The 60948-nt window shown below is 44.1% G+C and overlaps 2 protein-coding genes across 7 annotated transcripts in view; one reads left to right on the plus strand and one right to left on the minus strand.

The window, feature by feature from the left end:
• The window catches only part of Slc9a2 (solute carrier family 9 member A2), an 82432-nt gene extending 53290 nt beyond the window's left edge, over positions 1-29142 (plus strand). For both annotated transcript variants that reach the window (NM_001113335.1, NM_012653.2), the window contains 9 exons: positions 4428-4645; positions 5590-5792; positions 16425-16514; positions 16995-17065; positions 21552-21713; positions 23392-23488; positions 25427-25558; positions 26105-26195; positions 27468-29142. In NM_001113335.1, coding sequence (NP_001106806.1) covers positions 4428-4645; positions 5590-5792; positions 16425-16514; positions 16995-17065; positions 21552-21713; positions 23392-23488; positions 25427-25558; positions 26105-26195; positions 27468-27838 — 1435 coding nt within the window. In that variant the 3' untranslated portion in view covers positions 27839-29142. The remainder of the gene's footprint in view (positions 1-4427; positions 4646-5589; positions 5793-16424; positions 16515-16994; positions 17066-21551; positions 21714-23391; positions 23489-25426; positions 25559-26104; positions 26196-27467) is intronic.
• A 5165-nt stretch (positions 29143-34307) lies between these two features.
• Positions 34308-53797, minus strand: Mfsd9 (major facilitator superfamily domain containing 9). 5 transcript variants are annotated; one of them, XM_006244824.5, is made up of 6 exons: positions 53353-53797; positions 50655-50742; positions 49385-49428; positions 47120-47249; positions 44295-44504; positions 34308-36785 (listed from the first exon to the last, which is right to left on the minus strand). In XM_006244824.5, the coding sequence occupies exons 1-6, from the start codon at positions 53353-53355 to the stop codon at positions 35992-35994; spliced, it is 1269 nt and encodes a 422-aa protein (XP_006244886.1). In that variant the 5' UTR covers positions 53356-53797; the 3' UTR covers positions 34308-35991. The 5 variants fall into 5 exon arrangements, with proteins under 5 accessions (XP_006244886.1, XP_006244885.1, XP_038939517.1 ...); XM_006244823.5 differs by having other exon boundaries at positions 53608-53796; NM_001108215.1 differs by having other exon boundaries at positions 34313-36785; positions 53596-53789.
• Positions 53798-60948: the final 7151 nt, after the last annotated feature.

The raw sequence follows: 60948 nt of genomic DNA on the forward strand, positions 1-60948 counted from the left end.
TCTTCTCTCCACCTTCTCTCTTCCTCCCGAGTCCCTCCCACATTCTACCTCCTGTGATTATTTTTGTTCCCCCTTCTAAGTAGGACTGAAGCATCCACACTTTGGTCTTCCTTCCTTATGAGCTTCATATAGTCTGTAAGTTATATCATGGGTATTCCGAGTTTTTTCCTAATATCCACTTATCAGTGAGTATATACCATGTGTGTTCTCTTGTTATTGTGTTACCTCATTCAGGATGATATTTTCTGGTTCCATCCATTTGCCTGCAAATTTCATGAAGTCACTTTATTTTTTTTATCTTTATTAACTTGAGTATTTCTTATTTACATTTCGATTGTTATTCCCTTGCCTGGTTTCCCGGCCAACATCCCCCTAACCCCTCCCCTTCCCCTTCTATATTGGTGTTCCCCTCCCCATCCTCCCCCCATTACCGCCCTCCCCCAACAATCATGTTCACTGGGGGTTCAGTCTTGGCAAGACCAAGGGCTTCCCCTTCCACTGGTGCCCTCACTAGGCTATTCATTGCTACCTATGAGGTCAGAGTCCAGGGTCAGTCCATATATATAGTCTTTAGGTAGTGGCTTAGTCCCTGGAAGCTCTGGTTGCTTGGCATTGTTGATCATATGGGGTCTCGAGCCCCTTCAAGCTCTTCCAGTCCTTTCTCTGATTCCTTCAACGGGGATCCCATTCTCAGTTCAGTGGTTTGCTGCTGGCATTCGCCTCTGTATTTGCTGTATTCTGGCTGTGTCTCTCAGGAGAGATCTGCATCCGGTTCCTGTCGGCCTGCACTTCTTTGCTTCATCCATCTTGTCTAATTGGGTGGCTATATATGTATGGGCCACATGTGGGGCAGGCTCTGAATGGGTGTTCCTTCTGCCTCTGTTTTAAATTTTGCCTCCCTATTCCCTGCCAAGGGTATTCTTGTTCCCCTTTTTAAAGAAGGAGTGAAGTATTCGCATTTTGGTCATCCCTCTTGAGTTTCATGTGTTCTGTGCATCTAGGACAATTCAAGCATTTGGGCTAATAGCCACTTATCAATGAGTGCATACCATGTGTGTTTTTCTGTGATTGGGTTACCTCACTCAGGATGATATTTTCCTGTTCTGACCATTTGCCTATGAATTTCATAAAGACATTGTTTTTGATAGCTAAGTAATATTCCATTGTGTAGATGTACCACATTTTCTGTATCCATTCCTCTGTGGAAGGGCATCTGGGTTCTTTCCAGCTTCTGGCTATTATAAATAAGGCTGCTATGAACATAGTGGAGCACGTGTCTTTGTTATATGTTGGGGCATCTTTTGGGTATATGCCCAAGAGAGGTATAGCTGGGTCCTCAGGTAGTTCAATGTCCAATTTTCTGAGGAACCTCCAGACTGATTTCCAGAATGGTTGTACCAGTCTGCAATCTGCTGAGTAGTACTCCATTGTGAAAACATACCACAATTTCTGTATCCATTCCTTTGAAGAGGGACATCTGTGTTCTTTCCAGCTTCTGGCTATTATAAATAAGGCTGCTATGAACATAATGGAGCACATGTCCTTGTTATATGTTGGAACATCTTTTGGATATATGCCCAGGAGTGTCATAGCTGAGTTCTCAGGTAATACTATATCCAATTTTTTGAGGAACCTCCAGACTGACATCCAGAGTGGTACCAGCTTGAGATCCCACCAGCAGTGGAAGAGTGTTCCTCTTTCTCCACATCCTTACCAGCATCTGCTGTCACCTGAGTTTTAATTTCTAAGCGTTTGATCTTAAAATTTCAAGTAAGCTGAGACGGGTGGTACAGGGCTGTAAATCCAGCAACGTAGAGGAGGCTAAGTCAGGAGAATTGCAAGCTCAAGGCTGGCATTAGAGAAACTTTAAGGCCAACATAAGCGACCTAGTGAGACTTTGTTGGGAGATTACAGGTGAAATGACTGATGCAGATGATGGTCAGCAGGGGGAGAATCCCCGGTGTGCAGAAGCCTGTGACGTAGCCCCAGTTACTCCCACCATATTATGCCAAAGCATAAAAAACAAAGCTGGATTTCTGAGGTATAATTAACCAGGAGTACCCAGAGACTTTTACATCCTAATTCATAGAACTTGCTAATAGCTTGCAGAAGACAAATGGGCATTGCAGGTGAGATTCAATTAGGTTCTTGAGATGGGGAAGCAGCCATAAATAATCCCATGGGCTTGGTATAATCACAAGACCCTTATGAGAGAGAGTTAATCGTCAGAATCAGGTGTATATTGGGGGCAGACTGATGTGACCACAAGCCAAAGACTTTGAGCAGCTTTGAGAAGTTAGAACAGAACAGAGTCTCATTAGAAGCTCCCAGAAGGAACACAGCTCCCATCACCATTGTGGTTTCGGATTTTGATTTCTGCAAGTAAGATCAAATAGACCTTGACGTGTTAATGTCTTACAGTAGACATAGGAGGCAAATGCAGATTGCCTGATTCTTGAGAGTAGAGTGACCAAGGATTGGCAGGAAGTGGGAGCCTTCTTACCCATAAGTCCACTGAGCTTACTGAGGACTCCCAGGAGTGAGGGTCTGGTCTACAACAGCACTGACTTCCTGGATGAGCATTTGGGCACCACCATTTACTAGCTGTGAAATCTTGAGTCCATCTTTGTTCTCCCACTTCCAAAAGGCGTGGGTGATGATAGATCTTGCCTCATAAATATGTTATGAGGATTAGCTGACACAACCCACACAGAGGGTTTACTCAGTCCCTGGCTCCAAGGAAAGGTTCTTCAAGCACAAAACTGTATTGTATCAGCCCTCAGCTATGCAGAGGCTTGGCCATGTTTGTGGCTGCTCAGTTTTATTAGCTCATTTTAAAGGCCACCCTTTCTTTTGAAAAGGGTATGAATTATACTCTCTTCACCCATATAAATCTAAAAGAAACACTTTCTTGTTTTAGTGATGGTAGCATTGTGTCTAAATGCAAGGTCCTTACAAAGGTGGAGCATTGGTTTTCATATAAAAACAATGTAAAAATGTTCATGTAAGGAACAGGTATGTTTGCTGCAAGAACACAGGCTCGTGCCTCTCTGCTGGCTCTGGTCTCAGAGCATCTCAGGTTTGCATTGTTCAACTGTCCCATGTCATAGGAGGAAGCTTTCCTTACAAACAAATGTCTTGGGTTAGGGAGGCCACCGCACAGACAGAAATCAGTGCAGGCAGCTTTGGTGGGGCTCTGCGGTTGAACCAGATACACTGTGCCTGACAGTTGCCTTACGACTCAGTTACACTCAGTGGAAGCCGGGGCAGTTCACCAGAATCCCATCTCTGTTTCCCCTTCAGCTCATTATGCTAATGAAGTCCTTTGGCACTAAACAGTGACCATACCTCTTCATACAGGACTTTGCTGCTGTCACATGCGTAACAGAACAACTCCATCTTTGGCTTGAATTTGAGTTGGTTAGGGGGTGATATCCTGGGGAGATAGAACCTTGTGTGCCCGCAAAGCAGATGATATTCAAGACCGTGGTATGCTTTGTAGGTGACCGGCAGTCGAGGCATGAGGTGTGGGCCAGATGTGCAAGGTAGAGTGAGGGAAGGATAGGAAATGTGTGGTCCAGTGAGGGAGATGCACAAGGAATGTGAGTGCCCACCTTGCTAGCATGTGTCTGATCTGATCTTTCTCTGAGGCATGCTTAGACGCTGTGTCAGAACTGCTACCCTAAGAGTGGTAGCAAGGAGCACAGTGGCCCCATCGTTGTTAAGTAAATGCTAGAAAAAAGAAACAAAAACTTTACTTAGGGATTCTTGGGGCCTACTTTGGATTTCATAGAAACAGACCCAGTTGACTCGTTGAGATGACGTTCAGAATGCAGGCATTATGGTATGTGGATGGCTAAGTGGGTCTAAGGCATGTTCACGAGGAAGAATTGAACATAGATGACACCCAGTTATATGGAGAGGTATTCAGTGAGGGAGAGTGGCAGTGGAGGATCCCACTGCAACTGGAGAGAGTGTAGGGTTTTATTTTCTAGTCAAGGTTTTTAGATAAATGAAAATAAAATATGTACGGGTGGAGAGTTGCTTTTGTGGGATGATAGTGGGTTTCAAATTATTTTGGACTTTTACAATTGGGATGTTCAAAAGAGGGTTGATGGTGATGGTGAACATTGGTTGTTAAAAGAATGTGGGTATAGAATAAGCAGGCTGAAGGGACTAGAAAGCCAGAGTAGGGTGCTTTACACCACGAGTATTAAAGAAGACCTTCAGAGAGTGTGACAGTTTTAGGCTCACATGCAAATCCTGTTCATTTACAAAATCCACAGGCCATGAGCAGAAGGTAAAGGCCTTATTTAGGGGTCCGCACAAGCATGGAGCAGTGCTATCATTTGGGGTTTAGGAGTCAACTCTGGCAATCTGACTGCAGTAGAGGTGACGTTTAAATCGAAGTCACGTCTCCCCTCTAGGATCACAGCCTGTGCCATGACGATGAACAAGTATGTGGAAGAGAACGTGTCCCAGAAGTCCTACACGACCATCAAGTACTTCATGAAGATGCTGAGCAGCGTGAGTGAGACCCTCATCTTCATCTTCATGGGCGTGTCCACCGTTGGGAAGAACCATGAGTGGAACTGGGCTTTCGTCTGCTTCACCCTGGCCTTCTGCCTGATCTGGCGAGCACTGGGTAATGAACAGTCATCTGCTCCGTGAACAGTTGGGAGAGCTCGCTCTGCTTCTGTTACCTATTTATTTTCATTTCTTCCTCTTCCCTTTCCCCTTCCCCTTCTTCCCCTTCCCTCCTCTTCCTCCTCCTCCTCCTCTTCCTCTTCTTCCTCCTCCTCCTCTTCCTCCTCTTCCTCCTCCTCCTCCTCTTCCTCCTCTTCCTCCTCCTTCCTCTTCTCCTTCCCCTTCTTCTTTTTCTTCTTCCCGTTCTCCTCTTCCTCTTCCTCTTCTTCTTCCCCTCCTTCCCCTTCTTCTTCTCCTTCTCCTCCTCCTTCTCCTCCTTCTTCTTTGTCTCTTCTTCATCTTCCTTTTCTTTCTCTTCCTCCCTCTACTCTTCTTCCCCCTCCTCTTCCTCCTTATTCTCCTCCCCCAATTTTCCTCCCGCTCCTGTCCACTCCTTCTCTTCATTCCCCTCCCCTTCTTCTCTTCCTCACCCTCCTCTCCTCTTCCTCCTCATTCTCCTTTTCTTCCTCTTCCCCTTCCCTCTCCCCCCTCTTCTTTCCCCTCCCCATTCTCTTCCTCCTCCTTCCTTATCTACTCCCTGCTCTCTTCTTCGCCCTTCCCCATTCTTTTCCCACTGACTTCTTTTTCCCCTAACCTCGTTCTGTTTTCAACCCCCCTTATTTATCTCTTCCCCTTTTCTTTGTGCTTATTTTTCTTTTCTAAGCTTTCATTATAAATAAAATTAGCCCCTCTTTTTGTCTCTAGTCATGATAGGTGGAAATATGTTATCCTGACAAAATAAGAAAAAGAACCCAAGAGTCCCCAGTATTTGCAGTTCAGGGGGCAGGGCCGGGGGTGGGTGGGCCTATCAGGTCTTTCCTTAACACTTTCCACAGTCACAGAGACTTGGAATTCCCAGTCCGTATTCACAAAGTCCACCTCTGGGTCTCTCTTTGTCCATAGGTGTCTTTGTCCTGACTCAGGTGATTAATTGGTTCCGGACCATCCCACTGACCTTCAAGGACCAGTTCATCATTGCCTATGGAGGGCTCCGCGGGGCCATCTGCTTTGCACTGGTGTTCCTCCTCCCTGCTACTGTGTTTCCCCGAAAGAAGCTGTTCATCACAGCTGCCATCGTCGTTATATTCTTCACTGTCTTCATCCTGGTGAGTGTAGCTTTCTTCTGGAAAAGTCTCTCCCTTCCACAGGAGACTCGCAAGTTCCGGTTACCCGGATGAACACTGTGGGCAGATGCAAATGTGAAGCTGCGTAAGCGCGTTGAAGCTTTCAGAGCCATGCGAACAGGAAACACGATACTTCCTGTCAGGGTTCATGTGCTGGATTGTGTGGGATATTACAAGAGTCCAATTTGGTCACTTGGCCCCATAGAGGGAATGGTTATTTAAGGAAAGTCAGCTCAGGGACTTTTACTACTGGAAACTGACAAACTGCACACTCTAATCCTTGTTCTCCGACCTAGTAAATGTACTTGCTAAGTACTGGTTGTGAGCCATGACCTTCCAACAGCTTCTTGACAGAAGCTGTCGGCTCACAGTACTTTCCCTGGAGCAGGGAAATGGTGAGTCCAGCATGTTGTGGGGAAGCAGTAAGCAACTTGGTCAATAGGCCAGCTCTCAGATTATAATTTGCACATATTCATTCAGATTTGTCTCACGTTCTGTGACAGGCACGTGCTTTCAGAATTTAGGATTCTTCTTGAGCAAATGTTCTTGTCCTTGCAGAACTTTCATTCTTTTCAGAAGTTAGGGGAGAAACCTGATAGCAATATATGGAATAGACTTAAAGAGGGGAGATACTATACAATAAGTGAGAGAGGTATCAGGAATGGAGAGGGCACCATACACACAGGGTAGGTTACAACTCTAAACTGATATTCACAGAAGGGAAAGGTGAGGATTATGACATTTGCCTGTAGAAGGCAGAGACATTATCCAAGCTGAGGAACATCGAAGGCACATGTGTTCAGGGATATCTTGTTTCCCAAGCAGAATGTTCTTGGCTTGAGTTTAGGGTGGGCTAGAGTAACATAGAGAACATAGTGGAAGCTTATATAATTTGGGGGTGCTGTGAAGAGCTTTGCTCTTCTCCAAGGGAAGGGGACACAAAGTAGAGACAAGGAAGACTGCATATAAACCCTGATGGTAGCCTGCAAAGGGGTTAATTCCCAAGGTACATTCTGAATGCAGAGCCTACAGGATCTCTCTAGATGTGACACCTGTGTGTGGGGGAGGAAGGGGAGGAGGCCTTGCTTATTCTCAAGACTGATGACTGAGTGAGGAGAAGAACAGATTTGCCCCAAAGTGGGAAGGGGAGGTCTGTAATGGGAGGTCTGTGACAGAAGGACACCAGAAGTGGGGGATTATCAGTTCAATTGCAAGTTTGTTGGACTCAGGGCATCCATGAGATTTATAAGTTCAGACTGATGGAGCAGGTATTGGGAACTCAGGTTCAGTAAAGAGGGCAGTCTTCCTTCGGTGATGATATTTGAAGCCATGAAATGGAAGAGATTATCCAGAAAGTGAAGTTTTAAAGTGAGGAAAGAGAGAACACCAAGTCTTGAGACTTCCTGACCTTAAGGCCTTGGCAGAGAAGAAAGCAGTCATCGAAACTATTTTGAGAAGGTTTCCATCGTATGTATGCATCTGCACATGCTTCCTAGATGCCTTACCCAGAGCATCACCTGCAGTATTAGTTCCTGCAACTCTCAAAACTATTCTTGCCACACAACTCCAAGAGCTCATTACCCCTGGTTGTTGGATAAAGGAAGTCAGGCTCAGAAACTGAAGTTAACTGGTTTTGTAAAGCTGATCAGCACCAGGTAGGTCTTTACCATGAACTGAGACTGCACAAAAAAGGCCAGGTGTGCAGAGTCCTCAGCATTTCAGTGCAAACAGATTCTTATAGCCCATTCCCCACAAGGCAGCTCAGCTCTGCTTGTGCTCAGGCCTCCCAGAATGAGGACAGTGAACTCTGTGGAGTCCTGGCCATGGATGCTCAGGAGACCCCGTTAGGTTGAGATGACACTTTCCATTACAGTCTTTGTCATCCACACCTTTATAGGTCCCTTCAGGGGCTACCGCAAGGTGGTGAGCATGTCAGGGGTCAGGTTGGAGCCTTCCTATGGGTGTCATCTCATTTTGTCCTCAAACAAATCCTCTGACATGAAGACCAGCATCACCTCCCGGGAGCAAACTCATTCTCAGAGAAGAAAATGGTCCCAGGGTGAAGTTCTGAGCCCGAGCCTGACTTTAGCCTCAAACATACCAAGCTCTTTCTTCTCAGTACCCCTAATGCACTGAAAGAGGCTCGTATTCACTGAGTTATGGATATATGCAATCGGTGGTGGGAATATGTACAGAGAAAGACATCAGAAATTCCACTGCTGTGTTAACATCACTGGCATGTGTGCACAAAGCCACTTATACACCCTCAGGCAACATGATATGCAGAACAACACCAACCATGGACTTTCATGTCCTATGTGCCTTGGCATTAACAGTGACCCTACAGGAAACATGTAAGATTTAAGACACAGTGTACAGGTAATATTGTCCACAGAATCTATGGTTAGCAAGCTCTGTGTGGAAGTGATTATGAATGTAAGAGATGAAGGATGGTTGATGAGTCTACACCATGAAGGATGGGACACCAGCTAGCACCTGGGCAAAGACCACTCCAGGTGGAAGGAGGAGCTCACACAAAGGTGCTGAGGCAGGAAATGTAGAGAACAGCATCATCAATGACCCACACGACCACACTGAAGCAGCCAGGTGGAGGCAAAGGTTGCTGAGCACTCAGAACGCTCGGGTAGCGTACGCCTTTAACTGACAGATATTAAGAAGTGCTTGTAGCAAGGGATTCTTTTGACAGGCACCCCTTGCTCTTTGATGGGAGAGTGAAATAAGGGAGATGGCAGTAGGAACAGGGAGACTGCTTTGCCTGCTTGTGCAGGAGGGTGAGGTGTAAGGGTCTCAGCGGAGAAGAAGGGACTCAGTCAACAGGACATAGGAGCCATGCATCAGCTCCTTTGAGTTTGCTGAACATATCAGGCTGGCTAGCCCTCTAGTGAAGGTGCATTTTAGGGGTCAGCGGTTAGACTATGCTAGTGCACACAGGCCAGTCTTTCCTATAAGCTAGAGGATCACTTGATCAAACTCATTCTGATAGCCATACAGAAGGAGTGGCCACTGTCCTCCACATTATACTAATGCTCCTTTTCCTTCCATACAGAAGGAGTGGCCACTGTCCTCCACATTATACTAATGCTCCTTTTCCTTCCATACAGAAGGAGTGGCCACTGGCCTCCACATTATACTAATGCTCCTTTTCCTTCCATACAGAAGGAGTGGCCACTGGCCTCCACATTATACTAATGCTCCTTTTCCTTCCATACAGAAGGAGTGGCCACTGGCCTCCACATTATACTAATGCTCCTTTTCCTTCCATACAGAAGGAGTGGCCACTGTCCTCCACATTATACTAATGCTCCTTTTCCTTCCATACAGAAGGAGTCGCCACTGTCCTCCACGTTATACTAATGCTCCTTTTCCTTCCATACAGAAGGAGTGGCCACTGTCCTCCACGTTATACTAATGCTCCTTTTCCTTCCATACAGAAGGAGTGGCCACTGTCCTCCACATTATACTAATGCTCCTTTTCCTTCCAGGGTGTCCATACCCGTTGACTGTGACCACATCGCTCCTTCCTTCATTTTTCTCACCACTGTTTGTCTAGACAACACAAGTCATACATGCCCACTCATGCAACACATATGTCCATGAATGCACACACACACAAATTTACACTGACACATCCTTCAAAAAAAATGGATCCCTGAAATAAATCTTAATGAATTCTGAATAATGGAAAGAATAGCTAGTCACAAATCCATGCAGGCACATCCATATTTGTGCCTTTCAAGTAAGACACCTGTTTTCTCTCAAAGGACAGCTTTTAGGTTGTTGGACCTATTCTCACAATTTAAAAATGATTTATTTGCATATGGGTGTTTTTATGTGTGTACGTTTTTTTGTGCTACACGCACGGCTGGTACTCTCATGGACCAGAAGATGGCATGAGGTACGCTTGAAATGGAGTTATGAACTTTTGTGGGCTGCCATGTGGGTGCTGGGAATAAAACCCGGGTCCTCTGTGAGAGCAGCCTGTGCCCTTAGCGAACAAACTGTCTCTCCAACAGTTCCCATTATGAAATTTTAAGATCTATTTCCCTCTCCTTACATCCAAATTTCTTGAAGGATAAATTCCTCGAGCCTGATACATCATATGGTTGTCTTTGAAAATAGGCTATGTGTGACATGATTTATTATTTATTGTAACTCGTCATGATAATTTAAACATTGCTTAAATCATGCTGCAAATTTGAGTAACACATGGCACTACCATTGAATGCAGCATTACTTACAGATCTACAAATGAGCAGTCTCAATGTCTAGACATCTGAGTTTATTTTCTTTCCAACAAAGTAATATTACAACCAATAATATTATTTATATACTATATGGTCAACAGGTCGTGTTCTAAAATTGTAATAGAAGCTGGGGTCTGTGAGGTGCACAGCACAAAACGAGACTTTAATAGGGCCAATCTGGTTTGTTCTTTTGACCTTGTTCCATGTATGTTCTATTGGCCACAGTTTACCTAGCTGTAGGAGGTAGATTGTGGGACATTTCTTTCAGGTATTGTACGGGAATATGTATAAAGAGTGCAATACCTGACATAGAGTTTTGATCTCATGATTCCATGTAAAATATTAGACTAAAAATAACAGAAGAGAAATGATCATGTCATTTAGTATACTTTGATTTGGGCTGAAAGGTAGAGCACAGTAGTTCTTAGATATCCCTATAGTCATGCAGAAGATCCTATAAATCTGTCCAGAAACTACCTGTAAATGAATGAACTAAATGTAAAAACAACCCATCAGCTCTCTGTCGCCATGTCCTTGTGTAGATGGTGAGGCAAGCAGGTGGGTACCAACACCAGTCTGATGGTTCAAAGACAGAAGACTTTATTATTCATGGCAGGAGTAATAGCCAGAATATTGTGTCAATTTCCCTTAGCCCTTGGTTCCATGGAAGTGGCGCAAAGGGCTCATGAATGACAGATGCCTGTGTAATGGCCTGCTTTACAGGAGGGGTATGGGGCTTAGGAATTTATCACTGTCTGTGAAGGTTATGTTATTGTATTTCTCAAGACTGTTCTTTGCTCACACCCTCAGGAATGCCCCAGGTAAAAGACTCTTTGTACATGCAGGAGCTTGGGGATGCTTAGGGCCCATGTGCCCTTAGTGATAAGCATTTGATGGTGTTGCCTGACAAACTGAAATGATGGTGCTCGATACCCAATAGACTTGGTGAGGCCCCTACCATGTGCTTTCTTTTGTTAAATAAAATATTATATTTGATTAATGTAACATTGCCAACTGGGTAGGATTCCACAGAGATCATGATATTTAATAGAGTCTTAGATCAAAAGAATAGAAATATCCATTATTAAAAAAAAGAAAATTGTGTGGAAATGATTTAGAACATGAAGAGAACAGTGAAAGTTATTACCCAGTGTTTTTAACTGAGCAATCAGAGTTAATTTAGTGATGGACAACTAGGGAATTATTGGATCTGTGTAAGTGTGTGTGTGTGGGGGGGGGGGTAATTTCTCTATAGCTATGTAGGGTTTGGTGATCTGGAGTTCATGATAGAGGCCTGAGAGATGGGTGACCCCAACTGTAGAGTCACTTGAATCACTTGAAATAGACAGCTTTTAAAGAACGAGATGGGAAGAAATTATTCTAATGAGGAAAGAAGAAGAAGAAGAAGAAGAAGAAGAAGAAGAAGAAGAAGAAGAAGAAGAAGAAGAAGAAGAAGAAGAAGAAGAAGAAGAAAAAGGAGGAGGAGGAGGGTGAGGAGGAGGAGGAGGAGGAGGGGGGAGGAGGAGGAGGAGGAGGAGAAGAAGAAGAAGAAGGAGAAGAAGAGGAGGAGGAGGAGGATGAGGAGGAGGAGGAGGGGGAGGAGGAGGAGGAGGAAAAAGTGGAAGAAGAGAGGAAGGAAGATGAGAAGAAGAGAAGGAGTAGGAGGAGGAAGAAGAGGATGAGGAGAAGGAGGAGGAGAAGGAGGAGGAGAAGGAGGAGGATGTTCTTAGGGAAGAGCCTAGACACACAGCATTAACTGATAAATTGTTGAAGAAGCTGGAGAGTAAACACAGTGGTTGGTGATGAAAGAAGCATGGATGAGGAGAGGCAGAAGCCAAGGGAGAGAGAGAGTTTGCAGAGAATAGTCCATGACCTTAGAAAAAAGCGAAAGCATCCCGAGTGACAAGTGCCCAATTTCACAGGAGCTCTATGATGAGGGTGACTGTGACCAACCAAATCCAAAAGAGATACACTAGGGGTGAATGATCTGCCAAGACAAAGATTATAGGCAAGGGACACTTGACAAATATGGCTTTAGTTTCAATCTTTGTAAGAGGAGATCTTCAGTCACACATTTGATTGTAGAAAGTGTTTCTTTCAGTGTGCTTACAGAATCCAAAGATGGACTTCTGGTATACCCCTCTATCACTCAAAGTGCCTTATTCACTTGAACTTGAAACAGGTTCTCATCTCTTACTGAACCTGGAACTCCTCGTGTTACAGATTCCAGGTTTACTTGGGGGTAAGCTGGAGGCCAGGCATGTCCAGCAATCTTTCTGTCTCACCTCCCTCAAGCACAGCACTATTACTGATACATGTGGCCATGCCTGACTGAATTCAGGATCTGTGTAGCAAGAATTCTTACGCATTGAGCCATCTCCCCAGACAAACAGTGATAGTTTTAATATATACATTTCTTGCAAGTTTTCTAGGAAAATCCTTGCTAACTCAGCAAGGAAATAGTAGAAGCCCCTGTTTGTCAATATTAATTCCACAAATAAGAACTCATTTTTCCCCCGTGAATGGACCAAAATAATGCTTATCTTAACCAAATAACAAGTTAGGTTTTCCTCCTCTTTTCTCTCATTGGTGGAAAAGAGGAGGTGTGAGGCAGAGACAGAACAAGGTAGAAATCTTGCTAGCAGTAATTCTCCATGCTTGCTGTTATATGACTCTGAGGAGGACCCCAATTTGTGGTGCTATATTTGTTGTGCCAAACTTGAATGACAGGTGAGAATTTATTTGCAATTTGCATTTTTTTCATATTCGATTGCAAAAATCTGGATTACATTTTAAATGTTTTATCCTTCATGGATAGTGACAAGTTATCATATTCTTAGAAGTCCTATTTAATGGCTTCCTGTGTAACCCAAATTAGAAATTTCCCAAAGGGATAAAATAGGTGTCCCATTGGAGGTATCATCTCTCTGTCCTTCCAAACCAGAGGCTTTGCCTCACCTAGTAAAATATCCTGATTGGTCAGGCAAAGCACGCACACAAGCCACATGCTCTACTTCCAAATAGATGCCCCAGAGAGGAAGAAGAGAGAGAGGGAGAGGGACAGATTAGTGTCTCATAAATGGTTTCTATTTGGTATGATATGACAACTGAAAGTAGTACACAGAGATGAATGTATACTGAAAGGAATGTAATTTTAATTAGATTCACAATCTTTCAGTTGCTGTAAACTTAATGTGTTATACTTATACCAACTTGAATTGATCTGGGGGGGGGGTCTCCACATTTGCTTCCTGGATTTGATCAGTTCACTGACTTTCAGTCTGTCTGGCCAGTAGGAATCAACATCAGAATTGGAGATACCCATTCTTACTTTCATATTCTATGGTTCCAAATGCAGGATATTCCCTTTAACTTACTGAATATATGCTGAAAGGGGAAGGAGTGTGTGTAACAGCAATTCACCTCTTCAGAATATTTTAGACGTTTTCAAGGTTAAGAATTACACTGGCTCTCTTGTTTTCATCTTGAGCTGCTAGTGTTCAGCCTGTAGATGGATGGGATTTGAAACTCAGTGAGGTCACCAACTCTGAAAAATCACAATTTCGTTCATTTGATTTTCATACATTAAAAATTCTAGAATGTGTTGATTGGGAAACTGTTATTAGCCCCCGTGTTATTTCCAAGTGACAGACTGAAACAAAAATATAACACGAGATGTCTCATACCAAATTTAGTTAAAATTGGTTTTCACTTAAGAAAGTAAAAAAAATTAAAAAATGAAATTTATGCTAGGAAAATGATCCTACTAGATTGATGGCACAAAACTTTGAAAAGGGGTGTGTGCATGTAGAGGTTTTATGTAATCAAAAATTATTTTTAATTAATACATTTATTTATATACTTTACATCCTTATTTCAGCTTCCCCCCACATCTCCTTCCAGCTATCCCCTTCTTCCTCTTCCCCTATCCATTCCAACTTCCTTTCTCTTCAGAAAAGGGGAGGCTTCTCATGAATATCAACCAGCTTTGGCAGGTCAAGTTGCAGTAAGACTAGGAGCATCTTCTACTGACGCTAGACAAGACAGCCCAGTTAGGGGGGAAAAAGAAGGCAGGCAACAGAATCAGAGACAGACCCTGCTCCTGCTGTTAGGAGTCCCACATGAAGACCAAGCTCTACAACTGTTACATATATTTAGAGGACCTAGGTCAGTCCCATGCATGCTCTTTTGTTGTTGGTTTAGTATCTGTGAGCTCCTATGTGCTCAAGTTAGTTGATGCTGTGGGTTTTCTAGTGGTGTCCTTGACCCCTCTGGCTCCTACAATCCTTCCCCCCCTCTTCCACAGGATTCCCCCAAGCTCCGTCTAATGTTTGGCTCTGGGTCTCTGCATCTGTTTCCATCAGTTGCTGGGTGAAGCCTCTCAGATGACATTTATGCTTGACTCCTATCTGCAAGCATAGTAGAGTATTATTTACAGTGTCAGAGGTAGACTCCCTCTTGCGACATGGGTCTCAAGCTGGACCAGCCCCTCAATTTCTGTTGAAACCATTTGGAAAGGCTAAAAGGCAAACTAAGAGTGAAAGCTCACAATGGCAATTTTACCAATTGAGAGGTAAGTGAGGCAGGAGGATTGATAACAATGTCAAGGCTAGCCTGGGTTACATAGTGAGTTCTAAGCAAGCATGGGCTTGTGTCAACTCAACATCTAAATACAGATGGAAAGGTGAAATGGAAATCAAATAGCATACAATATACTTAACCATAATCCCTCCTCTCATCAAGGAAACAGTCCATCTCATACATGCAACTTTCATATTATGTACTCCTAATGTACTCCAGAGCCTGGTGCTGTTCTCCCATACTACCTCTCCTGCCTCTTTTGGTACCAATATCACACCTTATGTGTGTCATAGCTGGTAGATTGTGTTGTATCAGCAAATTCGCCTTTATTTTCCTTTTTTTTAAAAAAATTCAGGTCACCTTTTCTGTTGTAGGTTAATTAAAGATTGTCCAAGTTCTGCTTCACATCTGAACATTACATTATCATGTTGTGCTGTGTGTAGGCATTAGTTAAGAAAAAAATGTCATTATAATCTACTTATCCTATTTAAAACTTTAAGTATATTTTTGAATTTCAAACCTTTCTAATATCCTTCAGTTAAATTTTACCATTCTCCATGTAAGGGTTTATGCAATTCTCATAAGGCCTCATATATATGAATATAAAAACATAGAATGTATCTAATATGAATTTAATATATACATAGTTTCTCCCAGTGTAGGTGTCATGTTATACAGTAGTATATATTAGTTACACAAGCATGCCCTCTAGCCACAATATGAAGTAATACATAAGAAAATAAACATTGCTACTGTGTGATTATTACTGAGACTCTTTAAGGGGTGGATTGTGGGTGTTGATTTTATACTAGTCACTATGTTGCTGTTTCCATAGAGAAGGAATGTCTTAAGTTTTAGGACAAAGACACAAACTGTCCATTAGCATGGAATTCTTGCCACATTGTTGTCAGCACGTCCTGCCTTTTCTCTCAGCTCTGGTTGTAGGGCAACCTGTGAATCTGTGCCAAACAGAACTGAGTGCCTTCTGCTCTCTGTGCCTCGAGTGGAAATACTTTTAATGTTTCATTACTGAGTGAGGTGTTGATTGTGGAATTTAACGGAGATCTCTGTTCAGAGTATGGAGTTTCCTTTATTCCCCTACTTTTCTCAGGAGCTTGGAATTTTCTCTGGTTAACCCCTGAGTATTCCAATCTTGCCCTTGCAATGTTTCCCGATGCTCCTCGGGGGCTCTCCTGAAGTCTCTGTCAGGAGGTGAAGCCAGCACCTTTCAGGATTCTTGCTGAGCACTTCCTGGGTTTGAAGCTTCCTTGGCTCTCCATGTGACTGTCACTCCTTTGGTGTACCTCCTCTGTAACTGTGTTGGGATAGAGATGACCTTCTTCTAGATGTGCTTCCAGAGCCTTGGTTCTTTGCTGTCCATCATTATATTCTCATACCCAAGCCCCATGACAGGCACGCAGAAGCAGCTTAGTGAAAATTGTCTCTGTAGAATGAACAAATGGGAAAAAAATCACTGGAGAGTGTTCCTCTGGGCAACACAGCAAGTAACAAATACCTCTGAACTTCATTATTTCTTATAGTTATTTTCCAATAATTTCCATTTTTGGCTTCTCTTTTATGTTGAAAATGGTCTCATGAGAATCAGACATCTGAGGAAAACAAAGAACAACAAAAATTTTGCATTTACTGTCTGTATCCTTAGCAACAGTCTAGCTTTCGTTGGTGGTCAGCAATTCTTAGGAGATGGTAATGATGGCGCAAGCTTTTTCTTATGAGAAAATCTATTTATGTACATATTTTCACGCAGGGAATAACCATCCGGCCACTGGTGGAATTTCTTGATGTTAAGAGATCCAATAAGAAGCAGCAAGCTGTCAGTGAAGAGATCCACTGTCGGGTAGGTGCTGACTGGTGAAGAGCTTAATAAAGAAAATGTGTGGTAATGAGAGAAACAGCATTGCACTACTGTGCACTGCTGGAAAGGGACGGGAAGAGTAGACGGCTCAAGCGGATGGGGGATGTGTGCCTTGAGAAGGTCTGTGATGGAGGCGGACACACAATAATAACCCCATAGTATCCAATCCGAGGCAGCTAAAGTCCTGAGGGAGCTAAAGTCCCGAGCCAGCAGAAGGAAACAAAAGCCTTGAACCTGGAAATGTTTCTATCAGCTATTTCTTGTCATTTTGAAAATTATGATCAAACTTAGGATGATCAAAATGGTAAAAATACTGCCTCAGGACTTGAAGATAAATGGTTGACTGACTGCTTCCAGCAAAACCAACTGAGTGTCCCTGGAGTTAGGCATGATGCCAGTGGAGTGGAAAGGACCACTTATAAGAAAAAGGCAATGATTAGCCCATCTCTCCTTCTGTTTTAGTTTTTTGATCATGTGAAGACTGGGATTGAAGATGTTTGTGGACACTGGGGTCACAACTTCTGGAGAGACAAGTAAGAGGCCAAACAACATTCTTATCAAAATGGTTCTGAATCATCATTGAAAACAAAATAGCTGGGTCACTATTGGAAACAAAATATACCTAGTTGTATGTTGCAGTAAAATTAAAAAAAAAAAGGTTTCTTTTATCCTGCACTAGGTCTGGCACCATAAAGCCTCACGGTATCTGTGGGATATTTTCATCTCACTCAACATAGCATCTCGCCCACCTAGCTACATCCCATATCACACTGCCTATGGCTACTTTCTGAGCCTGGCCACAATCTCTCTACCCATCTAGTTCCCAAGGCAGGTTGCCACCATACCAGACATACACATCCCAATTCCATGGTGGCCCAATCCGTCCACCCACCACACACTCTCTTGAACTCAATTAAATCGCCACATGAAAAAACACACAACCCAATAACCTCTGATCCAATTGATGAGATATAATTTGCTCATCTAGACATACAAAATCCTGTACACATCCATCCCTTAAGAATATTCATAACAACCTGTAAATGTGCAGAGAGGAATCTTAACATCTGCCTCCATGTGCCGTCGGCTGCTTCCCCTCCTCTCCTCTCTCACTCTCGTCTCCTCCCCCTCTCTAAAACTTCTCTCTCACCCATCCTTCCTTCTCGTCCAATGACAGGCCTCGTTCTATCCTATACCTGCCTTCATCTGTATAATGACATTATCCTACATGTATACTGTTTTCCAGGCTGGGAATCCTATGTTGTCCTACTGTGTGTTCTTTTAAGGTTACTCCTACTGTGGACAGGTATAGTGATACAAGCCTGAGATCCCAGAACCCTAGCATCTAAGGCAGGAAGCTCCACATGAGTTTGAGGGCAGGTTAGGCTGCTTAGTGACTATGGCAACAATTACAACATCTTCGCTATAGCAGAAATATAAAATTATTATAAACTAGGCATGACCTTATTTCCCTATATGAATAACATGAAAGAGGAGACCCAGGCTTAGCAGATGAAAATACTACTCCATGTTCCTAGGGTAGAGCCATGAACCAGGAGTGGCCTCCATACTTGCCCCGGATGCAGAATCACTCCTTCAGTGTCACCCATTTCAGAGGCAAGATAGAAGAAAGACCATCTGAAGACAAGATATCTTCTGCCATCACTAACCAGGGTCCTCAGAAATAGTCAAACAGGTTTTCCATGCAGATCTCATGTCTAGGGACCTTTGTGGCCATTCCTCACTGCAGAGGGACCAAGAGCCCCAGTCAATGAGTTAAAAGCATGATTAGGAATAAGAGGTGACATCCTGTTTGGCCTTCTATTGCTGTGATGTAGACCAGGACTCAAAGCAACTTGTAGAGGAAAGGGAATCATTCATCACATAGCTTCAGTGGACCACGAAGGGGAAGTCAAGGCAGGCACGTAAGGCATGAACAGAGACTTTGTAGGAACATTGCTCCCTGGCTTGTTCCTACTCCAACCTGTTTTTCTTTACCACCCAGTACCACATGTCTAGGAGTGACAGTTGTTTGTATTCTACTATATCAATCACTAATCAGGAAAATGTCAGTCTTTGAAGGTCCTTTCTCAATTGATATACCTTCTACATAGATAATGCTAGTTTGTGTCAAACTAACAACAACAACAACAAAAACAGAAAAGCTAACCAGCACAAGAAGGGGATAGTAAGACTGAGACCATGAGGGTTTGTAGAGGAACCCAGTTGAAAGAAATCCATGTGTTCCTTGAGGTCCACAGATGTCTTGCAAGCAGACCTTTCAAGGAAGTCATAGCTGGCTATGACCATAAACAAAAGGAGCGCTGACATGTCTAGCTTGTGTCTGGAAGCAAATGTTGCTTTTCCACGATGGTGATCACCAGCAACAAATAGTCTTAATTAATCCACAGTATTTTCACAATCCCACATTCAATTCCCAAACAAACTCCAAAACAGTTTCTCAATTGTCGTGTCTACTGCACAATCTTCAGGAAAGTGGATATGGGACACTGGGTGCTGACATAAACTGTTGTCATAGAATATCAATTATGAATATCCTCTTGGATGTGTACAGAGCTGTTGACACCACCAAAAGGAGCATACAAAAAGAATAACCTTTCCTTATTCCAAAGCCCTGGTGTTACAGAACCTGATTGGCTCTGGAAGAGAATTCTTGAGGCGCTTGATTTGATCAGCTGAGAACAGAATGAAAGGTGACACGGTGGTGACATTGCTGAGGCCCAGCAACCGGGAGTCTGGTGATGTGAAAGGCAACACCCGTGCGGAGCTTGGCAGAAGGGGAGTGGGAGAGGGCAATAAGAAAACATGCACTCCCCGTTCAGGACAGACCAGCTGCCCCTCCCATTCCTGTCACTCTCCCTTTATTTTACCCCCAGTAAAAATCTCAAGCAACAATAGTCATATGAGAAACCGTAGAGGCCTTCTATTACTGAGGAGAATCCTGGCATTGTAAGCCTGGCACAAAATTCAAAATAAACATCGGAAAGAGTAGGCCAGCCTTCTGATAGTAGTGGGCTACTAGCACAGTGCTTTCAGGGTGGCTCCTTAATTATTCAGATCCCTCCAGCACTCAGGAAAAAGGAGCAGTGCCAAGAATGTGGGTGAATGTCGGTTTCCCTCATAGCACAGGTGTGCCAGCCAGTAAATCTCCTTGGGTTGATAGTGTATCCATGTTATATACCTATTTCTTTCTCAGCAAATATTTATTGCCTATTGTTTTACTTATATACTGGCATGTGTGGTGTTGCGTAACCACATCCACAAAGCCAGCTGATCAAAATAGCAGTCATTTATTATTAACCTGTGTGAGTCTAGAAGCTTCACGTGGGCTGGACTGGACTGGGCTGGGCTCATCTGGGCTGGGTTTGTTCTTGCTCCTGCAGGGTGAAAGGTAGTCAGCTGATCGGGCCAGAGCTTGTCTCATATGGTAGGGGTAAAATAAGGACATTGTTTACATCCTGTTCACCTTGGTTCATAGACATGATGGCGTGCGCCTAAGGTGCTATGGACACGCAGGATCTGGATTCCATGGTGAGCCTCTTTAATCACTGTGTCAGGAGCAGGATAGTCACCAAAACAAGTAACATTATTGTTCACCATGACTATGAAAAGTCAAAAGTCACCTAGACTATGACAGAAAGCTATTGTTGGATGCATGAAGGTCCTGGGGCCAACTAATATGTCTATAATACACAAGCTTAAATTGTGCCTGGCTTAGCTCTCTTCATTGGGGATACAGAGGTGGGGAGAATCCTTATAATACTGATTTTACCTTTGACTACAAGGGATGGACTCTAGGATGAATAAGAAAATTTCATACCGTGCCACAAAATGATAGCTGCCCGATAGAAAAATACATCTGGACAGTGAGAGAGGATGCAAAGGAGTGGAGAATAGAACAAGGTAGAAACTGTTACATTTGGAAACATAGCACAGAGAGGGTTGGCTCATGGAGTTTCTTTGACCATAACTACTGCTGAATATTACAGAGAGACACAAGAAAGCATTCTTAGTAGATGGGACAATGACAGTGCAGACCCCCTGAGTACAGATGCCAAGGACCCCACATGGGCAGTACAGCCCTGAGGGCAGTACCATGGTCCACCACGTGAGTATGGCATCATGCCAGTGTTCAGGTGGCATTTCCAGAGACTCTAGTTTCTGTGCTGAGAAATACACTGCAGGGGCAAGGTCACCTAGTAGGTGCCCAAATCTGTATCAACGTCTAGGAGAAAAAAAGAAAAAACAGGATGGCATCTGGGACCATAGTGATGGCACTAGAGGTGCTGAAATGACTATGCTTTTGTATATATTTTGATGGAGGAACTTAAAGTGATCGCTGACCAAGCGGTATGGAATGCTGGTTAGCCAGGGCTGTCATTTTGAAGCTGTACACAGTGGAAGGTTTAAACAACAGAAATGGGCTGTCTTGCTTTTATGAGGAATATAAATTCAAAGACAGGATGTTAACAGGGGCCATTCACCTCTCGGGCTTCAGGGGAAGGAGGTGTTGCTCTTTGCTTGCAGAGGCTGTGCACTCTGATGCTCTTCCCACTCAGGTCTCCTTGAGCATCTGTGTCTAAGGATATCCGTCTTACAAGTGTGGCAGTCACACTGAGGGGACCGCATTCTAATGACATCAAGTCAACTTAGTCATGTTTGCGAAGGCCACATCTCCAAATGGGGTCTCAGCCTGATGCACCAGGAATCAGACATGGGAGCTTCATCCCATATCATGGAACATGGAAGAGACCAATTACACAGGATGTCAAAGAGTTTGGCTGGTGGAGGCTGGGGGAGGGCCAGGGAGGTCCGTTCCTTTCTGAACACTCAGACTTTGAACACTCATTAGTTACATCATGTATGTGTGCATATATATGCACACACAAAAGCATATGTAAAAATACACATATGGTAAGACTAGTTCTTTACTTTGGGGTACTTTTCTTATTCAGTGAGGTCTTCATTAATTTAAACTCTGATTTTACTTATTTGTAGGTTTAAGAAATTTGATGACAAATACCTTCGGAAGCTTCTGATTCGGGAAAACCAACCCAAGTCTAGCATTGTGTCCTTATATAAAAAGCTTGAAATAAAACATGCCATAGAGATGGCAGAGACAGGGATGATAAGCACTGTCCCCTCATTTGCATCTCTCAAGTGAGTACCACATTATAAAGGGAAGTGAATGTAGGAAAGTATGCATTGGATGGTTTCAAGACCTGTAATAGTAATAGTATCAGAGTGATACTATACTATATACATTATAGTATACATATGTTTATACTATATACATGTATATAGTATATATGTACTATATAAAATTTAAATGCTATATAATAACATATTATATTATATACATCGTGTAATATACACAATATTATATACACATATAACATATATGTTATAGTATATGATATATGATTTATGATATATGAAATGTGATATATGCTATGATATATAATGATAATATTTAAAATACAATATGCAGTACATGATACATGTTATATGATATATTATATATAATATATAGTATATGTATATATAATGTACAATGTATGATATACAATATATAATATATAATATATAATATATACACCATAGTATATACATTAAAGTATATAGCATATATGTATATAGCATATATATTATATACTATAAAACACATGTATATATTATATATGTACTTAATATGTGTATGATATTGTGCATATTATACAATGTGTATCATATATGATGTATTCTATATGTATATGAAATATACATTATAGTATATATGTGTACATAGTATTACATATAATATACTGTATATATTATATATTATAAACCATAGTGGTATAGTATACTTTAACAATAGTATTGTTGATGTAAATCCTAGAGTGATGTTTCAAGATCTCCAGAGTTAGACTCTGGTTAAATACTATAGCTCTGAGTGTTTAGTATGTCTGTCCTGTTTTATGTTACATTATGCTGTATGATACGTGATATTGGGAATGGAAAATCCAAAACTACAGTCATTTAGTTTAGAGTGTCCATGCCTTTGTCAAATTAGTTTTGGGAGGTTCAGTACCAGTTGAAAGTGAGTTAAAAACTCTCTTAGCCTTGTCAAATGGACTGTTCTAAAGGTGTGTTAGGTTTGCTCCTGTGACTGAATGCAGCTGTCTCTTTATTGAGGATCCCCAGCAGTGTACTTAGGCTTGGGAAACACACATGGTTTCTGGATGCAGTGGTTCTCAGCCATGGCTGAATATTGGGGACATCTTGGGAGTATAAGAGACTATAAATGGCCTGGCCGTCACTCTGTAAGAACTCAATCCAGAATTCCTGGCTGGGGTTTAACAAATTAAATTAGACTTCTAATTGGACATGTGCTAATTAAATTTCTATTGGAACTGATGATGCTACATTAGTTTCTGCTGGGAATAATGAATAGATAACACTGGGAGCCATGTTTATTTTAAAAACTAATCACAGGAGAAGCTGGCTGTGGTAACATGTACCTGCAGTCACAGTGTCCTGGGGCCAGGGTCTCAGGAGAGTGAGCTTCTAGGCTAGCCTAGGCTACAACACAAGAGAGACATGGTATAATAGTTGACTCATGTGCAGTTCAACTTACCAGGAATGGTTTTACCATTGAGATGAGTTTTAGCAACCTAATGGTTCTGAAAGCTGAGCACTTAAAAAAATATTCAGAATATTTGGAAATTATCGAGCAACTCCTAATTGCTCTTTTTAAACAAAAATCTTACTCTGACGTAATGACGTCATAGTACTAAAGTGGGAATTGATAATTCTACTTCCCAAGGTAAAACATGTTTTTCCCCCTAACCATTTACAGCGACTGCCGTGAAGAGAAAATAAGGAAGCTCACGCCAGGAGAAATGGATGAAATTAGAGAGATATTGTCAAGGAATCTCTATCAAATCCGCCAGCGGGTAGGAAAAATTTATGCATCAGAATACTTGATTTTGGCTAAAACATGTTTTCCAGCTGGGCTCGACAAATAGGTTTTTCTCTAGATATCTGTGCTGGTGAGTGTTGCATGGGAGAAATCCATCCTGGACACTCCCTAAGTTCTTCAGGACACCTTTGCTGAAGCATCAAAGGCCCGGGGATACTGATGCTTTGATTTTAGAGATAAAGGTTGTGATGCTGCCCAGGTATGAAAATAATGAGCTGATTGTTTTATATTAAAGTACTTGTGGGTCTCGGGGCATAGCACAGCTCTTCTAGAGGACTTGAGCTGTATTTCTAGCACCCATGCGGGGTGACCCACAATCACATTTAAGTCCGGCTCCAAAGGGATCCAGTGCCTCTTGGGCATCAGCACACATGTACATATACACCTCCCCCAGACACAGGCACATACAGATAATAAATATTATCTTAAGAAGAAAGTCTTAGAGGGCTGGAGAGATGGCTCAGCAGTTAGGAGCACTGGCTGTTCCTCCAGAGGTCCTGAGTTCAATTCCCAGCAACCACATTGGTGTCTCACAAACACTGTAATGGGATCTGATGCCCTCTTGTGGTGTGTCTGCAGACAGCTACAGTGTACACATACAAATAAAACTGCATCTTTAAAAAAAAACTTATTGCTTAGACTGTAAATGTATCAACTATTCAAAAAGTGCTAGAACGTCTTTCTGTCTTTCACGCTCCTTTCGGTGTTAGCGCCCTATTCTAATAATATGCAAATGATATGCTAACAATATGCCAATCATCCAGGCTTCTTGCCCTTTGCCATTCATTTAGTCATTTAGCATGCAGCTGTGTTAACTCCTTCGAGCTCCTCACAGTGCTAGGTGTAATTGCCGTCTCCGTTTCACAGAAGAGGAAACTGAGGCATGCTCAGCCTCGCAGAGATCGTCCTCAGAACCTACACACGTAGACTTAGCTGTCACCATGTCGTCCATATTTGCCCCTTTCTCTACGGCTCTTTCAACGGCAGCAGCCTCCTGTTGAAAATGAAACAAAATAGCGTCTGTTGTTTCCAGGATAATTTGGGGCCTCCACTGCCAAGCTCCACTTTATCCAACACCATTCCATCCATCCACCCACTTCAGTCTTCATGGAACAGATTCTGTGCTCAAGGTTTGCCCTGTGCAGGGTGTACTATCTCTCTATACTAGAGCCGTCCCTGCTTCCTATTCTCTGGCCCATAGCCTCCCAGGTTTAGGTTCTTGCCAAGAACCATACTCTCCCAGCCCTATTCTAGTTCCAGACAGCACATGGAGCTTATACAGTGCATCTGGTTGAGCATTTGACTTTATGGTTTTATTAGACTCCAATGTTCAACTAGACAGTAAACTCCTCGAGGCAGAAGTCGAATCTAAACCTCCTCACCTTTTTATTGGCTCGTGGGACCCAGTGTATTTCAGAACAGAGGTTACTTCCAAGATGTTCGTTCCAGTTCTACCAGGAAATGAACGTAAGCAGTAACCATGCTGTATTCGGCAGGACCTGGAGAGCCTTCATTTAGAGATGAAAGTTGCTGGTGGTGACTGACAGCCCTGAAATTAGTCAGAAGGGTCGGTGCCACCGAGTATCAGCACAACTCACATTTATGACCGCAGTCTCTACTCAGGAGAGGATGCGTTTGAAAACGATTTTTGCTTTGCTGTTAATCGTGGCTGGAACATATGAAGCAGACAAGATGTTTGTGAATTAAATTGCTTTTCTAATGTACAAAGCCCACACCTTTCAGTAAACGAAACTATACTCCCTGACTTATGAAAGAATTAAATTCTTTCAAAATACAAGTGACAACTCTGAGACTCTGGCTTTCGATTTTGGTTTTTGTCCTACTTGACATAAAGTCGAGGAGAACTGATGGATCCTTTGGTAAAATGTCCTGTATGCTTTTGTCATTTCAGACCTTGTCCTACAACAGACACAACCTGACGGCAGACACAAGTGAGAGGCAAGCCAAGGAGATCTTGATTCGCCGACGGCACAGTCTTCGGGAAAGTCTTAGGAAGGACAACAGCTTAAACCGCGAGCGCAGGGTAACGGTTACCCCCAGAGTCACAGGATTTCCAAGGGCAGAGCCCTCAGCTGTCCCTCTCACCAGCTGACAGGAAGAATCTTTGGCAGTGCTGGTTAAATGGCTGCCAAGGACCAATTCCCAGATACCCTAGGACAGAACAAATAATAAAGTCTTTTTACCATGTCCTGCTCCTATAGCCCCAACTACTTGAAAAGCTGAATCAGAACTGATTGAGGCCAGCCTAGGCAATATAATGTGAGACATACCTTAAGAAAAATACAGACAAATAATAATCCTGTCCTTTTAGAGTGTTTCTTTTGCTTTTGCTTCATTTACTCAAAATCTTATGCAACCCAGGCTGGCCTTGAACTCCCTATATAGATAGCCAAGGATGCCTTTGAACTCCTGATCCTCCTACCTAAGATGTGCAGGGTCTATAGGCCTGCCTGCACCGCTCCACCCCGTTTTATATTTAAAAATCTAGTTTTGTCATAAAAATTTAGCTTCCAGCAGACAGTTGCTGGCATTTCCGTCATGTGAATAGCATTTTCTATTTCTTTTACAGGCTTCTACTTCAACCTCCCGATATTTATCCTTACCTAAAAACACAAAGCTTCCCGAGAAGTTGCAGAAGAAGAATAAGGTTTCAAATGCAGGTAATGATTTTGCCCTGAGCAGAAACGCCTCTGGTCTGGTTACAAATGCTTATAAAGTAAAACGTCTAGTTTCCTTCATTAAGGACAAGCCCAATCGCTTGTAAACCTTAAGTAGCAATGGGCTGCCTTGCATTAGCCTTGTGACCTTGACTGATGTGTCAGTGCATAGGATAAATAATCCAATCCGGTGTTCTTTCAGAATGATCCTTTAATTATAGCAAAAGCAAATCCTTTTTACTGTGGACCTATAAGGCTGTAAATACAAAGTTGTAAATCAGAAGATATGTAACATTTACATTCATGCTATAATTCTAATGTATTTTCATGGAATAGACCATAGATTTTTGCCTCCTTTTTTGATGATAATCTCAAGTATACACATGAGTTCTTCTCTGTAAACTATAGCAATATGTTAGGATTCTGTTTTGCTAAAATATGGGCGCTACAATTTAGAACCCTTTGAAACACCTTTGCTTATTTTTTGTTTGTTTTACTTTTTGTTTTGTTTTGATTTTGTTCGTTTAAATTCATTAAGAAGAGGTTACTTGTAAGATTGGAGGGAGGAGGGAGAAATAAGAAGTAGGGAAATGGAAGGCAAGATAGTCACTATTTGTAACTATCTTGTTACCACTGGGTTTCCAGAGAAGCATCCAATTCCAGTTGTGCCAGCTGGTAGGTGAGGGGTGGTTGGCACTGGTATTCTTCCGGTGAATCCCACCCCCAGTCTGGGATCTAATATCGATTCACACTTCTTCCCTGGGCTTAATAAATATGTTGATGCTTGGGTCCTTCTGTAAACGCAGAGCACAAAGCTACATGTAAAATTCTAAATGAAGGCAAGAGAGTCTAAGTAGCAGAAAATTCTGTCTGGTTACTTGCCAGTGTCAGACACAGAGTTGAGCTCTCTTGGGAGGATCCTGGCAGCAGGCAAAGAGAGCCAGAACTTCTCAGACTAAATTTCAGTTCCAGTACTTACTTGCTAATATCTGTTGGACCTACAACCTCACTCTAAAAAGTAGAGGGGACAAAATGGCATCAGTCAGTGGGGAAATGCATATAGCAGTTAAAGTAAGTGGTTCAAAATTAGCACAGACACTGCTCCTGTGACCCAAACATTCAAGGCCACTGAGCTGGAGTTAAGAGTGAGATTTCTGACTTCTCCCTTCCCCAAACTCCCCCGGGGAGGGGAGGGGACTCACTGTGATTTTGCTGTGACCTGTGCTATCTCTGTTCTGCTCTGCTTGTCCACACGGCCCTTCTATTCCGTGACAGATGGTAATAGCAGCGACTCGGACATGGATGGAACCACTGTACTCAATTTGCAGCCCAGGGCCAGGCGCTTCTTGCCAGATCAGTTCTCAAAGAAAGCCTCACCAGCCTACAAAATGGAATGGAAGAATGAGGTGGACGTGGGTTCTGCGCGAGCGCCCCCCAGCGTCACTCCAGCGCCTCGCAGTAAAGAGGGGGGCACCCAGACACCAGGGGTGCTGAGGCAGCCCCTGCTCTCCAAAGACCAACGGTTTGGCCGGGGCAGGGAAGACAGTTTGACTGAAGATGTTCCACCCAAGCCCCCACCAAGGTTGGTGCGACGAGCATCAGAACCCGGAAATAGGAAAGGCCGCCTTGGCAACGAAAAGCCATGATATGAAGCCAAAGCAGACTTGTGGTGAATGGGCAAGCATGGTTGTGACTTGTTACTCAAACCCAATCGACCGTGGAATCCACTTAAAGTCCTCTATCCAGAGGCATTCTTTGGGAAGTAGAGTCAAGCCACTGATTCATGGGAGGAGCGCTGCTTATGTATCCCAAGAAGAGGAAGGCAGAGGAAGGAAGTCCCACAAAATGACTTTTGTGACTTTTGGCTAGTAAATGTATTCTTTCAAGGCCTGAAAGGAAAAAAAAATGTGTGCCTTTATCGAACTTGAATGACAGAACTTGAAAATTTTAACGCACCTTTGTTGGTGAAAATTTTAATATATTACAAATATGCCTCAGATTTATTTATGAAAAAAATGTGTTTATCTGTAGCGATCTTTTTTTTCCCAAGGGAATGAAAACGTGGCAAGAACATTTTTTCCAAGGGGGTAAAGGTCAGCTCCTAGAGGTGGGTCTTAAGATCCAGATCCCACCATCCCATCCTGAGCTGATGGACCACTTGGTGGAGTAGAACACTGTCCCCAGCAGAGGCCTTGGCTGACGGTATTAGGGCACAGGTTGGAATGTATAGGCAGATGAAATGCCCTGACTCTCAGAGTGTGGGTGGGAAGTCCCTGTACAACTTTGAAACAAGGAGGTTCAGACTGCTCTCAGTCCATTCCTGTGTTTTCCATGGCTTTGGAGTAACATGTAATCTCCACCCCCCTCCCTTACCCCCGCCTCTGTCCCAATTTTTATCTAGGTACAGAAAGATTCACTTGCACAAAATCAGCCCATAGTGTTTATAGACTTGGTGGCAGCTTCCGAGAAGTCCTACCAGTGAGGACCTCTTGTGGCCAGTGTGAGGGCAGCCACTAGTGACCGCCTGGGTTTTATGTGTGTGGTGATGGGAGGAAAGGGAGGTGGTTCCTTTCATTAGGGATCCATGGCCACCTGCTTTAATAAAATTGTCCTGCAGTCCCTTCAGAGCTGCGAGCTGGGAAGGGTCAACGTTTATACGAACCGCTTTCCAGTGTTAAAGAAAATGGTGGGTCTTTGGGTTTGACTTCGAATGAGGAAGCACTTTGGAGAAACCACCCACTTTTTGCACTAGTTTTTAATTTGTTACCTCTTCACCTTTGATGATGTAGTGACTCAAATTTGTCATTAAAAAAATTAGATTCCATTCTCTGGAATACTTTTTAGGAGTATGGCAGAGAGGAAACAGTGGGACACAATCATTAAAGATTCATATTTAAACCAATGCCTCTCAAGCTGCAGATTTATTATTAAAGATTCATATTTAAACAAATGTCTCATAAGCTGGAGATTTATTGACTTCTCGCGTGTTTTCTGAATGTATTCTTTAACGCTTTCCTAGGTTTACATTTCAAATAAAGCCAGTACTGTAGTTTTTATCAGAGCCCTTTTGGCCACAATGAAGGATACAAAACAGCTTGAAAGGGTCCTTTGCTTTTTAGTGGCTGTGATAACCCACTCTGACTTAAAAACCACTGTCATTATTGGTGATTGCTGTGGGAAGCCCCAGTCCACAGTGACCCACACCATCCCGAGTATGAGCCTTGACTGATAAGAAAGCAAGCGAAGCATGAGCCTCAAGGGAAGCCTGTGATCTTCTCCCGTCCCTGGTTTTGCTTCAGTTCTTGCCCTGACTACCCTCGAGGATGGACTGTGACCCAAAGTATAAGATGAGATAACAATCTTCTCAGACATGGCTGGCCATAGGCCAGTCTGATCCAGGCAATTCTTCTATCGAGGTTCCTTCTTCCCAGGTGACTCTAAGTTGTGTCAAATTGGCAACAAACTTAGCCAGGATAGAAGGTAAGAACATGCCTAGGTGGGCATAGGAGCAGCTCTGAGGCTCCTTCTCCACCACAGTTAATGTGGCTTTTCTTGTGTTCTTGTCTTGAGAGGCTGCTAGGCCATCAGGCGAACCTGAAAATAATGCACAGTTAGAGCATGTCCTACCCTGGCAATCCAAGACGGATCCATGCGAAGCCATGTAAAACACAACTTGAAAGCTGCATGCTTAGGACCCGGTGCCAAAAAGCAACGATCTCCATTTTAAATGACTGTATTTTTATAAGCCATGTATTCCTTCTGAGAAGAAATCAAAAGGTTTATAGGTATTTTTACGATAGAAATCGAATTCATAAAATGCTATGGTGTTTGTTTTCCAAAACACATCGTCACTGTGCATGCTAATAATAATTTATGACTTCTGGCAAGGAAGGCAGAAGCTGAAAATAACCTGCATATAATTTTACTGGTTCTCTATATCAATAAATATTATAAGACTTAATAACTTTCTGAAACTGAAGGAAGAAACATGAACTAGCGTGTTGTAACATTTCGGACTAAATCGACCCAAATTCATCTTTCACAAAGGAAAACATCATATTTTTTTTTAGTTTTAATGTATTTTTATTTTCCAAAAGTTATAGAAAATTGTCTTTGTACGTACTTATTCTAGTAGTATCAAAGGGATTGTCCCCATTATCATTTGAATTTGTAGTTTTTCCTTTTTGCGGGATATTTTCTTTACTTACATTTCAAATGCTATCCTCTTTCCTGATTTCCCCTCTGGAATCACCCTATCACTTTCCCCTCTCCCCCTACCTCTATGAGAGTGTTCTCCCACCCATCCACCCACTCCTTCTGCCTCCCCGACCTGGCATTCCTCTACACAGGAGCATTGAGTCTTCACAGAACCAAAGGTCTCTCATTGATGCCCGATAAGGCCATCCTCTGCTACATATGTGGCTGGAGCCATGGGGCCTCAATGTGTACTCTTTGATTGGTGGTTTAGTCTCTGGGAGCTCTGGGCTGTCTAGTTGGTTGATATTGTTGTTCTTCCTATGGGGTGAAAACCCCTTCAGGTCCTTCAGTTCTTTCTCTAACTCCTCCATTGGAGGGCCCCATTTTCAGTTCAATGGTTGGTTGAGAGCATCTGACTCTGTATTTCTCAGGCTCCGGCAGAGCCTCTCAGGAGACATCTATATCAGGCTCCTGTCCGCATGCACTTCTTTGCATCCACAATATTGTCTGGGGAAAACATCATATTAAGTATGAGTGACACTATAAATTTTAGAGAAGGAATGTCCAAGTAGTTTTATCTTAATTATCGGTTTAAATTTTCCTAATTTGATGACAAAGTCAATAAAATAAATTTCATGTTAGCCTTTTCTCTGTCATTGCTTCTTTTGATTGCTTGATTCCAGTCACAATAAAAAAGGTACTAGAGATGTAAAACTCTTTGAGAGCAGTAACCATGTAAACTTCTGAAGTATAGATTGAGTCTTAGTCCTTGGTAAATGACTCCTCTTGTCTAAACATCACCTAGCCCCCATGAAAGGACTCTAGTTCCTGGAGAATTTTGAGAGCTCCCCTGTTCATTGTAAGACTCTGAACTGCCCTAGTTGTGAGAGCTGCAGCTGACGCTCTCAGAATGTCAGCAAGTGAAAAAGACTTGGCACGAAATGCAATACTTTTGAAATTGTGTGTTCTGTGTATATGCCTCCAAATGTCTGGGGTGGAATTTCATTAATCCATTTCTGTGTAGTGGGGGTGTTTATATAAAAAGTGTAGCCAGGAAGTTATCATGCATTCCTACATTCTGCATTTGGGTTAAAACTGGCATTTTATCACTGGTCATAAGAACAGTAGCATTAGTGCCAGTTCAAAGTGCACATCGCTAATACTGCTTGGTCTAGAAGAAGTAACAGATGGTAAAATCTGTGAGCCATGAGTACTACTAAGGCTTGGATCCTGGAACCCCTTCAGGACATGAAATTCTTCAGAGGCCCAGGTCCCTTATACAAAATGCTACAGTTTACACAGAGCTCAAGCCTGTCCTCTGGATACATACTGATCTTGACATGGCCACTAACACTTAAAAGGCACATGCTCCTTCAACAGTACCCTCTCTGTGTTTAGGGTGAAAAAGACTGGATAAACAAATCTGCATATTCTCAGCAGAGATGCATGATGGGGTGTTTTTTTGTTTGTTTGTTTGTTTTTTTGTTTTTGCGATAGGGTTTCCTCTTTGTACTTCTGGCTGTACAAGTAACCACAATTGCTATGAGTCCTTGAGTGCTACATCAATTCCATTTCCTGGAGAAGAATGTAATTGTATATATTGTGCAGACACAGACACAGACACAGACACAGACACAGACACAGACACAGACACACACACACACACACACACACACACACACACCTCACTTTGGAAGCAGCTCCCTTCTAAGAAAATGGGAACCTCATTGGCTGCCACGCACTTACCATATAGCTCTTTGTCCCTCACAGATAGCAGCCCCTTCCTCCAGAATTCCTAAGCAATCTACCCATCTACCCCGATAAGCTGAGGTCTCCAGAGAGGGGTCAGCTACTCTAGCTATGTGTAAAAGAAACACCCATGTGGGCAGTTGCTTTAGCTGCCGAACAGCTAACAGATTAGCACAGCTTCAAAGTGTCCTTTTCTGCTTCAGCTGCAACTTTGTGTTGATGTGCAATCTGAGCACACCTGGAGCCAAGCCTGGCCACCATTTTAACACACTACATTTTAACACTCCACTCTAAGGACTAGACGTAACCATACCTCAAATGGGTCTACTTTCTTACAGTTTGTAACTGACCATGAACTGGAAGACACCTGCTCTAGTACCTTTCAATGTGAATACATAGAGTCCCAAAGAAACTCTAAGCCTCTGCTGTTCAAGAAGACTGTTCCTTAGAAAACCTTACTGTAGGTCAGTGGTTCTCCACCTTTGGGTTGCAACCCCTTCAGAGGTTGATGGACTCTTTTACGGGCATCACCAGATATCCTGCACATCAGATATTTACACTGAGATTCAGAACAGTAGCAAAATTACAGTTACGAAGTAGCAATGAAAATAATTTTATGGATGGGGTTACCACGACATGGAGAACTGCATTGAAGGGTCCCAGCATTATGGAGGCTGAGAACCACTGTTCTGGGATGTTTAGGGCCACAGCAGCAGGAAGGCTGAGAAACTCCGCCCTAGGCTCTCTCATCGTAGCTGTACTTACTTTAACTTTGCATTTACAAGGGTGCAACCGTTTATAGCCTTGAAATTTTAATTCATGCTGAACTGGTACATTCCTCTTTAATATTTCCCCTCTAGTTTATGCAAGTTGACAACAAGGTCTTCCCATCTGGGTCAACTAGATCTTTTGTACGTGTACACTGTTAAAGAAAAAACTTTTCCTGTTTTGATGAAAGACGTCTTAACCATGTGTGGAGCAAATGATGTCACAGGAAACCAGAGCACCAGAGCACTCCCAGAAATGCCAGTTTGAAGCATGTCACTTTGACTCTTGCTTGTACTGGATAGGTCGTAACGGCTGCAGTCTGCGCAAGAGTAAGAATTTTGGATTTTAAACAGCTTTGAATTATACTGAATTGTAATAAATATCTCATCCTGGGAATAATAACACTAGACCTCTGACCTGACCTCATCCATGTCTCTAATTGCCACCTTTCATTTCGATTGTATTTATTTTCCTTCAGTGTCTGCACTGAAGAAAGGATTTTTATTTATCAATATAGAAAACAGTTTCAGTGGACTAAGAAAAATGCAATTTTTCCATTATTGCAATCTACAATTACCTTCAATCATTGCTGTTTTTATTTTAAAAAAAAAGGCATATTCTGTCTTAATCTTTTTAATTATTCTTTGAGAATTTCACTGTAATTTTTTTCGTCACATTCACCCCTCCCATGACTTCTCCCAGGTCTCTCTCCACCCCTCTCCATACCCAACTAACTGTCCTCTTATTCATACTCTTGTGTGGGGGACAGCCAGGAGGTGATGGGCCTGCAGGGGGTTATACCATTAAGGAAAAAGACTCTCCATGCACATTGCCAGTGGCCTCCTACCGATCATCAGTAGCTCCTCAGCTAGGACTGGGGCTTCTGGCTGCACCTCTACCCTGCCTCCTACTCTCTACAGTGATCCTCAACCCTGTGTGTTAAGTGTCTGGACCTTGGGGGTCAAGACGTACATCCAGATAGAGAACTAGCGTTATCTTGCTCCTCAGCGGGCTACAGGAAGGATTTAGACACATCATTCTTCTTGCTGCTCAGCTCATGGCTGAAGCTTTCCAAATATGGCTCCCTGGTCTCCATTTTTTACTTTCTCTAGACTGATCCATGTGCCTTCTGCTCTGTGGGAAAGCCATGCCTTCTGAAACATACAGCTCCATGAGAGGCCGGTTCCATAGCATCTATCTGTGGCTGGAACGTTGGGGGTGGGTGGGTAAGCTCCTTCACAAACACTCCATGTCTCTCAAGCAAGTTTCCCCACAGCTCCAAGTTAGACTATATGAAGGTGATTTTCACTTACACAGGAACGAATTAATGTGGCTCAACCTGATACTTCAGACAGGATTATGGACATGACGCAAAAGAATTTAAAGAATATGACACACGTGTTGTTAACTGAACAGATTTAATTTCCCTGAGATTTTAGCCTGATAAAATGATATAAACTCCACTCACCAGACCAGTGGTCACCAAAGTTTTCTGTGTAAACAAATCAGCTACATGGCTCCTTCTCAGAGTGGCCCCTAGCAGGAATATGCTGGGGCTGGAGCATGCGAGTATCCCAGGACACGGTGGTCTATGGACCACACTTTGAACAAGACACCAGACAAGATGAAACGTGAGCAACCGTTTACCAACTAAGAAGACAGAACAGAAAACCCACCAAAGTCATTAACAACTCCCAAAGTCACTAATACAGGGTAACAAGCGTTTCTCCAGATACTGGTTGATTTGGGTTTTCAGTATCTCCATGTGTCTTATTAATTTTAAAGACTCACTAAGTTCGTTTCACTTAAAAAATAAAGTGATGTGGTTTCAAGAATAAAAACATGGCTTCCATAAGCATTTGTAAGAAAAGTCCACTGTCTTTGAGGAGAAACACTTCTGAAATCTTACTTCATTATGCCATACCATCAGTTTAATCATTGTCCCTCTGAGTCCCATCTCCATGACATTCAGATGCTGCGTGAGGACATGGCCATCTGCCCCACACTTTGGTCCCTCAAGAGTTCTTTGTGCCTGTGTTAAAATTCACAGTGGAAACAGCTTAAAAGTGAATTGGTTTTCCCGCAGCCAGAGAGGAAAGGGGATGGCTTTCAAGCTAAAATATACTTCCAACAGTCAAAAATATTTGAGTTTATCCCACATACAATGCCTAAAACTATGCAAACCCCTCATTTTTTTTCTGATTTATAAATAATAAACATTAGAGTTATGAATAATTAGTGCGTTGAAGAACCACTCACAACTACATGTGTTAGGTTGAAAATGGGCATCACACACTAGAGGAATAGTCAAGAAGATTATACGGAATGTGGATCTTGGGTCCCAGAAGTTGGGACTCTGGTGGGGAAGGGGGGTCCGGAGTCCAAAGTGACTGAGTCTCAAAGAGAAGAGAGGGCAGCCCTGAAAGTTGCTTGTGCCTGGTGCAGTCTGATTCCCGAGAAGTGGGAAAGGTGATGTGCCCCAGTTGCGATCAGTAGGTTTAGTAGTTAACTATTAAAAACACTGCGGTCTCCAATTTTTACTTTAATCAAAACCTTCATGTCTCAGTGTTCCTCCCCAGTCCGTGAAAAATGGCCACTGGGCCTTAAAAGCCCATAGGTCTGACCTCAGTGAGGCCCGTGTATCTAAATGTCTGGGGGTAAGGACTCAGCATCTGATGTTACCAACTGAGAAAGCAACAGGCTGGTTTAAATAAAGCAGCTGCATCGATTACAGGGAACTACAATCCAGACAGATGTCCAGTCCATGATTAACACTGAGGCTTCCCTCCACATTTCAAGTCACTCTCCCACCTCTCGTAGCATGCTGCGTTTTCCCAGAAGCAATGTTAACTTTACTGTGCCCAGGTAGGAAGAAAAGCCTTTCAGGTAAGCTTCTGACATGGTCGCCCCTGACAGGGCTGGGCTCAGTCTGAACTTTCCTATCTGCAGCTGACTTCTGTGCAGGTGAAGACCGGGCACAGCCATCTGGGAATAACTGCACTTGGGCCACCCACTATCTCTGAAATGCCCATCTTTGTCCCTTAGTTGCCTGGTTCTAAATCTGCTTCTCCAAGTGGTCCCAATCCTACTCCCGTTTGAGTCTCTCGCTCCCATCCCCACTGAAGGGAGGTCTGTATAGAGTCATGATTAAAATAGCTACCAGAGCTAAAGCAGCACCCAGGCTTGGAGGGCCACAGGGACTGATCTCCTGGGCCAGTCCAGAGAGCAGTGGGGCAAGGATACGGCCCACCGCAGTCACAGACTGGCCCACACCTATGACGGTGCCGCTGGCCTGGGCTCCGCCCACACTCAGCTGGAGGTCTGTGATGCAGGTTCTCCCAATGGTGGTGGAGAAGGACAGAAGAGTGGAGGACAAGACCACCATGGCCATGGAGTTGGTCGTAGAGTAGAGCAGCAGCAGCAGGCAGGTGAGTGCGCTGGAGTGCAGGAGGACCATGTGTGAGTTGTGCTTGTATAGCCGTAGAATGGGCCCCACAGCAAAGCCAGCCAGGGTACCCAGGGCACTGGTGTAGCTGATGAGGTACCCTGTGGTCTTGGGCCGTACCCCAAAACGCTCCTCCAGGGCCAGGACAAAGTTACTGTAGTACAGCATGACGGCCACCCCCATCAGCAAGCGCACGAGGAAGACATCCCACAGTGCAGAGAAGATCAGGTTCTTCATGTCCTTCAAGGTCGACATGACCTCAACCCAGGGCGGCCGCAGGTTCCTCCCACTCCTCCTGGCCTCAGGGGTGGTGGCTGCTCCCTGAAGTGTACTTTCTGACTTTATGGTCACTGTAGCATGCTTCTGATCCAAGCTCCAACCACTGTCTGGGATGTTGAGGCTTGTTTCTCTCCAAGGTAACAGCCAGACTAGACCTATTGAAAGGGAGAGAGACTTGAAGGTGGCCAGTGTGCTGGATTCTCACAGTGGATCCCAGGGAGGGGCAGTATGATGATAGGAAGGAGTATTTGTGTTAGATCGATCACCCAAGCCAGTGTGCTGAACTCCTACAGCGACTCCTCATGGATGAACAAGTATGTGTGTTAGAGCAATGGCCTGTGCTTTATACCATACTTACTTGGTTGTGTTGAGTCCAGCTTTCCCACTGTTCCCAAGGTGCAGCCTTAGGATCCCAACAATGGACCCTTGAGCTCTCTAAAAAGCTACTGGAACCACAGGCAATAGTCACTGTCTTCTCAAACGTGTGCTGGCTTCTCCTGTGGTACCACTTCATAGCTACACTCGTAGGCTCATTAAAGTATCCATGTAAATGCTTTCCTCAACAAACTTTCTAACTACCTAACTACCTATCCGCTCATCTATCCATCTGTGCGAGTATAAACAGTTCCCAGAGTGCTTTTCCAATGTGCTAACGACACTGGAAATACACAAATAAACAAGTCAAGGCCCAGTGGAAAAAGCCTGCCCTCCTAAAACCCAGACCTAAAAACAGGCTTAGAGAGGACAGGGGCAGGAGGTTCAAAGTCATCTTCAGCTACATAAAAAGTTGGAGGCTAACCTGGGCTATAAGAGGCCAACCTGGGCTACAATGACACTTGAGTAAAACTGCTTTTGTGTAAAATCTCCTATGGTTCCTGTAGCCAGGCCACAAGCTTTACTATAGCACACATTAGATTAGAAGAAGAGAAGACAGAAGAAACAGTCTCAAGGCTCACACTGATAGACGGAAAGGCAGAAAATGAGCTTGAGTCTGTGAGACACTGCAGTCTAATTTCTTAGCCAGAGAAACCCAGAGAGGAGGGAATGATGGAGCAGTGTGATGAGAAAACCAGAGGCTTCTCATTCATGCTGGCTACCTGGCTGAGGACTGCCGGGAGTACTTGGACTCTGCACCTAGCTGGATTGTTCTCCCAACCCTCTGGTATGCTCCCCCTAGCCCCAGGACTGCCTATTCCCAGATATCTGAAGTGGGGTAAAGAGATCTCTATCATTTAGCCAGCGTAGCCAGGAACACGTGCAACCCACTGTACACTCCTAATACATCTGACATCGGACGACAGGCCAGGCTGAGGGACCGTACCAAACAGTGCTATCATTGGGATCTAAAGATGCAGGAGGTGGTTCTCCAGGCAAAAAAGCCACCACCTTCTGTAGAGGGCCGCAATAACATTCGCCACCACTAGATGGCGCTAGCTTCCACTGCGCCCCACGTGGAAGGCCAGGATAGCCTCCGCCATTACAAGATGGCGCTGGCCTTCGCTGCGCCAGCCGACTCCCTTTCAGGAAGTTATCTGTGTGCGCATGTGCAAGAGTGCCTTCGTGCCAGGTCTTTGCCCACTCTGGGGCGTGCCTTATGAGATCATGGGTAAGCGACCAACCAGGTGTGGATGCGCCGCACTAGGGTGTATATAAGCGCGCCATGTTGGCGCGCCGAGGCTTCTCCTTAAGATTAAAAATAAAGTTTGGTCACAGCAAGGATTTCTATGTACCCGCGTGTTTCTTGCTGGCGAGAAGTCGCGCGTGGGACAACCTTCATCATAGCAGCTGTGTCCACACCCAGGAAATCATGACACATACGTATGCCTGCATGCACTTGTGCCAATAATAGAAACGGGAGAGACTATGAATTTGAGAGTAAGTGTGGGGGATGGGAGGGCTGGAAGGAAGGGTACAGGAGGGGCTAGAGAGAGGAAAGGGAAGGCCAAGTGATACATTTTAATTAAGGTTTACTTTTAAATTTTTTAAAATTTTTTTTAAAAAGGAATAAATGACCATGCAGACATTCCCTCACAGAAGGAGCCTGAGATTCCAGGGCTCCCTCCAAACCATTGTGTGCAATTCTACTCTAATTATACAAGGCATCAAGAAGTGTCAAAGGAGGGTCTAGACTATGTAGGCTGGGGGAAACTGATTAAGAGGGTCTGCATCTACGTCGCTGTTCGAGGGGTGCATCAGTCATGCCGACTGAAGACTTCCCAGTATGGCTGCTCAGAATTATAGTTGATGTCTACATGCAGGAGAGGGCTGGCACAAGGTAAGGCAAGGCCTGTGATTGGCCAGTGAAAAAGTAAGGCAGGGACAGAGTTTTAGTAAGGCAGGAGAGAGAAAAAGAAAAGGGAAGAACCAAGACGGAGGCAGAGAAGGATGACCCAGATCCACGTGGCCTAAAATGGCCACTGGTAGCTATGAATATTGCTTAAGGGATGGATCTTTATAGGACAGTTTGTCTTCTCTAGGTGGGCAGTTTATATCATTATCAATTGATTGTGAGTTTATTATGCAGATGTTTTGTGGACCGAGAATTTAAGATATAAATCTGATTGCTAAATTACGAGCTTGTTGAGTTTTGATTTTAACCGGTTGCTGGGAGTTGCAACTATAACACAGCGGAGGATGCTGGGAATGTGAGCAGAGTCCACAGCAAGAGATTTGCAAGAGGGCAGCTGCTGCCCGGGCTCAGGGAGTAGCCAGCGGCAGCGAGGGATGGCAAGTTGGGTTGAGACGCTTTGCTCTTTAAGATGAAAATACCCTGTAGATGCCACGGGGCCCTACAGTGATGGCATGGGGGTGGGATGGTAGAGATTCTTTTTTAATATTTACCGCAACACAGAATGACTTATGAGTCCTCACCCAAGCTCTGTAGTAAGAAAGCCCTATAATCCACAGGCTTCCCAGGTTGAACTTTGGTGTAATTGCACTTGGCTTCCTCCTTGGAATGTTTTAAGGAGAGGTAGGTATCCTTTGGTCTTCCACGAGAGAGAGGTCTGTCTATAAAGTTGAACCTTTACAGTCATGCTTCTAAAAGTATTAAACATTTACCCTCTCTTTTATCATAAACTTGTGTTTATGACCTGGGCGGAGGGCAGTGTGGGTTCAGATCCGGATAGAAATTCTAAAGTGGTTCTGTCACAGCTGAAACTAAACATATGGACTTTGCTTCCTGGACCTGAAATCGACCCAGCATGGAGCTGTATGGCTCATTATCTTGTCCCAGGGTGAAGGTTCAAACCCCGGAAGCAAAGTGGCGTAAGATTAAACGGATGAGTAAACAGTCTGCTTGGTTTTCTCGTGTTTGCAAAGCTGTTTATCAAGACCTGTCCATGCCATGGTCTCTGGGCAAAGGGGATGAGTCTCTGAATGCTCACTGGAGGGTGGCAAAGTATGGGAGGCATTTTTCATTCATTGAATACCGTGGGATACGTCCAGGGACATGTACAGCAGAGGTCATCAGGCCTAATTCCAGCCCCTGTGTAGAATGTAAGCATGATGCTAAAATAGCAACAGAATTTTGGAGGTGCTAAGAAAAACCCTGTATGTTCAGAACGGTCGGGCAAAGAAAAATGAAGCAAATGTCTGAAATGAATGGTGAAGGAGGTTGAGAAAGACACGTGAGAAGAATCTGCAGAGGAGGAGTCAGGCAAAGCCTTCCTGTGGGAGCCGGCCTACACGTGTGAGGAAGTCTCTACAGCTGTAAAGGTGGGAGGGAGAAAAATGACACTGCCTATCACTAGGTAGCGGGTGAATAAGGCCTGATGTTACACTGACCAAGGGGGTCTGTGGCTAAAAATGCACTCATTAAAAAAAAAAAAACTTGCATACTTTATTGAAAAACTTAACAGACCTATTAAAAGTAGAGATGTTTTCATATAAATTATAGTAACTAAGATGATATATTATTATCGAACAAAATGATAGAATCAGCCCCTATCTTTTGCCATCCACAAAATTAAACTCAAGATGTACTGAAGATGAATATCAGACCTAAACATACAATTCCTTGAAGAAAAGGGAGGAAAGCCACGTGTGAGAGCTGGGCTTAGCAAAGGTGTTTCCGGCACACTGTCCCAAGGGCAGGCAACAAAAGCACACAGGGGCGGTGGACCCACAGCAATCTGAAAGGCTTCTGCATAGCAGGGAAACAGTCTCTGCAGTCAATGGATGATGTAAAGGCGAGGTATTATTTATAGAACTCAAATCTGATGAAAAGTTAATGTCAAGTCATACAGAATCCCAATAAGGAGCAGAGATGTGGGCACAAAGTCCCACTCCATGTGGGGGATTATTGTTAACTGCTGCTAGACACGAGAGGGGGAGTTGGTTCTAGGGGTGTGGCTGCTGGTAGGTCTAACACACTCCAGTGAATTAAGACACTTACAAGCATATGGGCTGCACTAATGAGATTTTTTTTGTTCTTTTGTTTTTTCTTAATAAATAAAGATATGAGTTGGTTAGATATGGAATGAGGAGTGGACCTTAGGAGAGATGAATTTCCTCAAAATATAATGTATGGAATTCTTAAATAATTAAAAAAAAACCCCTATTTTATCTGAAGAGTAAGTGTATTCCAGATAGAAGGCTGGAAAAAAGGATCAAAATTTAACACTTTGTAATGTTTTCTGACACATTTGTATCCAAAGTATTTCACATGTGTAGTAACATAGCAGTTAAATTTTTGTAAAATATTTTTAAAAGTTAAAATCTGAGCTATACAAGGTATTCTTTCAACCAATAGCAAAAAGGCCAAACAAAATAAAATAAGACTTAGCAGGATTTGGATAAACGCATCTCCAACAAATGGTCGGCAAGATGTTGACCAACATCATCACCAGCAAACGGAGTCCAAGTAAAAGCCATACTAAGATACTAAGTTGTTACCTCCTCTTCTAGGTGATTACTGAATGGCAGCAATGCTGTGATAGTGAGGAAGCCTGCGCAGTGCTGGTGAGATGAAATGCCATTCAGTCACCATAAAAACAAGAGAGAGTGCCCATGGCAGAGATGGCATGACATGGTTCCTACCCCTGGAACAGAGAGAGCAGGACATAGGCCCCTTCCACAAGTGTTGACAGTTGTTTGTATAAAGATATACATATTTTACTTCATATTCCTCCTTTGGGAAATATTCTCCCTGCCAAGCTTATCAGGGAATGTCTTCTCTGTCAAGGTTAATGACTTCATGATAATCAGAGACAGCACAAGTCTGGGAGGTCAGCATGTCCTTAGTGAAAATGGTAAATGCTGTGCCCCTCAGGACAGTCCTTAAGGTTGTGAGAAAGAAGTCTGAAAATATGAGTTCAAAAATATATAATTTCTCAACTATGCAAAATATAATGAAGCAATATGAATTATATGAGGGGCTTCACAAACCTCAAAGAACAGAGGCAGCTGCGCTATGAGCCAGCTTGTCAGAAAGATACAAAGACAGACAGATACCCAAGTTTGAGGTCAGCCTGGAACAGGTGAATTTAGGCCCAAGTATGGTAGGAACGGTGATCTCAGAGCTAGATCCTACCCAGCTAGCTTATTGTCTGTGCTTCTAGAGGCATGCCTCTGGATTCATTTGCAATGTTAAGAACAATGTGCTTGCTGTCTTTTTCTAGGAGTCAAGGGGCTAAGGTAAAAATATGCTGATTGGTGGGACAACAAAAAGGAAACCTGGAGTGGAGGATTGAATTGATATATAAATAAAAGACTGGACTCTGGTTTGAGAGACCTGAGTTATCTGGTAATCTTTAGAAAGTTGTCTCAAGCAGAACATAGGATTTCAGTTTGTACTTACAATTTGACTCCCAGTTTGGTGTGTGTGTGTGTGTGTGTGTGTGTGTGTGTGTGTGTGTGTGTGTCTTGCCACTCCTGAATATCCCTTCCTCAGGACCCCCTCTCTAAGCTGAGACTGGTCCTTGGCAAGAGAAGATCATCAAATTAACTTTCATTCTTAAACAACTCTACCCACTCTATTATAATCATTATTACATTAATATGTATGTAAGTGTATGTGTCTGTGTGAGTTTTATGTGCACAAATTGGGACCTACATTGTGCTGTCTGGGTTTGTGGTGCTGCAGCAGTTGGGGGTCTGTGATCGGCAAAGCCCAGGTGGACATCCCTGATCTGGACTGCCACCCCATGCCATATTGCTCTCTGAGGGTTGTGCAGAACTAGTCCTACCCCTGGCCTGGGCCTCCTGAGAGCATGAGAACAGGAGAGCTATGCCTACCCTTCACCAGATGTAGTACTCGGGAAAGTGGCCCCACACCTTGTCCAAGAGCCACCGTAGAGTTTGCTATGATTGCATGAGTACTTGTAAGCCAGCCTTGAGGGTCTGAATGTGGGACAGCTGCTGTGCTGCCTGTCTGCTATGCTGAGTTGAATATGCTTGACCTAGGGAGTTGCACTATTAGGAGATGTGGCCTTTTTGGAGTAGGTGTGGCCTTGCTGGAAGAAGTGTATCACTGTAGTGTAGACTCCTATGCTCAAGCTCCTCCCAACGTGGAAGACAGCCTCCTCCTAGCTGCCTGCAGAAGCCAGTCCCCTTCTACTGCCTGCAAATCAAGATGTAGAAATCTTGGCTCCTCTAGTACTATGTCTGCCTGAATGCTGCCATCTTTACCATCAAGACAATGATGGACTTAAACTCTGAAAGTTTAAGCCAACCCCAATTAAATGTTTTATGCGTAAGAGTTGCCTTGGTCATAGGGTCTCTTCACAACAATAAAACCCTAAGGTATCTGCTTCGTGGTGCTATGGGCATGGAAAAGATTCCCTCCCCTATCCGTTGCCCTTGACACCTGCAGTGGGTGGGAGAGCTGGCCCTGCACCTCACCGGCTGCAGCATTCAGAAGAATGGACCCTGTCCCCTACCTGGCCAGCACAAAAGAGTTGGTCCTGGTAATAGGGAATGCAGGTGAGCCATCCCCAAGGGTGTGAGAGCAAGGAAGCTGGCCTATCTCCTTGACTGCTGCAGCACTTGGTAGAACAGGCCCTGTACCTCATCTGGGCACCACAGTAGAGCTGGCCCTGAGGTCATGGGTGGGGCTAGAGTTGGCTCTGCCCCTGGCAGCTGTGGCATTGGATGAGTTAGCCACACCAGTGCTGGGGAGCTTGCCCTGTGGTGAGGGTGCAGGAGAGCTGGCAGGCTGAACAGCTCAGATACCGCCCAGGCCCAGATCCAGGGCTCTGAGTTGGCCAACCCTGACATCTACCTCATTGATGAACTGCTGGAACTCATAAAGAAGCCAGTCCTACAGATAGGTAGATCCAAAGCTAGAAGATCTCCATGACACAGGGCAACAACAAGGCATTCAAGAGGAGTCCCAGGGAGTTCTAGTACTGACAGCATAGCAGAAGTCAGAGAGCTCAAAACAGACCAGCAACTGATTGCAATAAACATGTGCAAGCAAAGATGTATGGACAAAAAGGTATACTGTCATCAGACACACTGTGACACACTAAGGCTTCCATACCAAGATTACTTTTTTTAATTTTTAAGGGTGGGGAGCAGGTAGGAGGGAATGAGGAGATTAGGGAGATGGGGTACATGATGTGAAACTCACAGAGAACAGATAAAATGTTACAAAGAATCTCAAGAAGACAGAAGTGGATAGACCTGTGAGTTTGAGTATACCTGCCCAACAGTCAACTCACCAGCATTGAGGAGGAAGACAGAGCAGCACATGAAGGCTGTCACGTAGAATCCACCATCCAGTTCAGTCAGATACCCACCAATCACTGGGCCCAAGATGAAGCCCACGCCTGAGGCTGTGTTGAACTGTCCCAGCACAAGTGGCCTCTCCTTCTCTGTGACCAGGTCAGAAAGCAGTGCTCTAGAGATGGAGAGTGTGTGTTTAAAAACACCTGCAAGGGAGAAGAGACGCGTGCTCTGTGACCTTCAGAACTCTGAAGGAGCAGACCCCTCTAGGCTGCTCTTCATCCCCGAGCCAAATGCAGTTCTTGTTTCCATTTTCTCTGAACCACTATGGCTGTCAGGACTCACCCCATCGTGAATGGACTCCAAAGCCAGCATGGTTGGCCATCTCTAGCATGGAGTACCTTAGACTTCAGCTTACCCATATCTTGTCTTGACACCCCAACATTCTTTGTCAACTGTCTGAAATCCCTTGTGGCTATTAGATCACAGGCAGCCCAGCTATCCAGAAATGACCTCATTATGGATTATAGGGGGATTTCTGGTGTTTAAATAAACCCTAGCATTCCTCAGGAACCTGTGAAACTGAAACCAGTTCCCATCTGCCAAAGGAGTCCTTTCCCTCAGCTCAGGCAGAAGGGAGAAATGGCTGCCTGTGGTTGCTGGCCTCCAGCCTCCCTCAGTATCACAAGCACCTGTTAAATATCTCCAAGTCCATGTGAGCATCCTAGCTCTCTCCTACCCACCTCATTTCCCTCCTCTTTTATAACTCAAGGTTTCCCCACTGCCCACTGTTCTCCCTCACTCCCTCCCTCCTTCCCTCGTCTCTTGATATCTACTTTCTCTTTCAGTATGCTCTATTCTATCTCTTGCTATCTCTCTGTCTGTCTGTCTGTCTGTCTGTCTGTCTGTCTTCTGGTGTTCATTTACTCTCTCTGTATGCTCTATTCTATCTCTTGCTATATCTCTCTGTCTGTCTGCCTTGTCTGCCTGTCTGTCTCTTGCTATCTCACTATACTCTCTATGCTCTCCACATCCAAACTGCTAACTGCTGGCCATGTCCAGTCTCCTCCTTTTGCTCTCTGCTCTGGATATCTTCTCTTTTTCTTTTACCCCCAATAAAAACCATAACTGCACAACAGGGCTGTCATGTAGGAAGTCTCTTTACTGCACTCCCTTGCATCCAGTGTACAGGGATTTTCTCCCAGTTACCTGGTTACCACGGTTTCTTTGCTCACTAACTACAAAATATTACTGCATGCTAGTCTACGCTACCATGGATCCCTCTGTGGATAAAGCAATGAGCTTAATAATAATAATAATAATAATAATAATAATAATTTAATTATTATTATTACTAAATTAAAAAATAAAAGCAAACCACAAATAAACAGCAAAATCCACCCTCATGGAATGTAGATTTTCTTGGGGTAAGGTAAAAAGGATATAATATAAGGTAATGAGGAGTCTGGGCAGAAACAGTGGAGAAGAAACTTATGAGAAGAAACATGAGGCATCTTCATCTAACCAACGCCGAATGCCACACACTAGTAAGACTCTAGTGACTATGACTATCTTCATATAACCAATGCCAACTACTTCCTACTGGTCAGACTCCTGGTTTGTTTGCAGACTACCTGAGGGCTTCAGCATGACTGTAGGTTCCTGAGGATTATTTGATATCCGTTTGAGGAATATTTAGGGATATACTGATGAGCCGTGGGAATGATTGCAGTCATTTTAGTCAACATTGGTAAGCTCCCTGCAGATCACTGTACATCATTTCAAACTGTAGCACGACACGGTGGCTCCTGCTGGGATCCTTACCTAACACGAACGGTGGAGTTTAGTGAGGTGTATGTAGTATTGAAGACATACCATCAACCAAACCATAATATAATAAATGCAACATGAGGATGTGTGTGAACAGCTAATAAGTGTAATTTAGAATGTGCTGGTGGCATTGGATTGAGGACCACACTTAAGGAAAGAACTTCTAAAGGTACAGCCACCAATATGTGGGAGGGTGACGTCAATAACTTTCGTGTCCCACATGCATTTCAAAGAAAGTGTGGCAACTTCAAAGGAGTTGACCCTCAGCTGTGTGCTGTTAGTGGTAGAGCACTCTTCTCTGTGGTGTTAATGGAGCAAGAAGCTTAACTCGATGAGGGTCGATGTGCTGTGTAGTGGCCTTGCGAATAGGGTAATAGAATCTGTCCATGCTGCGCCAGCTAAGGAAAGAAAATTGGTGAGATTTGGAACTCTGGATGCTCAGAAAAGCAAGGAGGGATACAGTTTCCACAGCAGGTCCCTAACCACCAGATACCTACAGGCGCAGTTCCTAAGCGTTGATAAAACATCTCAAGGTGTTAGTAAGAGTCAAGAACAGTCTGGAAGGAGGAGACCAACTCCAGGTTCTCCTACATAATAGTCTGCAGTCAGATCGCCAGGGGGATTCAGCTAAGCTTCTGAGCCACATCTCAGTGTGAATCACTGTGCCAGCTGAAGGCATCTCGCATGGTCTTAATTGTCTGAACATGGAGAGGCAGGGCAACAGGAAAGAGGCAGGTCAGGTATGGCAGAATAATTCACACTAACAAATCAGAAAGGCTGTTGTCGGCTAGGCTAGAAGCTCTGGATAAGTTACCAGAGGGGCTGCCAGTAGCAAATGCTCAGTAAACAGCAACGGTAATCAAGTGGTCACTGCCATCATTAGCACAGCCACTGGTCTCTCTGGAGCGCTCATTGAAGAGGCATTGTCCAGCAGGCTCAGGTTCACATCGAGACACACACTGAGAACACATCCTCTGGGATCAGAACTCACCTACAGGGACTCTAGCCAGCGTAAACAGGAACACGTTGGTGGACATTCCAAGGAGGAGGTAGCCCAGGGCACTGAGCAAAATGCACACCAGCAAGGAGCACCGTCTTCCAACCACATCACTCCAGCAGCCCTGAGAGGAACAAGCAGAGGTCTCCAATAGCAACGAACACCACACAGATACCAATACGACATCGTCCCAGGAGATGTCAGGGACTCATAAATAGGTACGCTGTATCATGCCCTGTGCCACGTGCTATTTTCTCTAACTATCCCACAAGGCGAGACGAAGATGCCACATGCAACATGATGCCTGATGATCTGGGAGCTGAGAAATTCACTGGTTGGTGAAATAAAAGGTCAAGTTCCAAAGCTTCATTTCCATCTTTGTTTTTATCATTTCTAGGCAACTATGCTCCTTGGAAACCAGGTTGTTTAGGGAGTTTAGAAAAATACTGAAAATGAAAGTGAATGGGGAAAAAATAGTCTCTGTGATCCCAAATCAATGCAAGCATAGGCCAGGGTAGAAGAAAAAGGCTCAGAGTAGGGGGTGTCCCATCGGGGTGGAGGGCAAGGGGGTCGGGGAACAGGCCAGCTCTCTGTTCTTAGACTTTCTCTATCCCTCACAGCCACACCCCAGATGAAACACATCAAGCCTTCTAGCTGGATGACAGAGCTAGTGAGAGAAGGTCGGAGTCACCACCTGCAGCTTCGAAAACATGTCTGCTCTTCGTCCTATTCCTATAGTTATCCCCAACTTGAGTGTTAGGTAGACTTCACATTTTTAAAAGATGTATTATTATTATTATTATTATTATTATTATTATTATTATTATTATTATTATTTAGTGTGCCTGAGTGTTTTACCTGTTGGGACATCTGTGTCACATGTTCATGTTGAGCCCAAGGATACTGGATTGGGCTGGGCAAAGTGGCACATTCTGTTACACCCAGCACTTGAGAAGCAGGAAAATCTCTGTAGGCTCATTCGAGGCCAGCCTCATCTACCAAGGGGACTTCCAGGATACAAATAGCTACACGGAGACAACCTGTCTCCAATACAATGGCTCACAACCATCTGTAATGATATCTGATGCCCTCTTCTGGTGTGTCTGAAGGCAGCTACAGTGTACTCATATATAATAAATAAATAAAATATATATATAAAAAAAAGAACTGAACAGGCTGGAGAGATGGCTCAGGGGTAAAGAGCACTGACTGCTCTTCCAGAGGTCCTGAGTTCAAATCCCAGAAACCATATGGTGGCTCACAACCATCTGTAATGAGATCAGACGCCCTCTTCTGGTGTGTCTGAAAACAGCTACAGTGTACTCATATATAATACATAAATACATCTTAAAAAAAAGAAAAGAACTGAACCTGGGTCCTTTTTAAGAGCGGAGAGTGCTCTCAACTGCCCAGCCCTCTCTTCAGTACATGCCCATTTAGTGTTTAAAGAGTTGAAAGAAAGATAAATCAGGGAGTGTAATTGTTTATCCACTTGACAATATTTATAGGTTCTCATTCAATGCACTTTAAAGCTATTCTTTGGTCAGGGAGCAGCTGGGAAAACACAAGCCAAACATGAGAGATGCCAGCCAGTTGCTTCAATCAGTCGCTCCTGGCAACCTGTGAGACTGATGACTGAACTTCCTGACTGCGGACACTGAGGCCTCCAGACCTCCAGGGGGCGGCAGTGGGGAGACAGACGGGAGGCTCTCTGGACTTCAGACTACCAAGTGGCCAGAAGAGGGAGAAGATCACGCCTGAATCCCTCTGCACCATCTTTCAGATAACTAACCAATCAATTCTAAAGTTCTACCAAATGCCCTCATAACTAATGAGACAATTAGCTCAGTTACACGCTTCCAGACAGAATCGTAGAAATGCAGGTGGACTTGACTGCAGTCCGTTGTGTGAATCAAACTTCTGTTTATATTCTGTTTTATACTCTTTTTCTCAAAAACTACTTCTGAGTCACAGGGTCAGCCTGTTATGATGTAATGCATGTTCCTCCAACATGTATGGGTGGCTCAGTGTACCTCAAAGACTTTGAAGTACATGTCTTCCAGGGGGCCAAAGGGGAAAGGATGGGATTCTACCTAGTTCCTTAACTAACGAAACTGTTTTGTAACCACCCGCCCACCCACTCTTCAGTAATCCTTGAGTTTCAAAAGCACACGGTGGAGGACCCACAATAGCGTATGCCTAAGAGCTGGAGAGGGGCTGCTTGAGAAAGTATAACTTACTTGATGGAGGATAGCTTACCACAAAGGTGCTGGAGAAGAGTTGCAAAATGCCATAGGAGGAGCCTGAAAAACAATCGGTAGGGTTAAAAGGGGCATGGGCGTGGCTAAATGAATCCAGAAACTAAGGGAGAGGACATCCTCCCGAAGCTAAACTGTTCTACGTCTTCTCTAAAACAATTCAAAGGCCTTCAAAATAAAATGCGAGCAAGCAAAAGAGGACAACAAGGGCCAGTCTCAGGGACCCCCAAAAGTAGTACTGCCCTGTCTTAGAGAGCAAACATCAGAATCCTAGAAAACCAGGATCCAGCTTTGAATTTTTAACACTCGCTCACGGACCACGCGGCTCAAGCATTTTAGAGGTGAAAGAAGAGGGTCAGCAATATTCATGACTGGAAATATTGCAAGAGGATACATGCTAACGACAATGACAAACAGCAGTGCAAATAAAAACGAACAAATTTCAAAAAGAAAAGGCTCTAGTTATTTAAGGAACTTACAGAGTTCCTTCCTTCTCCTCCCTCCTTATGCAACAGGTTCATTTGGCTTTTTCTAAAAGTCTATAAGCAGAACAGGGATCAGGATACATGTGTGATACACACACACACACACACACACACACACTCACACAGACACACACACACATATATACATACACATTACACACACGCACGCGCACACACGCACAACGGTGATGTGGAAAACTGCCTAACTTCTCCAACTTGTGAAGGATTCTAGGGCGGTTAGCATTAAGGGTTTTTCAGTGCTTACCATGCACAGTTAGTTCTAAGCCCCAGGAACTCCTTTCTCTTTTGCAAATTGAGAAAATTTGGATGGGATTTCACGCTGCCTGGGCAGAACCTCCATGGGCTTCTGGGATGTGCTGGTGGAATGGGAAGCCTGCAGCTTGTTTTCAAAAGTGGTCACCCATTAGGTGTGACTTCTGTTAGACTGCCTTTAGATTCACATTAAGTTCCAGAACTATGCTTCTGGAAAGGGGTTCAGAGGCTGTACCTTGCCTGCAAACATACCAGGCCCAAACTACCAGAGGCCTAGGAAGCAGAGCCTCAGTCAGTATGGGCTGTGGAAATAACTCAAACCTCAAGCCTTCCTGAAGGCAGGTGGTTGGGGAAAGATTCAGTCCATTTGCTTCAGGGTGGTGCGCAGAAGCACACTGCAAGGTCATTCCGTTTCCCCTTTCCTTGTGGGTGGGGTTTGGGTAAGCGCTGGATTATTTTCAGAGCATTTGAAAAACCAGTGTTTTGCAAATAAGCAGGCTTAAAAACACTCACCTACTATTCCAGCAACGACGGGACTTACTCCAAGGGATCTGACATGAAGATTCAACAATGGGACAGTCATGCTGACACCAAACAGATCCTGTGAAACCACAGAGCGGCTCAAGTTAGCACTAGGGCTTAGCACTGTTCAAACTGGTGACCCTAACACTACAATTCAGTGTCAAACACAAAACCTACATCTAAACGTCTGAACAGTAGACCACCACAGCCAGGTTAAAAGTCATGATGGAATCCAGAGAAGTCTGAATGCCTGACTAGTTTGCAGGCAGGGTCAGTTTTCATTTCAGCTTCTTTGTCTGAGGAGGATTGCAAAAGCAAGCCCCCCACCTGAAGCAAAACAAGAATGAACTGAAAACCGCAGGGCCGTGTGGATGATGAAAGAACGGTGCTCCACGTTTATTAGTAAAGCTGTTTTTGCTTCTGTAAGAATCTCAAGTTACTGAAAAGAACTGACGGACCAGAGTCTGTACTTTTGAGACAGCCTCATTATGTAGCCCAGGATGACCTTGTGCTGCAGCCTCCTGAGAATTGATGTCACAAGTGTGCTCCATTATGCTAGGCTTCAAACTCTGTCACGCATCGATACCTGAGCCCAGGAAAGCATGCACAAAAAGGAAGGCTGGTAAAATACTGATATCCAGAGACTAAGAACTATAGGATACAGGCTCATGAGCATGAGCTGCCGACACCACGTTAGCACTCAGTGGCTCTAAAATAATCACTGCTTTTACCAGGAACTTTGCAGCTGACTCTCTCTTCTGGGAAGTTCTAAAGTAAAATCTCTCCTCCTTTACTGCAGTGAGTAATTCCTTCCTGATCTACACTTCCTACAGAGCCATCCTTTTTCATGCAACGGATCTGACAGACGCTGCACCTATTCATAAGGAAGTCAGCGTGATGGCACCACCTAACCCTCCCCTGAGCATCAGCCTCTCCCAACGGAAACTGATGACAGCATTCGAGCTTCACGGCCATGTACAGGGAATGAAATCCACTGTTTCTCCTATGCTGGGCTGTCCCAAAGAAGATAAATTGTCACCTGCTACAGGCTGGGAAGAGGAAAGAAAATGGACCAGGTATCTGGAGAAAAGAGGATGATGTCAGAGACCTCGGCACCATCTTAGTTTAACCAAGATGCACCAAAGGAATGAGTTCAATATTCCTAGTGAAAGCAATTAAAATATCAAAAGTACCAAGAGCTAAGACTAGAAGATTTGGCAAGTGACTTCTCCAATCTTACGCCCTTCCTCTTCCAATCAGAAACCATTTTCTGAAGCCTTTGGGGTCATGGAGGACAGGAAGACAGTAATTAAACTGTGTGTAATATCATGTTATTTAATGAGTCAGCAAAGCTCCTTCAACAATACGTACAGCTGGGTGAGATAAAACTTTTCACAACATTTCTCAATGAAGAAAAAAAAACCGGAAACCGTAAAAAACAAACTATTGGAAAAGCATATGTATTTCCCTCAAGATATGCTTTTGGATATATTATTCTCTTAAATATATTATTATCCTTCTCGCAAATTTTACATCAGACTAGATTTGCCCTGTGCACAGCATATGGAAATCAGAAGAGGCTATGAGTATCCAAGTCTGTGCTGGAAGGCTGCACAGAACGAATCACGTATGAACTGCTTGATTTTATCATAATTCTCAAACTCTTCTGAATTCTCACTCCCGGTGGCTGCCGTTACCCTCCTGGTGAAGTCTGGATGTTTCAAGTGAGGGCCTGAGGCTTCTCCACAAATAACAGAGGTGCCCTCTGTTGTGGGGCCTCAGCAGGTTGGAGACATGCACCATCCCGAGTGGATGACGATTTCCCAGAACAATCCACACTCAGTGGCTTTGAATTCTGAATAACCAGACTACACAGTGAAAGTAAGCAACGTCTGCATCCCTAAATACAACCTAAAAGCAAGGACGTTAGACTCTAACATCAAGGCATAGTGCCTAAGAAGGGAAATTGTGTATCTTGGGACCTACATAGTGCACTTTAAGTAGAGATGTCTCTCAGGCATGGTACTCAATACCTCCTAGGTCTGTAAATACAGACATTTGGTGAAATCTACTTCCTTCAAGATTCTAACAAGTATTAATTGAACAGAACCTCTACCAACGATTGGAAAATTTGTAATCTGAACAAAGACTGTCTCTCTGCTTCTCAGCTACATGGCTTAGCATGCTAACTCCTAATCCCAGCAACAACTTCAGTCTGGAAAAAAAAATAGACTTATTTCATCAGGCTCAGTATTAATCGGATAGATACTTGCCACAAAGTCTTCTCCCCATTGACCATTCAACAAACTGGTTCCTTCTGCCTGATGAAGAAATCCTACAGAATAATTCTTCCTGCTGCGTATAACCAGGCCTATTGAACCAAACCTAGACTTGAAAGAGGAGTGGGAATCAGGGTTCCTGCGCGGAAAACGGCCCAAGACTAAGACTGTAAATTCTCTGGAAGCAGAAACTGCTTATGATGTCAGTGCTAGAGGGCTTGTACCGCGAGCAGCAGCAGGCATTCAGAAACCTCATGAATATTCATTAACAATGAAACTTCATTAATAAACGGATAAATGGATGGAAGAATAACTTCTTAAGCTTCTCATTTTACAGGGCAAAGGACTACTGGTGAACCAAACCAATACACACATGCACATAAATTATAACAAAACAAAAACACACGTGCCATTTTGCCAAAGGCAGTTGTATGCAGTTCACCGTGACTTCCAATTTCCAACTTCAAGGCCTCCAGTGTAGACCGGGTCAAGCCACACCTGAGGTCGGTGGCGAAAGAGGAGGCACCTCACAGCACACTTTAGGCTTCCGGCTGGAGCTGTGTAAATGCCTGGAAACTTGCGGTAAGCACAGCCCTTTCAGGACCCTCTGTCTGCAGAGACAGCTTTTCCCTAGCCCAGGGGCGGGCACTCACCAAGAAGCCTACCAGGTAGAGCCAGAGCAGGAAGCGGCGGGAGCTCACAGCACTGGACGATGCTGTGGCCGTCACCGGGGTCTCTGAAGTTAGATCCTGCCCCGAGGCCCCGCGCCCCCGGACCCCCAGCGCCATTCCCCTGAGGGCTGGGGGTGCGGACAGCCTAGCCGCTGCAGACCACGCCCCCACCGCGGCCACGCCCAGGATTGACCACGCCCATAGCGGAAGCGATCGTCTTGCGCCTGCGCAGATGGAAGTTCGCGCCGCGGAGCCGGCTGCCAGATTACTGGTTTAGTGATAGCTACCGCGGGCGTATTGATTGAAGATCCTTGACAAACGCAAATTCTGTGACAAGTGACTGGTGCCATCTTTCCTTGCTCCCTGGCGGTGAGACGCAGGAAGGATATTGTGTCTTTTTGGTAGTACCTCGTTTTCTTCAGTGACAACCGTTCTGGCTTTAAGGATCACAGACCCAGGGACCTACTTCCTACTTGGCATGCCAGACCTGAAACAAGTTAAGGTGGCTGTGGAAACAATGGGTAGTAATTTAGAGAGACTTCTATGGAAAAGTCTATATAGTATTAGCACTTCGTAGCTCTACAAGGGAAACAGGACAGAAATGGGCTCCTCAGAGTTGAGCCTCTGGGAGTAACAGCAGCACACCACTAAGAGTATGAAAAGTTGTGAGTAATAAACATACAGTAGAGGAATACACAAAGTCATAGGACACGTGGCATAAGGAAGTGTGTGCTTTAGTGTGCTTGTGGGATCTCCTTAAATCCAACGGAACTCAAACTCCAGGTCAATGCAGATGACAAAAACTTATTGTAATCAAGACACTACTGATGTAGGAGGGCCATAGAACAGACAGGAGAGCTGAACTATGATTCCGAGGAGATGTCGTATATTTAAAACATAAAACCATAAAGGCGGGGAAGCATTGTCAATCATATTTTAAGGTAGTCGAGCAAGGGAGTTTCCATCAATCAGGATGGGAGTTGATTCCTGGATCTGAAAACATGTTTTGTTTTACCCTGCCAGCAAGATGGAGAAGTTGTCCCTGAGACATCTGAACTCAGATAACTGTTTCCTTACAATAGAAGCTGTTTGGTTACTGGGAAGTCCCCAGCTCCCTAGGGCCTGGGACCTTGAATTTCCTTTCTCCCTGTGATTAAATGGAGATTCCCTGAAAACGAAATGGTAGGAATTAGAATGAATTTCCTTTGCTTGTTCCCAACGTGCTGACTCAGGAGGTAGAATCTGGAATGCCTTAGGCGTCGAAGCTGAGAAGAGAGCCTGCAAGATGGGTGTGACGGAAGCATCCAAAGATACCGATGTGGAATAGACAGGGCTTCTGTCATCTGTAACCTAAAATGCCTCAGCAGCATTTGGAGGTTTCATTCTGAGAGCAGTGGGTGGGAACTAAGTGGATGTGTGATGTTTAATAGTGCAGCGTGGCAGGTATTGAACTATTAACCACTGTTGGTTGCCCCTCTTTAATTGTGTGAGCACATGTATGTGCAAGTGTAAGCTTATACGTGTGTATGTGTGCATGAGGCATGAGTGTGTGTGTGTGTGTGTGTGTGTGTGTGTGTGTGTGTGTGTGTGTGATCGGTTAAAATACCTTGGCCTGCAGGAATCCTTGGCTGTGCCTGATTGCCTATGGGATCTGGAGCAGAAGAAAACCAACACTTACTGCAACATTTCTTAAGTTTTGTTACAGAAGAGACTGGAATTAGTAGCTCAAAGTCTGACTTGATTCCCTGCAATTGAGAAGAGTCAAGCCTGCACTCCCTCAGGTTATTCAAACCATTCACAGAGCATTTTGAATGAAGAGTCCATCCAGAGTCTTGAGGCTCCAGACTATAAACGTTCATAGCTTCCTTGGGCAACCACAGCACTTCGGTAGTGTGGCTGTCACAGCCCTATGGTAGTGTGGCTGTCACAGCCCTATGGTAGTGTGGCAGTCACAGCCCTATGGTAGTGTGGCTGTCACAGCCCTATGGTAGTGTGGCAGTCACAGCCCTATGGTAGTGTGGCTGTCACAGCCCTATGGTAGTGTGGTTGTCACAGCCCTATGGTAGTGTGGCTGTCCAATTAGTGTTCCATCATCACATCAAAGTGCCAGAGAGAAATATAAAGGGAACTGTCTCCTTAGCCTCATAGTTTGAAACTTCCAGTGTTATGGGCAGGGACCTGGGTTTAGATGACTCTTGATAAAGTGTCCATCTTCTTTTGTCCCAGGACAAAGGATTGCAGAACAACACATAACTACAAATAGAAATGCAGAAAATTTATTGAGAAAGGAAAAACAGTCTCAGGAGTAGGACTGGCCTAGTGATAGGGGAAAGGCCTGTCTGGCATGTGGACCCATGATCATCCACACAGTATGTCCCTGACCGTCATTGTATGTTGTGGCTTTCCTCATTCAAGCTCTGTCTGTTGCATGTAGCCTGAGGAAGGAAGCGTTTCCAATCTCTCATTTTCCTCCTCAACTGACTTCTTTCATAAGTTCATCTTGGTGTGGCCCTTTTCAGGTTCCTGGTCTCCTGGCACACTAGCCCAGGATCAGTCAGCCCTCCTGCTCACACCTTGTGCAAGGCAGCATCAGTGCAGACTGTAATAGAGCAAAGGTGTCACTTCATGGCTCTGAAGCAAGAGTAGGCAAGGAAAGTGCCGAGGTCCCACGGTCTCATTAAGGGCCTTACAGACCTGCGAATGATGCAGACGACAGCAGAGATCACTCTGGTTTCCTGAGAATTACTAGACATTGTCTTGAATTGACACTAATTCTTAGGGGCTCAGAATGCCAATATGTTCCATCAGTCAAGGTAGAATTATTTTTGGAAGTCCCCAAGTCTATTTCCCCAGATTCAGAAATCTAGAAGAAGTCACAAAACTCACAATATAGCTGTGTTACAGCTTAATTCTATTAATTAGATGAGAGACTTGTTCTAGTCTGCGTTCTCCTGCTGTGACAAACAACCATGACCAAAAGCAACTTGAGGAAGAAATATTTCAGCTTACAATTATAGTACACCGTCTAGGACAATGGTTCTCAACCTGTGGGTTGTGACCCATTTGGTGGGTCACTTATCAGATATTTACATTCTGATTCATAACAGAAGCAAAGTTATAATTACCAAGTAGTAATGCATGAATTTTGTGGTTGGACTCATGACAATATGAGGAACTGTATTTATGTTTGCAGCTCTGGGGGAAGCTTCTACAGTAAGGAACACTAGTCACAATATTGTTTGGGCTGCATAATTCACTAATGATTGATGCTGCCAACAATACTCCTTGGTTCCTTTGTTAAACCTAGTATGGGAGACACAGAACGCTTCTCTGAGTTGCCCTGGCAAATACAGTTTTTCTTACCACATACAGATTCTTCAGGATTGCTTCTGGGTCTTTGTACAGAGTATACAATCAACTGTAAGACACTCCATTCAAGACTGTGTGTTCTCTGTGTCTCTGCTCTTGTTCCTCATATGTGCTACAATAAACTGCCACAGACTCCTTGATTGAAAACAGCAGCAGTTTGCTCTTTGTGGCACTGGTAGCAAGAAAGATACAATCTGTATCGCTGGTTGGATACAGAGTGTACTGACTGGTTTTGTGTGTCAACTTGACACAAGCTGGAGTTATCAGAGAAAGGAGCCTTTCTTGAGGAAATGCCTCCATGAGACCCAGCTGTAAGACATTTTCCCAATTAGTGAACAAGGGTAGGAGGTCCCTCATTGTGGGTTTTGTTATCCTTAGGCTGGTGGTCCTGGGTTCTAAGAAAGCAGGTTGAGCAAGCCAGGGGAAGCAAGTCAGTAAGTAACATCCCTCCATGGCCTCTGCATCAGCTCCTGCTTCCTGACCTGCTTGAGTTCCAGTCCTGACTTCCTTTGGTGATGACCAGCAATGTGGAAGTGTAAGCTGAGTAAACCCTTTCCTCCCCAACTTTCTTCTTGGTCATGATGTTTTGTGAAGGAATAGAAACCCTGCAAAGACGGAGGGCTGTGCTCTTTTCCGGGGATTCTCATGGAAAAGCTTTTTCTCTATTGCCCTTTGCTTGTTTTCTTCTTCAGCTTCAGGCAGTTCAATCATTTCTTGGCTTAAAGCTGCATCACGCTGTACTTCTACTGTCTAGTCTTTTGTGTATTTATCCTATCTTCCACTCTCTCCCTCTTTAAGATGCTCCAGGATGATCTCCTGTCCCAGTTAGGGTCAGCTGTCAACTCGAAACAGCCTGGAGTATTTGAGGTAGGAAGTCCATTGGGGTATTGTCCAGATAAGATGGGCAATCTGTGGGGAGATTGTCTTCATTATTTATTGATTTATTTATTGATTATTGATAGTGGAGCACTCATTCCACTGAAGATGATTCTATCCCCGAGAGCCGATGGCAAAGCAGAGATCAGGCCATCGAGGAGGACTGTTCCACCATCACTCCTGCCTCTAGGTCTCTGCCTCAGCTTCTTGCCTTGATCTTGCTAAATGGTGGTGTATTAGTCAGGGTTCTCTAGAGTCACAGAACTCACGGAATGTCTCAATATAGTAAAAGAATTTACTGAAATGACCTACAGTCTGCAGTCCAACTAACCCAGCAATGAGCAGCTGTAGCAGAATGGTGGGGCCGCCTCTATGTAAACACTGGGAGCCTCACAACCGCAAAAGCATTCCCTGCAGGAGGACCTAACTGAGGACTACCTGAGAGACCAAAGATTACTGGTGCAAACAATCCCAGCCAATCAGGAACTGCTGTTTAGAAGAGACGCTTTCTTGGGACTAATGAGGGCACAGGTGGAGGGTATTAAGGAAGCTTGGAACAGTGTCAGAGAGCTGCAGTGGTTTTCACCTGATCCTGGAGTCTGTGCTACCTCACTCCCAACCTCCGAGGACAGGTAAGGTCAGGGTCAGTTGAGCAACCCCGGGCACAGGCAACAAGCATCTGTGAACGGGAAGTCTAGGAATCTAGCAGTTGCTCAGTCCCACAGAGCTACTTGTTTCATCTGGTCTTCTATATAAACTGGAATCCCGAAGAAGTAGGATCCAATATCTGTGCTGGCAAGTAAGTGCAAGAAGTCAAAGAAGAGTGAGTCTTCCTTTACCCATTGTCCTTGTGTAGGCCTCCAACAGAAGGTATGGCCCAGATAGAAGATGTTTACCACCGCGCCTGGACTTGAAACCTGCTCTGTCCCAGGCTGGCCTTGATCTCAGAGATCTGCTTGGCTCAGTCACCTGGGATTAAAGGCATGTACTACCTTACCTGGGCCTAAGCTTTTCATGGCTATTGCGCCTCAAAGCCTGGATCACAGATAAATCCTCTACTTCTGGATTGTGTAGTTCAGTCCATATGTAGTCAGGTTGATAACCAGGAATAGCCATCACAGGTTATGACCGGAAAGTGTAAGATAAAAAAGACCTTTACCTCCTCAAGCTGCTTATGGTTCTCTCACCTTCAACTGGAAGAGACTGTCCTCACAACGACTAAGAATAGTTTACGAAAGGCTCTGTTCATTAGTAGACAAGGCCAACCCCCTAAAGAAACAGATTATATCTTATATCTGGAGCATATTGAAGTGTTCTTCGAGTTAGAGATCCTTTATGCTGACTCCCACATAGCCACAATTTATGAGTTTAGACTGGAAAGGGTAAAAGGCAGCCATACCGCTAGTAATTCATCCACAGATCACTCTGTCTCAACTCTGCTCTTTGGACCCCAAGGCGTCAGAGCAAAGGTTAAGTGAAAAGATAACAGCACAGCCTGGACACTATGGATAAGATTACTCTCTTGACTGGAGCAATCCGTTCTAATCACAAAGAAAGTGAATTCACAGTACACAGTCGAGGAAGAGGATCACATCTTAGAAATAGGCCTGGGAAAGGCTGGGAAGGCAAAGTGCTGCCTTGAGAACACAAGGAATTCAGATTAGTTCCCACAAACACACAAAAAAGACATGAGCTTGTAAATGCAGCCCTGGTGCAGCAGAGATGGATGGATCCCTGGGTCTCCCTGGCCAGCCAGCCTACGATCCATAGTGAGTCCCAGGCCAGTGAGAATCTGTCATAGAGAAGGATAGCAACTGTGAAACAGCAGCCCAGTTGACATCTGGTTTCCATGTGCATATGTACACAAGTGTCTTTCTTTTGCACACATACACACACATACACACACACATACACACACAGGAAGCATACACATATGTGCACACATGTACACACACACGTACAAACACACAAAACGTGCACATTTGTACAGGTGCATACACTTGCACACAAACACACACAGGAAACGTGTGCACATACACACAGACATACACACAAGCACATGCACACACACAAAAACACAAACACACAGGAAACATGCACACTTGTGTGCGTGTGTATACACACACACAATACACACACACGTGTGCAAGTGTACACACATGAAACATGCACACAATCACACCAATCTCAAGTAGTAGAAGAATTCAAGAGTCACGCCTTTCTTGAACAAATGTGTCTATCACTCAGTGAACTGCAGAATGCCAAGCACTTGGGTCGAGGTCAGGTGAAATAGAAAATATGAAAGAAGCTACTAATGTTGACAGTGTCCTAATGGTCATATACAGAAGCAACATACTCTTAATCTTACCATTTTTGTCTATTATATGTGCATGTATATTTATAGATGACAATGGCCCCCTCCTCCTGACTTCACCCAAATATAATTTTATACCCAAGTGTTTGGGACTTGGCTTGGTTTGTGTGAGAGCAACTGAATCTGAGGTTTAATCACAGACACTAAGTGTAGGAGGAGTGAATCAGCATACCCTGGCTGGTGGCCCATATTGTCCCACACATGTGCAACAGCTGCAACAGCATTTTACAACCTTAAGATCTGCCAGTCACACAGAGACAAATGATGACAGAGCATATGACCTGGCCAGCCAATCAGATTGTGTGCTAGCAACAAGGGACAGATGTCATGGACTAATGAGGCATGGGTGGAGGATATAAAGGCACACTTTGACCCCACAATAAATGAGCCAACTTCCCTTCCAGTCCTCACCCAACCACCAGAGTCTGTGTCGTTGATTCTGTGCCTTCTTCGCCCCTACCTCCAAGGACCATCCTGAGGGGCTGAGAGCTAGGGCAAGAATTAAGGAGCACTGATATCAACCTCCGTTAAGTATAAACCCAGAATCATGTATAACTAAGAACTGTATACAGGTGGCTGGGCATGCCTGTGGTCTCCACATTTGGAACATAGAGACAAGAGGATCAAGTGTTCAGAATATAAAAGACACTAAAGTGCAAGGGAAGATAGTTGGGATGAGGAACGGTCTCAATAGGGAGGGAGACAAGAGACTACCA

This window comes from Rattus norvegicus, chromosome 9, assembly GCF_036323735.1.
Source record: "Rattus norvegicus strain BN/NHsdMcwi chromosome 9, GRCr8, whole genome shotgun sequence".
Taxonomy (NCBI): Eukaryota; Metazoa; Chordata; class Mammalia; order Rodentia; family Muridae; genus Rattus; species Rattus norvegicus.

Bases quoted from the DNA above. Each gene is read 5' to 3' on its own strand.
- Mfsd9 (NM_001108215.1), bottom strand. From the start codon at position 53,730: ATGGCGCTGGGGGTCCGGGGGCGCGGGGCCTCGGGGCAGGATCTAACT. The intron at 49,429-50,654 runs GTGAGTGTTTTT...ATTGTTTTTCAG, and splicing joins CGTCGTTGCTGGAATAGTAG to GCTCCTCCTATGGCATTTTG. The intron at 47,250-49,384 runs GTAAGCTATCCT...TGTTCCTCTCAG, and splicing joins TCTTCTCCAGCACCTTTGTG to GGCTGCTGGAGTGATGTGGT.